General features: G+C 40.4%; 2 protein-coding genes across 3 annotated transcripts; both read right to left on the bottom strand.

Moving 5' to 3' along the window:
- Positions 1–20,822: 20,822 nt before the first annotated feature.
- Positions 20,823–52,226, bottom strand: LOC311066063 (E3 ubiquitin-protein ligase TRIM35-like). Of its 2 annotated transcripts, none has more exons than XM_084087035.1 (6): positions 51,600–52,226; positions 31,491–31,586; positions 31,046–31,276; positions 30,946–30,968; positions 30,746–30,864; positions 20,823–24,838 (listed from the first exon to the last, which is right to left on the bottom strand). In XM_084087035.1, the coding sequence occupies exons 1-6, from the start codon at positions 51,993–51,995 to the stop codon at positions 24,042–24,044; spliced, it is 1,662 nt and encodes a 553-aa protein (XP_083943161.1). In that variant the 5' UTR covers positions 51,996–52,226; the 3' UTR covers positions 20,823–24,041. The 2 variants fall into 2 exon arrangements, with proteins under 2 accessions (XP_083943161.1, XP_083943162.1); XM_084087036.1 differs by lacking the exon at positions 51,600–52,226 and adding an exon at positions 50,664–50,935.
- Positions 52,227–62,461: 10,235 nt separating this feature from the next.
- On the bottom strand, positions 62,462–66,599 carry LOC311066416 (E3 ubiquitin-protein ligase TRIM69-like; the record flags this gene model as incomplete). The annotated part of the gene is made up of 4 exons (XM_084087602.1): positions 62,462–63,516; positions 66,258–66,376; positions 66,458–66,480; positions 66,558–66,599. The coding sequence occupies 4 exons, from the start codon at positions 66,597–66,599 to the stop codon at positions 62,990–62,992; spliced, it is 711 nt and encodes a 236-aa protein (XP_083943728.1). The 3' UTR covers positions 62,462–62,989.
- Positions 66,600–72,089: the final 5,490 nt, after the last annotated feature.

Raw genomic sequence — 72,089 nt, 5'->3', positions numbered from 1 at the left:
GTCGGAGGGAGGTACATATTCTATGGCCCCTTTCTCTAACAGAGTGTTCACTTCCTGTTCCATGACCAGAACCTGCTCGGGGCCCACCACTGTGGGCAGGACCCCCATAAACCGAGGTGGGCGTTTTTTGAATTGTATCTGATACCCTTTTTCCACGGTCTGCAGGACCCAACGAGAAACATTTGACAGTAGCTTCCACGCTGTCAAAGATTCTACTAGAGGTACCAGCCTCTCGAGACTGGTTTCTGGATTTTGTTGTTGTTGAGCAGTCAATTCGTCGCCCTGTAACGGCGCACCGGCAGGGAACGATCGAACAGACTGCTCTAACACCCTCCTCGGAGGGGGCGGGCATCCCGAGGCCACTACGTTTCCGGGTGGTCCTTGAGATATGTGCTCGCCGGAGACCGCTGCGCCCTGTAACACCGGAGGCGGCAGGGTTAGCAGAACGGTCCCCTGAGGGTACCGAAGAGAGACGGGCACCGTAAAAAGAGGTGTTAACCGCTCTGCTTCGGGGGGGGACTACCCTCATTAGTCCTGAGCCCTCGGACGTCAGGATTTCTTCCCAGCAGCCTTCTTGGCGGTAATAACGGTCCGCAGATCCGCTTTACCCCTCGAGGACTGCTGGGTTTGAGCGCGCCCTCCGTGTCCCCGAGATTTTTGTGGGGGAGCACGGGAGGACACGCTCTGTTTCTGAGTGGCACGGTGCTCAGCGCTCTTTCTAGAGGAGTGAGGCTGCTCCCGCTCAGCAGCCTCATAGAAAGAACGGCGGGGGAGAAGTTTCTGGAGAGCAGCAGCTTGCTTAGCGGCTTCTTGTGATTTTGCTACCGCAACACTAACTGCATCACCAAACAGACCAACAGTGGAGACCGGAGCATCTAAGAGCGAACATGCTTTTCTTTATCCTTGATATCACTTAGATTGAGCCACAGATGCCTCTCAGTGGCCACCAGGGCTGCCATAGACCGCCCGATAGATTTAGCGGTCTCCTTGGTGGCCCTGAGAGACAAATCTGTGGCTCTGCGAAGTTCGGCCACAGTGTCAGGACCAATTCCCCCGCCCTCCTCCAAATCCCCCAATAATTCAGCCTGATAGGCTTGTAAAATGGACATCGTATGCAGACACGCTGCAGCTTGACCAGCGGCTGCATACGACTTATGAACCAGGGAAGATGTTACTTTAACTGGCTTAGAGGGAAGTGTAGGAGCTTTCAGAGAAGATGCCATTGCTGGAGAGAGATAGCCCGCAAGCGTCTCTTCCACCTTCGGCATCTCCCCATAACCATACTCTTTATATTTAGATATTGAGGAGTAGTGAGATGTTTGTGGTGTATAAACTCTGTGAGACACTGGTTTCGCCCACGATCTCGACACCTCGGTGTGGAGATCGGGGAAAAACGGCAGGCTCCTGCGCTGGGGCTGCGCACGAGATGGCAGGAAGCGTTCGTCGAGCTTACTTTTCGAACGAACGTCCTGCCTATCTTCTGGCCACTCAATAGACAGTCTGTCAACAGCTCTAGTAATGACATCGAGCAGTTCCTCAAACGCATGAGACTGAGGTGGCGAATCCTCAGACTCAGCTTCAATACTCACAACATCCAACTCCTCAGAGCTGGATAGTTGCAGTACTGGTACCTCTATCGGGGGGGAAGAAACCACAGCGCGTGCTTCCACACCCTGATGAGAGGCACTGGATCTGTCAGAAGGAGGCTGAGATAAGGCAGAGCCCGTCTCAACATCCACTGACAGATCCATTTGCGAACCCCAGGTCTGAGATCGCCGCCGAGCCTCAGCCGCGGCGGGACCCGAGCCCTGGGGAACGTGGTCGGGATTGAACCGAGCCAAGCGGGATCGGAGCGTACGCAATGGAAGCGCACAGCAATGCACACAGTCACCACCCTCGAGTGCTGACTGGGCATGCTCCTCTCCCAAACAAACAACACAAAGAGTGTGAGTATCACCTCCCGTTATATAACGCGGGCAAGGATGAACACACACTCTAAACTGCTGCTTGCTCGCCATACTGAATATATATATATATCGACAGACAACACCAAATAACAAGGACAGATTTCAACACAGAGCGCGACTGAAGACTCAGAAAGCTTTCGTTTTCTGTTTCAGGCCGGCTTTTATAGCTTCCTGGTACGTGACGTCACCCGCCTCTGACGTTCCGCCACACCATTGGACTGATTTTACATGTGCTTCAAGACGTCATCACGCAAAGCGTTCCCCATAGCGTCATTCTCGACGCAACGCGAGTTCCCTTGAAAGGGAACTATAAAAAAGGTAGGCTAATTGGGATTTTTTAATCTCACAATTCTGACTTTAAAGTCACAATTACCTTTTCTTTTTCTTTTCTTTTCTTTTCTTTTTCAGTGGCGGAAACGGGCTTCCATTACAAATGACATAGGCAAACTACTAAACGTCTTAAAGAATATTACTTTAAGACATTTTAAATAAACTGACCGATAAAAAAAAAAAAGAACGGAAAAATTTAAACCTAGCCCAGAGTCCTGCATGGGTCCGATTTTGTAAATCCGCACCCGCCCGTACCCGCAGTGCTTAAAACCGCACCCTGTTTTCCGACAGCAGCCAGTGTTGCCAGATTGGACGGGTTCCCGCCCAATTGGGCTGTTTTGAATTTGATTGTGCGGGTAAAAAAGGGTTTGGGCGGGTGGACAAAATTTGGGCTGGTTTGGGGTCAGTTCGGCGTTTTTCAAACATCTACATTTTAAGGTCTAATTGGTTAAAAAACTAAACTAAAGTGTGCATGTAGTCCATAAAATCAGTCATCATGACATTACTGTACACACACGCCCATGCAGAGTCAGCTGGCCTTAGTGTTGACATCACCGACGAGCACGCACTTTTAGCCAATCAGCGATCAGCAGGCAGATGCGATTGAGCGCGATAAGTTATAGCTGTATATTCAAGTGATCGCTAATGCCAAAGTGACGATAGCCTACTAAACAGTAAGTTGTATCTACAGTAAAGAGTGAGATAGTGAGCAACTCTAAAAACGTACATGTGGTGGGAGATATCGATGGTGAATATAACTCTGAGAGGAGAGAGCACAGTTGAATGACTTGAATTGAAATCAAATATGGGACGACTCCTGTCCATGGTCATGTGCACACTAGCCTAACCTTACCAGACATCTGCAACTTTTACCATCCAGACTGCACTATACTCGACCCTGACAGCTGCTGAAAAAGGTTTGAATCAACGATAAATCCGTTTTTACTGCTAAATTCTGCGTTATGTTCTGCAATGTGTTCTTCTGAGGGTTAAAGTCATCGGTTAATTTCTTGATTGCCGTTTTGACAGTGTCCACCTGGACATTTTAGTCATATTGGCTAATTCTCCTTAATTATTGCTCTGTTTTCCTGGAAAAATTATTTCTTTTTTATTTTATTTTATCATCTTTTATTTTGTTTTAAGGAGATACAAATTGTGCTTATATCAACTTTGAATGACATGGTAATGAAATTATATCACATTATTTGGACAGTAAAATTTTGGGCGTTTTTTTCTTGTAGTGGGTGGGTTTTGGTGAGCTTTTGGGCTGGAAATCACCGTCCCAATCTGGCAACACTGACAGCAGCACTAATTAAAATCCGCACCCGACCTGACCCGCTTAAGATAGAACCAACACCCGACCCGCACCCGAAATAAAATCAGTTTAGCCAATCACATTATAGACACACTTACAAAAATGTTTATTGCCAGGACATACAGAAGTTATTACACGACAATTAACACAAGGACAACTTCAGCCGAAGCTGTAAAAAGGTCGGTACATGAAGAACATGGCTAACGTTACCACAAAACTGAGTAGCCTTATCACATTTTACCAATCGAACAGACGCGGCTACAACACTGTATCTGCCACGCAATTTCGTCTAGCCTACATCTGACAATTGTGGGTTCAAACACGCCCTGCACACCACACAAACTTAACAGTGTTAAATTTGAAAAATATTGTTCGACAGAACTGCTTGGTTTGTTACCACAGTTCTGCGTGCTTCCTCGGCGATGAAGTTCCACATTTGCGGCTATCCAACACGAAAATGCAGCAAAGCCTTTCACAATATTGTTTTCTTCAGATAACTCCAAATTTCTCCAACACACTGGACTTGATTTTTGATCTACAAATTTACAATCTCCACTAGCTATTCTTTTCTTCAGCTCCTCAGCATCCATCTCGACGACTGCAGATCGCGCGCGCGGTTATGATGAATTTTTAAAAGTGAAAGTAGCCTAGGTAACGTTATAGATACCGGGAGGGCGTGGCGCCTGGGCACAAATAAAAAAATTTAATTATTTTATCAACTTGAAATACAGGCATTTAATTTTTGCATATTTTCCTCTTTTATAAAAAGAGGAAAAGGTAAAAAAAAAAAAAAGGGAAATCATTTACCCTGGCTTAATAATCAATGCAAAATACTTATTAAAGAAAGAGACATATTACTTAAAGTGTTCTTAAAATCTGGTCTTACTACTGATAGGCAAAGATTTACTTCAATGAGAAATAAAACAACTCATACCTTACGTAAAGCCAAGGCAAATTTCTTCATGGATGTTATTAAAAGTGCTAATGGCAATGGTAAACTAATATGGCAAAATATTAATAAACTAACTGGAAAGCAAAATAAAATAGATAATGATAGATTGGAAATAAAAGTTAACAGCAAGCTTATAAATAATCCAAAAGAATTAGCAACTGAATTCAATAATTTCTTTATTAATTCGGTCAAAGAAATAACACAAATGTTTAGTTCCTCAGAGATAGCTCGTAAGCCTATTGATCCTGGACAGCCGGTTTTTAGGTTAGAGCAGATAACTGATTTGGAAGTATCTAACATTATTAAGTCTATGAAACCCTCAAAGGCCAAAGATGCATATGGCCTTGACACACATTTTTTAAAATTACACAGGGATGCGCTAGTGTGCCCAATAACACATTTGATCAATCTATCAATTAAAATGGCAGTTGTTCCATCAGGATGGAAGGTGGCCATAGTCTCACCAATTTTTAAATCAGGCGACAAAACAAATATTTCAAATTATCGCCCCATCAGCATCCTCCCTGTCGTATCTAAGGTTGCAGAAAAGTGGATTGCCAAGCTGCTGAATAACCATCTCAGCCGTGGTCCTTCTCTTCTGCATCCCATGCAATTTGGGTTTCGCAAAAATCATTCCACTGAGACGGCAAACTGTGTCTTTATAGAAACAGTGAAATCGTTGCTTGATAAAACCACATGTGTTGGTGCAGTCTTTTTGGATTTAAAGAAGGCGTTCGATACTGTAGATCATCGAGCCCTCCTGTCTAAACTGACTCACTTCAACTTTGCAGAAGATGCTTTAGTTTGGTTTCAATCTTACTTGTCCAACAGAAGACAATCTGTGAGTGTTGGTAGCACTAAGTCACCTCACCTTGAATGTTCAGCAGGGGTCCCACAAGGTTCAATTTTGGGACCAGTATTGTTCTCTGTTTATATAAATGATCTGCCAAACATTTGTGAAAAAGTCCATTTTCAAATGTATGCTGATGATGCGGTCATTTTTACATCTGCTAAAAGCACTCAGGAAGCATCATACATCCTCACATCAGCATTGGAGAATATACAGCAATGGCTGCTTAAATCTTGCCTATTATTGAACAAAAAGAAAACTGTTGCTATGTTCTTTACAAAAAAACCCATAAAACTAGAGCGGCCCAATGTGTTCCTGGGGGAAGTGGAACTTGATATTGTAGAGGAGTTCAAGTACCTCGGGGTAACACTGGACTCAACACTTTCATTTAAAAAACACATCAAACTTACAGCGAATAGAATTAAATTCAATCTACATAATTTTAAACAAATTAGACCATCAATGACAATTAATTCCGCTAAAATGTTCTTACATTCAATGATATTTTCGCACATAGATTATTGCATCACTACCTGGGCCCGGTTTCCCGATAACGCTCACTCTTAGCCTGCTAAGAAGACTCAAAAGATATATCTTACCAAAGTTGTTTATGTTCCTAAGTGTGTTCCCCGAACTATACCTTAGAAAGCTGCTTAAGATATACCTTCTTACGTGCGACGTTACCCGGCGCTGTCCGTGGCCATGGTGCTGAATTGTTTGAAATCGATGGCTCGAGAATCAATTATTCTCTCGTGCAGGGGCTGTTTATGTGAAAAAGCGGTCATCTTTATAAAAGAAGCACTTCAGAAATAGTTGAAATTGCAATTTATTATGATTATTGGATATTATAAAAAACAATCCAAACTATAATAGCCTATAATAGCCTAGCCTAAATATTTTAAAATTGTAACATATAGCCTATTGCTGCCACAATAACCTTTTCAAAAATTTACGTGCCGGCTTTTCTTTCCCATTTTTGTTCGCTGAGGTGGAGCTGCGATGAAATATTGTTCTTGTGTAAATACTTTCCAGCATTTCAGTAATAAAAGTTTACATCTTGCGTACGGTGCTCGGCAGTGATCAAAAAGGATTTAAACCGTGAATTTTGAATCTCTTGTAAACTCAGAGATGTGGATTCAGACGGCAATTAAATTACCACACGACCTGTTTGTCAAAAAACAGTAGGTACTAATTTGGCCAGGGATTTTTACACGGATTGGGTGAGAAAAACACTGATATTATGGATTCGGACGGCACTAAAATCACCGACTTACCCCTGTAAATGTTTAAAATACCGGACGAGCCCATGAGAAACAATATTAGCGTCCGAATAGGACTTAACTGACAGTAGCCTATGCTTTCACTGGCCTTTAAAAGAGCGTTTTAATTCAATTAATAATATTGTATAATAATATAATTAAAAATCTAACAACAATCAGTGTAATGACAATTTTATTCTTTGCATGAAAACACTTGAATTAGCCTAATTTAATACTGTCTGGGTGTATTAAAACTTCAGAATTATATTCATTTAGACCTGCAACAGTGATAAGGTAAAGCTAAGAGTGGTCCAGACCAACCTTACGAAAGTGTGACTTACAGAAGATGAACTTAGCGTACGAACATTTCGGGAACCGTCCCATAAGGTTAAGAGAGAGGTTAAGGAATAGGTTAAGAACTACTTAGAGATAAGAACGCTTTGGGAAACCGGGCCCAGGTCACTTACTGGAAACACAATTTTAAAACCCATAGAAAAGTTATTTAAAAAATCTATAAAAATACTTGATCAAAAACCTCTGTCATACCATCAGTGTAATATTTTAGAAAAATACAATTTGCTCAATTTTGAAAATTTTATTAATTTTAAATATAGCTGTTTAATTTATAAAGTTTTTCATGGATTAGCCCCACCTTCACTCTCTCTATTTATCAAACCAAGGTCTGACAGAGGTCGTTGTACCAGAGCTTCATTTAGAGGAGACATAGAAATCCCACATAGAAAAACTAACTTTGGTCAAACTGTTTTATCTGTCAAAGGGGGTCATTTTTGGAATAGCATTCCAACAATTACTAGAGAATGTCCCACTTACTGCACATTCAAAAAGCATCTTAAACAATTTCTTAAAATTTCACAATTATGTACTAATTTTAAATAATTGTATTGATATAACGTAATCTGCCTGATTGTGTGCTAATGTGTTTTGTGCTTGATATTGTGCTGTCATTCTTTTATGTTGTATTATCTTGTATAATGTTATTTTCCTGCCTCGGGACTACAGGTGAAAATTAGCATTTATGCTATAACCTGGCTCATTTACAGTCTACAGAAATGTTTGATTGTCCATTAATGTGCACTGTCCCGAATAAAAAAAAAAAAAAAAAAAAAAAAGAAAAAAGATGTGTTCCTAAAAATATGCATATATTTTTTACGTTTGCATGTGATAGTTTTAAACCTGTGTTTAGACCCGTGTTTCCACCGTGTCCGACCCGCACCCGCATCCGACACAGTTGGATATTTTTCACCCGTTTCAGCAAAATTTGCGGGTGACCCGTGCAGGACTCTAACCTAGCCTCTTAACTTTGATTTTACAGCTAGGCTAGGCTACTGTATATCCGCGATTCACTCTTCTCTCTGGATATGCGCGCATGTTTGTGGGGGGAGAGAAAGAGAGAGCAGGTGCGCTCTGCCAAGAATTTCCCAGATGGTCTGACTGGATTCTGCGATTCCGTTCATAGTGCTCTAAAATTATTTTGCAGACCCCACTTTGAGAACCACTGGGCTAGACGAAATTGCGTGGCAGATACAGTGTTGTAGCCGCGTCTGTTCGATTGGTAAAATGTTATTAGGCTACTCAGTTTTGTGGAAACGTTAGCCATGTTCTTCATGTACCGGCCTTTTTACAGCTTCGGCTGAAGTTGTCCTTGTGTTAATTGTCGTGTAATAACTTCTGTATGACCTGGCAATAAACATTTTTGTAAGTGTGTCTATAATGTGATTGGCTAAACTGATTTTATTTCGGGTGCGGGTCGGGTGTCGGTTCTGTTTTAAGCGAGTCGGGTCGGGTGCGGATTTTAATTAGTGCTGCTGTTGGAAAACGGGTCGGGTGCGGTTTTAAGCACTGCAGGTACGGGCGGGTGCAGATTTACAAAATCGGACCCGTGCAGGACTCTGCCTAACAACACCTGAGTTCAGCTGGCAAACTAGCTCATGTGGCAAGCTAGGCAATAAAAACATAACGCAAAAACACGTAAGAGAAACGAGTGTTTGTTAGCAAGTCTGCTAACAGATCTGATAATCAAAGCTAGCTAGACATATGTGGAAATTATTGGACTGGTCTAATTATCAATTAGATAAACCAACGAGTGAAAGCCTGACCGAGTGGGACTCTTGTCCGGTTCCTCACGCGGTCAGATTCTCTTTTCCTTTTCCTACACTCTTCCGACCGCACTTTCTTTGTTTTTTCCATCGTCGAGTCTTCCAAGAATCACGTCTGAAATGCGCGCAAGTGTCTTCGTGCTTCATATGTTGTTGATGTGTGTGACGTCGTTGCCGTAAAAGAAAGTCGTGATTCTTGCAAGATTTGTCGGGGCGCTCCTCTCAAACTTGCATTGCTGGTGCATTGCCCACCCCCCCCCCCCCCCCCCCCAAGCTTTACTACCAGGACGATTCGCCCTACTATGAGTTTGTTTACCACCGAAATGACTTTGAAGCTGTTATATTAATGTCATGATACAAAACTGGAAGCAATTGCGGGTGAACAATATATTTATTGGAACTTCAACACAGAATAAGACAATTCAGGAAAGAAGGTTCCTCTCAAGGCGTGGTCGCGATCTCGCGAGTAAACAGCAGCTCCGGACGGTCCACACAGGGGAAGACGCTCAGACTCGGACACACAGGGACTTCGATGGTCAGTGCTCGGTGCTGAGTGCAGGTGCTCGGTGGTCTGTGCTCGGGTGCGGTGAAACAACAGGGATCCACTGTAGACACGACAACCCGGAAGACGACACGAACATACAAGCAGGAACAGGCAAACAACGGATGGACACTGGAATGGAAAGGTGAGTGAGTATAAATAGGGAACGGTAATGTGAATCAGCTGAGGTGGAGAATGAGAAGATTGCGAGCAGCTGGAGCACTGAACAAACACGTGAGCGGGACAACGCCCACTCACGCAAACTCACAGACATGTAAACAACAATGACACGAGACACAGAGGAAACAATGAATTCACAACCGTGACAGTACCCCCTCTCCTAGGAATGCCTCACGGCATTCCCAGAACTCCTTACCTGTCGATTGTAATCATCGATAAGGGAGTGATCCAGGATGTCACGAGCAGGAACCCAACTTCTCTCCTCCGGACCGTAACCTTCCCAATCCACCAAGTACTGAAATCCGCGTCCCCTCCGCCTGGAATCCAGAATACGACGAACCGAATAGGATGGTTCCCCATCTACGAGACGCGGCGGGGGGGGAACCGGGGCTGGCGGATTAATGCGTGCAAAAAAGACGGGCTTAATTTTGGACACATGGAAAACGGGATGAATCCTCCTGTACACTGGAGGAAGATTGAGGCGGACTGTCACCGGACTAACGATCTTAGTGACAGAAAACGGGCCAATGAATTTGGGTGCCAACTTATTGGAAACGGAGCGGAGCGGAATGTCCTTAGTAGAAAGCCACACTTTGGAACCGACGACGTATACGGGAGGCCTTGACCGGTGGCGATCGGCCTTGGCCTTGGTGCGTTCCCGCACTTGGAGGAGAGTCTCACGGGCCCTCGTCCAAGTACGGTGACACCTCTGGATGAAGGCGTGGGCGGAGGAGACCGCGACTTCGGACTCAGCACTAGGAAAAACAGGTGGTTGGTACCCTACACTACACTTAAACGGAGATAGGCCCGTGGATGACACTGGTAACGTATTGTGGGCGTACTCCACCATGGAAAGTTGTTGACTCCAGGAGGAGGGATTCTTGGAGACCAAACATCGTAATGATCTTTCCAAATCTTGGTTGGCTCTCTCAGTTTGGCCATTGCTCTGGGGATGAAACCCAGAGGACAGACTGACCGTCGCCCCCAGTAACTTACAAAACTCTCGCCAAAATCTGGACACAAACTGGGGTCCCCTGTCAGAAACCACGTCTGTCGGGAGGCCATGTAACCGAAAGACGTGATCAACGACTGCCACCGCTGTCTCCTTGGCTGAAGGTAATTTGGGCAAGGGAATAAAGTGGGCTGCCTTCGAGAATCGGTCCACCACGGTCAAAACTACCGTGTTACCCTGGGAGGGTGGGAGGGCGGTGATAAAATCTAGAGCGATGTGGGACCAAGGTCTCGAAGGCACCGACAGCGGTTGAAGTAACCCAGCTGGGGGTCGATTGGACGACTTACCAATGGCACAACTAGAGCAAGCCAAAACAAAATTGTGAACATCACGAGCCATCAGGGGCCACCAGAATCGCTGCTTAACTAGAAATATGGTACGACTCACCCCTGGATGACAAGCTAGACTGGAACTATGACCCCACTGGACGACTTCTGATCGTAATTCCTCCGGCACAAATAAGCGGTTAGGTGGGCACCGGATCGGAGGCGTTACCCCTTCTAAGGCCCTCTTGACCTTCGATTCGACCTCCCAAGTGAGCGAAGAGATAATCAGGTTCTCAGGAAAAATGCGCTCAGGAGTAGCTTCGTGTTCGGGACGATCAAAAATACGCGACAAAGAATCGGGTTTGACGTTTTTGGAACCCGGACGATAGGAAAGTGTAAAATCGAAACGACCGAAAAAAAGTGCCCACCGAGCCTGCCTGGAGTTCAATCTTTTAGCGGTTCTAATGTACTCCAAATTCTTGTGATCAGTCCAGACTGTAAAGGGTACCCCTGAACCCTCTAACCAGTGACGCCATTCCTCCAAAGCTAACTTGACTGCCAACAACTCCCGGTTACCAATGTCATAGTTTCGTTCGGCAGGAGATAATCGATGTGACAAAAACGCGCAGGGATGCATTCTGTCGTCTGAAGGTGAACGTTGTGAAAGCACTGCACCTACCCCCACCTCCGACGCATCGACCTCTACCACGAACTGACGTGAAGCATCAGGGGCTATGAGAATGGGAGCTGAAACAAAGCGGCTCTTGAGATTGGCAAACGCAGCCTCAGCTGCGTCTGACCACCTGAACGCAGTTCTGGGAGAGGTCAAGGCGGTCAGAGGTGCGGCTAGTTGGCTGAAATTGCGAATAAAACGCCGATAGAAGTTGGCGAATCCCAGAAACCGCTGCAGGGCCTTGCGGGAATCTGGGATTGGCCACTCTACCACAGCCTTAACCTTGTCAGGGTCCATAAGCATACCTTCAGACGACACGATGTGTCCCAGGAAAGGAACTGACTGTGCATGGAAAACGCATTTCTCCGCCTTGACAAAAAGCCCATTCTCTAGCAACCTCTGAAGTACTAGTCGTACGTGTTGCACATGTTCCTGGAGAGACGAAGAAAAAATCAATATGTCATCCAGGTAAACATATATGAACTGATCGATCATGTCTCGCAACACATCATTGACTAGTGCCTGGAAGACTGCGGGACTATTGGAAAGCCCAAAAGGCATAACCAAATATTCAAAATGCCCCCTGGGGGTGTTAAAAGCAGTCTTCCATTCGTCCCCCTCCCTGATGCGGACCAAATGATAAGCATTACGCAAGTCCAATTTAGTGAAGAGAGACGCTCCCTGCAACCTCTCGAAGGCTGAAGACATCAACGGCAAAGGATAAGTATTCTTTACCGTGATGTTATTCAGCCCTCGGTAATCAATGCAAGGTCGCAGAGAACCGTCCTTCTTCCCCACAAAAAAGAACCCCGCCCCCGCTGGAGAAGAGGAAGGGCGGATGAACCCGGTTGCTAGAGAATCAGAAATATATTTCTCCATAACCTCTCTCTCAGGAACTGAAAGTGAATAAATCTTGCCCTTAGGCGGAGACTTACCTGGCAATAAATCTATAGCACAGTCATAGGGACGATGCGGAGGGAGAGAAGCAGCTCTAGACTTACTGAACACTTCACTCAGGTCACGGTACTCCTCGGGCACGTTTGATAAATCCACCGCTTCCTCCTGTAACACAGGAACAGAAACAGCAGAACAAGCAGACACAAGACACGAACTGTGACACTCAGTGCTCCAAGCTGAGATGGTACGTCTCTTCCAATCGATGCGGGGGTTGTGTAAACTGAGCCAAGGGTGTCCTAAAACTATGGGTGTGAGTTGAGAGTCAGTGATGTAAAATGATATGGTTTCAGCATGATTTCCAGAAGTGATGAGTGTAAGTTTCTCGGTGACCAAGGAGATGGGGGGTAAAGTCTGTCCGTTCAATGCGTTGACTGTGATCTTCTGGGAAAGTGTATGAAGGGGAATCTGTAATTGAAGTGCAAACTGATGATCCAAAAAGTTACCTTCTGCCCCAGAGTCAATGAGTGCAGTGCAGTGGTGATCCAGAGTTGACCATCTCAGTCTTACCGGGAGGATGGTGGAAGTGGATGAGGTCTTACCTGCGGAGATCCCACCCGATAGTAGCCTCAAACTTACTATCGGGCTGGGCCTTTTACTGGACAGCTGTAGGCATAATGTCCGTTGCCACCACAATAGAGACAAAGGCCCTGGGATCTCCGCCTTTCTTTCTCCTCCCGGGAAAGCCGAGCTCGCCCCACCTGCATGGGCTCGGGATCGTGGGAGCCGAACGTGTCCAGGCCGCTGGACCGCTGGTTCTCACTCCTACTCGGAACTGGGTTGGTGGCTGTTCTCTGCCCTATCCTGGACAGACGGGCGTCCACTCTCAGGGCCAGGTCTATGAGTCCATTGAGCGTTGAAGGAAGGTCCAGGGCGTAGATTTCTCTCTGGACACGTTCGGCCAGCCCATGCAGGAAATGGTCCCACTGCGCCTCCTCGTTCCAGCGACACCCGGCCGCCAGGGTCTTAAACTTGATGGAATAATCTGACACCGATCGGTCTCCTTGACGTAGGTCAGTCAAGACCCTGGCAGCCTCCCTCCCCTCGACGGCTCGATCGAAGACCCGTCTCATCTCCGCCGAGAGGGCTTGGAACGAGGAGCAGCACTGGTCTCGATTCTCCCACACTGCAGTTCCCCAAAGCGCCGCTCTCCCAGTCAATAGCGTCAGCACGAAGGCTACTTTCGCCTCCTCCTTTTCGAAAGTTCTGGGCTGTAATGAGAAATGCATACTGCAACGTGTCAGAAATGGACGGCAGAAATTCGGCTCACCAGAGTATAATTCAGGCGTGGGCAGTCTGGGTTCCGACTGGGAGAGAGGCACGGGTGGTGTGGGGGGAACTGCAAGTGCTGCTGGAGGTGCTGGCGCAGTGGGGGGTTGTAGCTGATGGAATCGCTGGGTGAGCTCGGACACCTGTGTGACCAGAGTCTGGATGGCGCGTCCTGTCTCCCCCTGGCTGCGCTCCTGTGCATCCATCCGGCCGATGCACACTCGAATGAAATCCTCTAAGGAAGCCGATGAATCACCCGCTGCTCCCATCGTTTGGTCCATCCGTTCTGTCATGATACAAAACTGGAAGCAATTGCGGGTGAACAATATATTTATTGGAACTTCAACACAGAATAAGACAATTCAGGAAAGAAGGTTCCTCTCAAGGCGTGGTCGCGATCTCGCGAGTAAACAGCAGCTCCGGACGGTCCACACAGGGGAAGACGCTCAGACTCGGACACACAGGGACTTCGATGGTCAGTGCTCGGTGCTGAGTGCAGGTGCTCGGTGGTCTGTGCTCGGGTGCGGTGAAACAACAGGGATCCACTGTAGACACGACAACCCGGAAGACGACACGAACATACAAGCAGGAACAGGCAAACAACGGATGGACACTGGAATGGAAAGGTGAGTGAGTATAAATAGGGAACGGTAATGTGAATCAGCTGAGGTGGAGAATGAGAAGATTGCGAGCAGCTGGAGCACTGAACAAACACGTGAGCGGGACAACGCCCACTCACGCAAACTCACAGACATGTAAACAACAATGACACGAGACACAGAGGAAACAATGAATTCACAACCGTGACAATTAAGGTACAATTCTTGCATAGTGTGGCTTTAATCCGCATGGAAACACGCTTCATCTTCGGAGCTCTTTCACATTCTCTCATGGAAGCAGTGGCTGAAGTTCAGCTGAAATCATGAGGATCGGGATCTATCGACACGTCTTCACTGCACTGATCCTCTTTCCTGATGTTTGTGCATAAGCTGCGTGACTCTGCGCAGTGTAACAAAGAGGAAATGCTTTTGTTTTCAATCGCTCTGCGCACTTGGAGCGCAGCTTTGACTGGAGAAACTACATGAACGTCAAGATGCGGAAGTTGGATTTTTGTTATTTATTGCAAATTAAAGGTTGCAGACATTAACAGTGAGAAGAAAAACAGATGAGGAGACATCATAAGAGAATAAATTAGGCTACACAAATCAATACAATATTACATTTTGTCAATATGAAAAATTAAACGTTCCTTAAAACAGACTCAAGGATATTATATGTTTTAGAAACTGTTGAGTTCAAAGGTTTTGATATTTTCTTAAGGGAAGTAAAAAGCGACTTTATATCAGAGGAGAATATTCTAAAATCAGGATTACATTGAATGGTTCTGGCTTTGTGAAGATGAAACTTACCCAGAAGACAAAGTAATAATACAGTGTAATCAAAAAATCTGACAAAAATTGTTTAACAATCTGTAACATCAGCAGAAAACTAACAAGGGAACTTCTGGCCAGAAAGAGTCAGAGAATGGGCACTGATCATACAAATGTAGAACTGATTCTTCTTCAATATTGCAAAAGGAACATAAAGAAGAAACATTCTCAGAAAACCTGCTCAAAAATAAATTACAAGGGTAATATCTATGAACAATTTTGAAATGGAGTTCTTTAATTTTATTAGGGTTAAAAAGTTTGTGAGGAAAAGTCCACAAGTTATTCAAATCAGAGTTCGGATAACAGATTCTCCATGTAGATCGAGCTTTAGGGAGGGTTCTTGGAGTTGAAGAAAGAGCATTTCTAATAAAGAAGTTGTTGCATTTTTATCTAAAACATTAATGTAACGGGTCCCGGCCAGGGGTCCGCTTGCAGATATATGCTGAGAATCCTGGTCGAAGTGCTCTGGAAATATTGAAAATATTACACAGTTATATTGATGACGCAGGACAACAGTTGCTCTTTTTCCATTCAACCGGATAATTTTTATTATCAACTTCATTTCAACTTTACATCTGCAATCATGAATTATTACTGTTATCTTTGGTTGCTCTGTATTGAGACACAGGTTATATCCACAACTGGATAACATGAAGTCACATATTCTTCAAAAGTACATTTCCACATAAATGTATCTTCACATATTTCCTCAACATTAACTTATCACAGTTTTATCTTAAACCATAAACACACATTTTCTCTAAACCATATTCTCTGTTCTCTATCATTAAACGAGTATTTCTGTATTCATTATACATTTTGTAAGTGTTCACTTTTTACAACAGAATAAATCACATTTGCAGTTAAAGCCACAATATGTAACTTTTTTGCTTTAAAGGAACACTTTGACTTTTTGGGACTTTAGCTTATTCACCGTATCCCCCAGAGTTAGATAAGTCCACACATACCTTTTTCATCTCCGTGCGTGCCGTAACTCTGTCTGACGCACCCACCGCTAGCCTAGCTTAGCACAAAGACTGGATGTAAATGGCTACAGCTAGCATACTAATCCCAATAAGTGACAAAATAACGCCAACATTTTCCTATTTACATGTTGTGATTTGTATAGTCACAGTGTGTACAAATAACAAGGTCATATGAGACACAGCCATTTTTTAAACGTTTAAATACTGGGAACTATTTTCTCAGAAGGTGAAGCACTGCTACTTGGGCGGAGTGATTAGCGCAGCACCCGAGAAGCGCCTAAATGATTTCTAGACAGTTTTATTAAGTTAAAAAAATTACCAAGTTCTGCTTGTAACTCAAGGTTCTCAAACTGACAGGAACACTTTTAGTCACCTTATTAAAATCTCTTACTGAAATAACAGCACCTTTCAGAGACATAAACTCAGAAAAAGAAAGAAGGTCTCCTTGAGCACTGAATAAATCAGAAACAAAAATAATATTCTCATCCACGCATTCCTTGAAATAAAATGATTTGTTTCCACACAATACATTTTGATTATTCCACATAAGACACGTGTGTGGAGAGAAATGATCAATCTTCCAGGATTCTAGAGCTTGTTTGTACAAATCTGAGAGTTTAATGGGTAATTTGCTGCATTTAAAATGACAAGATAATAAAAACTGAAGGTCACCACAATGTTTGAAGATTATGATAGGGATCCAAAACCAGTGTAATCCATCATTAGAAATACAATACTTAATCCAGTTAATTTTGATAATAATAATTTTTGAATAATATCAGCCACAGGTCTATAGCCTACGTGATTTTGAGAAAAATCCGATTTAAACCAAGTGTGCAAGTGTATATATGGGGGTTTAGATATCTGTGTGCATCGATCAGGTTCAGACACTGACAGAGATTTGCTATTCGGTGTTTGACGCTATTAGACACATTTCTAGAAGGAAATCTATCAGCAATAAATCTGGAGCCTCATTGAAATCGCCACTAAATAATAAAGGCAGAGGGATATTTAAGTTTTTAATTACTTATATAAATGACTTTACTATCTGCTAGAATTTTGTTCTTTGCAGAACTCTTGAACCCAAGTTAATCATTATTGAAAAAAAATTGCTATCCAAGTGAACAACTGAGATAATCCACCTTCCAATCCCTGAAGAAAGCGTTTCTATAATCTTTCCTTGAACTCCACTATTAAGTAATATAGCGACCCGACCCGATGAACTGGAGTTATGACAGAAAGAAATACCGCTCTTCCACTGATTACACCAGAAGTTTTCATCTTTTACACTCGAGATCGCTTCACCGGGTCGCTTTGGAGAGAAGCATCAAGCAAGATGGGACCAAAGAAGACCCAGGCGATGGAGGATCTGGATGACATTAAAAAGTCACTGGACTTCCTATCAGAGGAGGTTTCTGCTGTCAGGCTTCAGCAGAAATCAATCATGGATTTAATCGAGGAGGTAAAAACACTGAAACTCCAGAATGCCGAAAAGGATAAGCAGATAACTTTCCTCGAGAAACGAGTGTCAGATTTGGAGCAGTATACCAGGGTGAATGACGTGATCATCACTGGTATGCAGGTCAAACCTCGCTCGTATGCACAGGCAGTTGCAGCGGAGGTGGACGGGACCACAGATGAGAAACTGTCGGATTCCGTCGAACAGCAGGTGGCTTCTTTTTTGACCAGAACACCATTGAAGCCTGCCATGCGCTGCCCAGGAGGAGCAACAATGATAAATCAGCCATAATTATTAAGTTTGTAAATAGAAAACATAAAACGGAGCTACTAAAGTAAGGGAAGAAGCTGAGAGGATCAAACGTCTACATCAATGACCATCTGACCAAACGGAACGCGGACATCGCTAGGAAGGCCCGGTTTCTGAAAAAGCAGGGGAAGATCCAGGCAACATGGACATCCAGCGGTAAGATCTTCATTAAATTGAATGGAACACCGGAGGAGGCGAGGGTAATGATCATCCGAGACATCGAGGAGCTGGAGAGATTTAACTGATTACTACGTGACTGAAGGTAGGGAACAGAGCCAACACTCTACATCATCATGATGACACTTGGTACCGGAAATTATTCATCATCAGCTGATGATAGAACTGCACCTACTATGACTGTGAACTATGATAAAATAGAACTGAAAACATTTAATTACACTGAGTACAAATGTCAGGATATGAAGAACGATGTTGACCCGGATAATAACTTCTACTCTGACGTCATTGATAATTGCTGCTACCACTCAGTACAACAGGATTATTAAAGCAGAAAATAAACTTTCTATTATACATTTCAATAGCAGAAGTTTATATGCAAACTTTAATACAATCAAGAATTATTTAAATCAGTTTGAACAACCATTCAGTATTTTTGCCATCTCTGAGACATGGATCAGCACTGAGAAGGGAGCTGACTTTGAACTGGATGGTTATGAATTCAACTATATAAACAGAGAGGGGAATACTGGTGGAGGTGTAGCTTTGTATGTAAATAAATACCTGCAGTATAAAGTGTTGGAAAGCATGACAAGGGTGATGAATGATATATTTGAATGTATAACAGTGGAAATTATAATGGAAAAGAAAATGAATGTAGTTGTTAGCTGCATCTATAGAACTCCAGGTTCTAACTTAAAAATCTTTATGGAGTGGTTTGAGGAAACATACACAGCTTCAACTCAGAAGGCCTTATTTATCTGTGGGGACTTTAATGTTGATTTACTCAACCCAAATAATCACAGACCAACAAAAGAGTTCATCGATACAATGTACAGTTTGACTCTGTACCCTACCATTACCAAACCCAGTAGAATTACTTCTCACAGTGCCACGTTAATAGATAATATTTTTACAAACTTATTGGATAACAAAACGATAAGCGGACAATTAGTTAATGATATCTCTGACCATCTACCTGTTTTCTTAGTATATGACAGCTGTTATACAAGAAATAAACAGGATGCTGGACAGCTATTTAAAAGAATAAGAACTGAGGAGACAATCAATTCACTTAAAGAAGAGTTATTTAATCAGAACTGGGAGTTGGTATTAAATGAAGATAACATTGATAAAGCATATGAAACTTTTTTGTATACCTTTAATTTAACATATGATAGAAATTGTCCAATTAAGAAAATCACCAAAAGAAATAAATACTTAGATACACCATGGATCACAAAAGGATTGAAAAATGCCTGTAAAAAAAAGAATACACTCTACAGAGAATTCCTAAATAAATATAAATAATATAAAAATAAATTGACAACCATATTACGGATCTCAAAACAGGAATACTATAGCAAATTATTAGATATGAATAAAAGTAACATTAAAAGTATTTGGAATATATTAAACAATGTAATTAGGAAACACTATAGAAAAAATAATTATCCACAGTATTTTATTGATAATGATGAAATCATAAATGATATGAACGATGTGGTTAATAACTTCAACAGGTACTTTGTAAGTGTTGGACCTAAACTGGCAGGAAAAATCCTTGATCCTGGATCAGCAGATGATTGGAATGAGAAACTAATATGTAGAAATTCAAATTCAATGTTTCTCACGGCAGTGGAGCAGAAAGAAATCATAGATATTGTACTTAAATGTAAAAACAAGATGTCAACAGACTGTGATGGTACTGATATGACAATAGTCAAAAAGGTTATTGAAGCAATTGTTCGACCATTGACACATATCTGTAATCTTTCTTTCCAAACTGGTAAATTTCCAAATAGCATGAAAACCGCAAAAGTCATCCCATTATACAAAACTGGGGACAGACACCATTTCACCAATTATAGGCCTGTTTCCCTACTACCAGAGTTTTCTAAAATCTTAGAAAAACTGTTTGTTAACAGATTAGACAAATTTATTGACAAACACAAATTACTTGCTTAAATTACTGCGTGGAAGCCTGGGGCAACACCTACAAATCCTCACTCCGACCGTTGTGCACACTCCAGAAAAGAGACATCCGGATAATACATAAGGCAGGTTTCCAGGATCATACAAATGATTTATTTAGAAATGCCTACTGCCTACTAAAATTTTCAGATCTGGTAGAATTTCAAACAGCTCAGTTAATGTTTAAAGCCAGGAACAAACAACTACCAGATAATATACAGAAACTTTTTACGGATAGGAAAGGGGGTTATGATTACAGGGGAAGGTGCAACTTCAGGATGAAGAGTGTTTGAACAACCATGAAGAGGATGTGCATTTCAGTCTGTGGTGTTAGGGTTTGGAATAAACTCAGTCAAAAACTGAAGCAATGTCCAAGCATGAGTTTGTTTAAAAAGAGGTTTAGACTGATGATTTTTGTGAAGTATCGAGATGAAAGCCAGAGGTGAATTGATGTCTCGTACGGTGTAGATAGAACTGTACATGTGAGTGGGACGAGATATTTTTGTGTAGGTGTGTATGCATATGAATGTGTATGTGGGTATGGTAGGGGGATGTGAATAAGGATTTGAAGTCAAGGCTCTAGAATTTACTATAAGAATAATATTAGATTACTTTCTATTTGATATATGTTCATATTAATTTTCTTTTATTTATTTATTTATTTTATTTATTTATTTATTTATTTCTCGTATAAGACTTTGGAAATAGGATGATTATTGCAAATATAAGTTTTGAATACTGGAGAGGGGGTAGGATTACTTTTTACTTCTTCCAACCCCTTTTCAGACATGTTAAAGAGTGTTAGTGTGTATTTGTTTGTGTGTATATGTATGCATTTGTGTATATATGTAAGCGTTTGTATATGTATGTAGGTATTGTTTTGTGGTGCTTAATTTAACCCCTTGTTTGGGTCTTAAATATAGACACCTTCTACCTTATTTTGTTTATTCTCAGGTTAGGTAAAGTCAGTCGAATTCGTTCTAAACAATAAGTATATAAATTTCCATACTTACAATTCAGTCGAAAGACTGCTCCGTGGTTTAGTTCAGCTCAATATTTTGTAAAACAGAGACTTAAGGCAGGCAAGCTTCTTAATTTCAATTATATGTATTTTTTTATTAAATACAGGTTAACTAGTTTACATAAAAGGTACTAATATATAAAATAAAAATAAAAGCAAATCCAAACCAAATAATTTACAAGCTTTCATCTTCATGAGGCGCAATGGCAAGGCATCTAACACCGGAGAGGCCGTCCTTGGTGAATCAGCGTCTGACTGGACATGTCATTCCAGCTCTTTTAAAGTCCATCAACTTTTGGACATCTTCAGGAATCTCCTCCTGGAAACTCCCTAAAACTTGTTCATTGGTCATCCTCTCCTGGAAATCCCCTAGGACTTGGTCATAAAGCCTTTGTCTCTCCGTCCTCCTCCTTCTGGACCTTTTCTTCATCGCTGTATCTTCTGTGTCTCGTCCGCAACACATAGACGGTAATGATTGCATTTTTCTTCTTTCTTTGGTAAAGCTCTTTCTAATACATTTTCAGTTTCTCTCTACTCTGCCATATGCTTAATAAATGCTTACAACATTCAGTGTGGTCTGTTTTTCTTTATAAACCATCTTCTCAATAAATGACTTTACATCACCAATTGCAGTGTCTCTTTTTTATAAACCATTTTCTTAATAAATGTTTTTACAAACAACAGTTGTGGTGTCTTTTCTATAAAACAATAAAACAATTTATCAAAACATATCTCAGTGTCTTTTCTATAAACCAATAATAATGGTTTCCTTTACATAAAGATTTCCCTTAAAAGAAATCTATTACAGTGTTTTCCTTTACATAAAGATTTCCCTTATAAGAAATCTATTACAGTGTTTTCCTTTACATAAAGACATTATTATAGCCAATATAAGCCTGTTTATATGAGTCATAACAGAATAAATTACGTTTCACACAACAGTATGTATATGTACCTGTATATGTGTATATGTATATGGGTATGTATGTATGCACGTAGGTGTGGGTATGTGTGGATATATATATATGTATGTACATATAGATATGGATGAGGGTTTCTATGCACATATGTGTCTATGTGCTCAATTTCATGTGGGAGTTAAAGACTGGCTGTATGTGATAGAAACAAAGTGTAGGAACTTATTAACATGTCTGAAATAAATTAAAAGAAAGAAAGAAAGAAAGTTTACACAAGAGTGTGTCTTGTGTCTAAATGTCCCTTTTCATGGATTTACAAAACAAAACTTTTTTTACAAATTTACAAAACTTTCCGCTTGTTTAAGTCACGTAGCCCCCGAACATTCAAAGAGAAACATGAGAGGAAGTTGATATATATATATATATATAAAGAAGGGTGAAATCTGCAGCCCGGAAGTTGTCCGTTGGTCAGGAACTCTTTAGTCCATTCTGTGGAAAGCCGTTTTAACATTTAATCCTTAAAATGTACAGTCGTTTTAGGCATTAATATCTATTTCATTAGGACGTTCTTGTTCTTTACTAGTACCTTTTTTAAAATAATATTCTTATTCATTAGACACTAGTTCATTATTAGACACTGGTACTCATACATTAGATATAGTTACATTAGTGGTTAAATTGGGGTTTGTTATGTATGTGTGTGTGTGTGGGAGGGGGGGGGGGGGGGGGTGCTCTGTGGTTTCAATGGCCCATGACCAAGTAAACACTGTAATTAATAAATCATGTAATATTTTTTATAAACTATCAGTGTGCTCTCATTTATTTTGATGTGATTACACAACAATATCAAAAAATGTTTACCGACATGAAAATGACAATTATCGATCATTTTTTGATTATCGATCATCAAATCTTTTTCCATTTAACTTCAAATGTTGTGAAAAACTAGTTTTGAAACACTTTTTATTAAAGCAAATAAATATTGTGTCACATGACAGAAGCGGTATTTGTTGATCCCGTTATAAAGCACTGTTAAAAAGGTTCATAATATTCATATAATTAAATTGTATATTAAATAATTTTATCACTATTGGTAAGAATAATACATGTTACCTCTCAAACATCATTCTTCCTTGTTTTTGTAATTTTGTCTGTTTTTTATTATCTAAAAAAAGTTAAACAGAAAAATACCCAAATAGCTGCTCCCGTTTCTGAATATTGCTGGATCAAGTATTGATCTAAATAGTCTTTATAACGAAGTACAAAAAAAATCATGACACTTGTTAATAAAAATAATTGTTTGTATACAATGTAATAATATATAATAACGTGTTGTTTGAAATGGACGAGGAAAACAGCGCCTTGAAAATCTCTGCCGCTCGTCAAAACTACAGATGTGCGTCTGTCAAACGAAGGAAGACTGAAGGAGTTTCCAATAAAGGCAGAAAGAAAGGTAAAATAAACATGTTACGTCTGTAAAGTATTGTTTCCATGACTTAAACCCTAATTATCATCCCAAACATTTAATCTTTCACTCTGAGCATTAAATCACATAATCACATATTATTTATTTATTTAAAACACAAGATTATCAGCAAGAACCTTTACATCCATTTATTCCAATGAACAAATGATCATTTCTCCTCTATAACTGAAATAATTATTCATTTAGTCTCATGTTGAACAAACACTGAGAATGTGCAGAATTTACTGCTTCAGTGATTTGATGTAATACAAGAAAAAATTATGATATATAATCATATATAATTATGATGCCAAAAAGTTTAGAAATTAATAAACACACATTGACTGAAATAATCGGGTAAATGTCAATTATCCTGAAAACATGAATGCTAAAACGGTCTCTAATCGGTCTAATTGTGTGAAGTGGAATATAAATGAAAACTTCTTGTTTATTGATCTGAGTGTTGCTGTAGTGCTGGATATCAGTCATGTGATCATCACGGCCCAATCACAGCCACCGTACTGATATTCAGATCAACAGCACTCTTACTCATGTGATATGGATTAAATATTGGAAACATGATGAAAGCAGGAAGATCCAGATCTACAGGAGTGACGTTTACTGACTATTGGCCGGTAAGATCCTCAGAGAGGAAGAACAATGAAAGAATGGAAAGAGTGTGTGAGTGAAGGTGGTTGTGAATGTGTGTAGATGTGTGTTAGTTACAGGATCAGAGAACGACACCGTTCCTCCGTCATAGTCCAGATTCACTCTCACACGATCAAGATCCTGATAAACATGAAAACCAGAACCTAAAGGCATAAACAGTACATCCTCCTCAAAATCCCGTTCGTCCTCCTCAAAATCCCGTTCGTCCTCCTCAAAATCCCGTTCGTCCGCCTCAAAATCCCGTTCGTCCTCCTCAAAATCCCGTTCGTCCGCCTCAAAATCCCGTTCGTCCTCCTCAAAATCCCGTTCGTCCGCCTCAAAATCCCGTTCGTCCTCCTCAAAATCCCGTTCGTCCTCCTCAAAATCCCGTTCGTCCTCCTCAAAATCCCGTTCGTCCGCCTCAAAATCCCGTTCGTCCTCCTCAAAATCCCGTTCGTCCTCCTCAAAATCCCGTTCGTCCTCCTCATACCACACACTCCAGACATCAGTGTGGAAGAAAACATCTCCCTTCCTCTGGTTTGATGCTGTAGTTACTCCAAGTCTCCACCATGAATTCTGTTTAACCTCCACATCCCAGCAGTGTGTTCCTGAGTTAAAACCCTCTGAACCCAGAACACAGAAATAACAGTCAAATCTCTCTGGATTATCAGGAACTGGTTGATAGTTCCAGCTGTCTCTCACACTGGTCAGATCATCAGACAGGATGAGAAGTGGATTCACCGTGTTTGGATCCAGAATCACAGGAGCTGATGAGACACAATCAACAGATGCTTTTATTCTGATCTTCATATAATGATCAAGAGTGAACCCAACACAGATTATTGAGATTTATGCTGTAGATGAAGAACTGTAAGTGTGTGTCTGATCTTCAGCATCTGATCATCTTCATTTTATTGGCTCTTATAGTCTGTGTTTTGTTTTAAATTAGTTTATTATGACTGTCTGTTGTGTTTGACTTACAAACATGAATCACCTTCAACACTTCCTAGCCACGCCCTAGCAACCATTGTCGAGCACCCTAGCAACCCAAATCCAAAGAGGGATATCTTGTAATCTGAATGTCATAGAGGAGTTGCGGTTGGTTTATATCATTCATACTGGCAAACAGCCTTTGAAGTAACATCATTGGCAGCTGCCAAGCCACTCCCTAGCAACTATTCAGCAAGACCTATATCTCTGCACCAGAACACCGTAGAGACATGGTGGTTGGCTCTCTCTCGCTCTCTCTCTCTCTCTCTCTCTCTCTCTCTCTCTCGTTTCCGTTTGCGCATGCGTGGATGAGTGACTGCGAGAGGTGTGTGAGCGTCTGAGTGAGTGCTGACGGTGCTTCTTTCTGTAAGTTTTTCCTTACATCTCCTTCTTTTTCTTGTGGATCTGTTATTGTTTTGAGGGTGTAATTTACACTTTTTGTGTCAAGTGCTGCTGAAATGGGGACGCATTCTGATGGTCTTTCGTTTTTAACCGCACGGCATGGATGTAAATGCATGCCGGACGAATCAATCACAGTCGAAGATGTTTTAAATGCTATTGGAGATGAGTTAGGTGCTCGTAATATCTTATCGGCATCTAGAATGAATAAAGCCATTGTTGTCTTTCTTAAAGAGGAGTCTATGGTAGATGTTTTGGTTGAGCGTGGTTTGTCTGTAAGAGATGTTTTTTTGTCAGTTTTACCGCTATCTAATCTGGCAAAAAAAGTGATGTTATCTAACGTACCCCCGTTCATTCCTAATGACTCATTAGAGCGCTTACTTGTTCGCTACGGTAAATTAGTGGGGCCTATAAAGATGATTCCTCTTGGCCTAAAAAACCCTGAGTTGAAGCATATAATGTCTTTTAGGCGCCAAACACACATGGTGTTGAATGCAGATTGTCAATCTTTAAATGTCTCTGCAAAGATGACTTTACAAGGCAAGGATTACACAATATTTATTAGCACAGAGTCGATGAAATGTTTTAATTGTGGCAGATATGGACATATAAAGCAGACATGCCCATTAAATGTTGAGGCTGTGAGTGTAGTGGAAAATGAGGATGAACCTGCTAATGTACAGCAAGTAATTCCAACTACAGAAAACCATAGTGCGGGTGAGAAAAATGAAGAACAAGTTGAGATGATGACTCTGTCTGGTGATAAAGCACATCAAATTGTACTTGAATCACCAAGCAATGTAAGTGCAAATGAACATTCTGTTGATTCAGATGCACTTTTGAATGATGGAAGTGGAAATGATTCTGTAGTAGTTACTGCGGAAAAAAATGAAGTGGATGATTCTGATGCACACATTAAGTTTGCAGGGGAGACTCAAATGCTGGTTGAAAATTTGTCACAGAATATAACAGACTCACCACTAGAGCTAGAACAAGGTGAATCTCAGTTGATTAACTATGATAGTCCTGACAGTGATACATCAGATGAAACGGGTGTGACTGAATTAAATTCTCAAGGAAATTCTGAAGGGAAAGCCTCCAGTTTTAAACTGAAGTCTCTTTATTCTGTTCAGCAGATTAATAATTTCCTTGATGCTACATTTAATCAGCGAAAACCTAAACTTGAGATTTATTTTCCTGATTTACAACTTTTTGTTGAATCTGTTTCTATGGCTATGAGAAAAGCTACACTTGATGAAATTGACCAGCCCAAATGTTACAGACTTAAGAAACACATCAGTGCTGTTAAGCAAAGATTGAAAGTCTATCATAAGAAATAATAATATAGCCATGATTCTCCATGCATTTTTTTTTCTGGGTTTTTTTTTGTGCCCCTTTTTTATTTACCACATGACATTCTTAAACATCGGGACCTTTAATGTCAATGGTTGTCGGGGCACAACTAAGAGAGCTGCTTTATTTGATTATTTAATCTTTAAAAAAGCAGATATAATCTTGCTTCAAGAAACCCATACAGACTTACAAAATCAGGCACACTGGGTTAGAGATTGGAAGGGAAACACTCTATTGAGTCATGGAACAAATTTAAGTGCAGGTGTTGCCATGCTCTTTTCGTCTCGTATTGATAATCAACCAGTAATGCTTGAAATTATGCCTGGTAGAATTTTGCGAGTAGATATTACTCTTGGTGAAATTGATTATACCTTCTTTAATGTTTATGCACCAAGTGTTGGTCAGGAGCGTGTACTTTTCTTTGGAAAACTTTCTGATGCTCTGTTACAGTGTCCTCAAGATAATGTGGTTGTAATGGGGGGGGATTTTAATTGTACAATAAATCCATCTTTAGATCGGAATCATGATGAACCCCATCCATTATCTGCTGGAATTTTGAAAAATCTGATTGATTTTCATGACTTTGTAGATTTATGGAGGGAGGCTTTTCCTGGGATGAGACAATATACTTGGTTAAAGAGAAATTCAAATAGATTGTCTGGAGCCAGATTGGATCGGTTCTATGTTAGAAAAAGACACAGAGATAGTTTTATTAATAGTTGTATTTCTCCCTCCTTTCTTTCTGATCATCATTATTTTTCAATGTCTGTCTCTGTTATATCTTCTAAAATCTATAAATCACAGTGGCGTTTCAATAATAGACTTTTACAAGATCACAATTTTCTTCAATCTTTCAATATTTTCTGGGAATTTTGGAGAGAAGAGAGAAATAGATTTCAGTCACTAAGTCAATGGTGGGATATTGGTAAAGTCCATATAAAGATATTTTGCCGACAATATACTGCACAAAGTATCGGAAGCCTAAAAAAAGAAATGAAGATTCTAGAACAAAGCATCCTTGAACAAAGCGTCAGGAATGTCCGTGATGACCTAACTTCTGTTGATCACATCACAGAGAATAAGCTTCTGTTGAAAAATCTGTTGGAGGAAAGAGGAAAATTTGCTTTTTTAAGAACTAGATTTTCCCAACTTAATGAAATGGACAGTCCCACCACTTTTTTTTTTGGACTTGAAAAAAAGCCAAGGGAGCAAAAACAATTTCATCAATTGAAACTTCCAAATGGACGAGTGACAACTAATCAACAAGAGATTCAGTCTCATGCAATTTCTTTTTATGAGGACTTGTATTGTTCTGACCAGTGTGATGACACAACAACAGACCAATTTTTACAGGATTTGCCAAACATTTCAGAGGATGAAAGGTTAAAGCTTGACAATCCTTTGACCTTTTCTGAGGTTTCACAGGCTGTTCAGGAGTTGAGCCTCGGGAAGTCACCTGGGTTAGATGGCCTTACAGTGGAATTTTACAAATCCTTTTGGAAACTAATGGGCCAAGATTTGTATGATGTCCTTTTAGGATGCATTAATGGAGGGACTCTGCCTTTAAGTTGCCGGAGAGCAATGTTGACATTGATCCCCAAAAAAGGAGACCTTGGATGCCTAAAAAACTGGAGACCAGTTTCACTGTTATGTGTTGATTTTAAAATCTTGTCAAAAACATTTACTAACAGACTTAAACAACATATGACAACCATAATCCACGTGGATCAAACTTTTTGCATCCCTAAGCGGACAATTTTTGACAATTTATTCTTGGTGAGAGACATCATTTCTGTTGCAAAAAGATACAAGTTGGACATTGGCTTACTTTCGTTGGACAGCCTTGCCTTGTATCTTTGTATCTTGTATTAAGCTGATGTACAGTGATATTTATAGTATGCTTAAGATTAATGAATCTTTGACTAGATCTTTTTCAGTGACCAGAGGCATAAGGCAAGGCTGTCCTCTATCAGGCCTTCTGTATGCAATGTCTATAGAACCGCTTTTAGTTATGCTGAGGAAACAGTTATGTGGTGTTTCTCTTCCTGATTCCCCTGAAATTGCTCCCATTAAACTTACTGCTTATGCAGATGATGTAACGATAGTTATAAAACATTCTGAGGATATTACCAGGTTAACTTCTTGTTTAAATAATTTTCAAAAAGCATCATCTGCTTGCATTAACTGGGAAAAATGTACATCTTTTTTGCTGGGTGATTGGCAAATTTTTGTACCTCCAAAATTGCCAAAACAGTGTAAATGGGGCAGGGATGGATTCAAAATGCTTGGAGTTTATTTTGGGAATGAACAATATGAAAAGAAGAATTGGGAGGGATTAATTGATCGTGTTAATGGTAGGCTTCAGAGATGGAGATGGCTACTTTCGCAACTTTCTTTTAGAGGAAGATGCTTGGTCATTAATAACATTATAGCCTCAATGTTGTGGCATAAGTTTACTGTTCTAGACCCTCCAAAAGACTTGCTTAAATGTGTTCAAAAAGCATTGGTTATTTTTTTCTGGGATGGATGTCATTGGCTTCCTCCAGGAGTCCTTTACCTTCCAGTGGCAGAGGGAGGTCAAGGGCTTATACATCTGGAGTCAAAGATCTTGGCAATGAGGATGCAAACATTGCAGAAACTATTGTATAGTTCAAATGATGTGCCTTGGGTGTGTTTCGGGAGATCTATACTTAAAGAGATAGGTGGAATAGGTGTTGACAAACAATTATTCCTAATGAAGAAAACTTTTGTCAAACAGTTTTCTGATCTGTCTTTTAGGTTTTATGTCTCAGTGCTCAAATCATGGGACTTGTTTGAAATATCAAGAACTGCTGAGGAGCATTATGGTGTGGAGGAACCTATTTTTTTTAATCCTCTTATTGAGCTTCCATCAAATATATCTCAATCTTTAATCGATAGATTTTTGAATACTGGTGTCACTAAAGTTATTGATTTGATTGATTTAAGAAGAGGACAATGGAGAACTTCACAGTCACTTGCTGATCAGGTTGGCTTAAATTCTCTAAGAATTATAGAAGGATTTGTTAGGGGTTTTAAATCCTCCTTTCCTCTATCATTTGATCATTTTGTTAATCATGTTTTGGAAGATGGTGTAGTATGGCTGAACTTTCCTCAGTTAAAGGTATTTCCTAAAGAATGTGGCATTGATGACTCTGTTTTGTTGCCAGGATGAATGAAAATGTTACATCGAATTGCCCATTTTGTGATGCTCTTGATACCATTTTTCATATGTTTTGTGACTGCCCTAGACTTGATCCTATTTTTGAACTGTTGAGAAAAATAATAACAAAATTAGGGTTTCTGTATACCAATAGCTTATTTATATTGGGCTGTTATTATAAGAAATCTTTACGAGAACAATGTGTACTTGCTAATTTTGTCATTGGTCAAGCTAAATTAGCAATTCTGAAATCTCATCAGGAAAAGAATGCAGGAAGAGACATTTGTATGGTGGCATTGTTCAGATCCTTAGTGGAAGCACGAGTGGTTATAGAATATACATATTACAAGCATGTTAATAATGTTATTTTTTTTAAATGGAGATGGTGTGTTAAGGAAGCACTGGTTTCAGTGAATGAGTATGGGGGGTTGGGTTTTAATTGGTAATGTTTTTTAATGGGTGATTTATAATTGAACGTGTTAAGAACATTGTTTATATATGTTTATTTATTTATTAAAAAATGTGTTTAATGTGAATGTGAAGGAATATAATGTATATCTACATTATGTAGAATAAAGAGGTTGTAAAAGTCAAAAGTCTCTCTCTCTCTCTGTCTGTCTGTCCATCTATCTATCTATCTATCTATCTGTCTATCTATCGATCTATCGATCTATCGATCTCTGTCATGAAGAGCCTCTAACTCTCCACCCATCCATCATGTCCAGCTCAGATCTCCTGCTGTCAGACTCACTGTTTTGGACGATGTCCTGCATCTTCTTCCAGACTCTGAACGGCAGGTTGCCCAAGTATCGTGGCACATGAATCAAAGCTCCAGAAGCCATCTGTGGATCCGGCTGTGAGCTCTGGACTCTGGAAGAACATTCAGGAGTCAGAACTGCAGTGGCTTTGGATCAGAACCAGAGAGACCAGAGACAGGAGCAGATCACTCACCTTTCCATTGAGACTGGAAACTCCTGCAGAACAAACACACCATTTATCATCAAGAACTCAATAAATCATCAATCAATCAACCAATGATCTGAAATCAGACCTTCAGAAAGCAGACGTCATTGGCTTTCATCATCTCCTCCATGTCTTTGATTGTGTGTGAAAGAGCTGAGATGTGTGTGTTCATCTCCTCCAGCTTCTCCTTCATCCTCTGCTTCTTCTGCTCCTCTTCCTCCCTCAGTGCAGTGACTGTAGCTTCTTCTTCATCTCTGAGAAACTGATGAAGCTTCTCAAACTGCTGTTTAATCTGACGCTCTGTGTGCTCAGCTTGAGACTGAAATCAAAGCACATTCACTTCAATCATCTCAATCGACACACATCATTAATATCCAAGATAAACTCGGATACCCAACATAAAACGGATCCAGAAGCAGATTGCTGCTAGTCATTTACAGAAATAATAAACTGTTATCCATTATATCAAATCATAACTGTATATAGTGATCCAACAGCTGTAATGAAAATGACTCTCGTTTCTGTTTCCTCACCTTGATGTGTTGAACTGTTTTCTCAAACTCTGCTTTCATTTTTACATTGTGTTGAAGTTTCTCCTGTAAGGACTTCAGTGCTGCATTGAGCTCCTCCTAGAATTGAACAAAAATACATTAAAACACCAGATTACAGTGAAGAGAAGACAATACAGTGATATGATCATATAATGCAGTGAAAAAGTATTTGCCCCCATCTCATACTAAATTGATTCAGAAAATAAAACCTACCATAAAACAAAGGCAACCTGAGTAAACACAAAGTACAGTTTGTAAATGACAGTGTTATATATTGAAACAAAAATGTTATCCAATACCAACTGGGCCGGCGTGAAAATGTATTTGCCCCCGTAGTTACTAATTCCTCAAATCTATGAAACTGCATTTATAATGTAGTTCAGCTGGACTAAACACAACCAGTCCTGATCACTGCAGCCCTGTTCAATCAGATCAACACTGAATACTGAAGCCTGATTGGTTCACGTCTGTGCACCTCTACAGACAAATGGCTTTTCAGCTCGCTAAAACGGACGGGGCCGACTGCATATTTAAGATGCGCTGAAAACTGTTTTCATCAGAATTGTTCTCCTTCAAACGTGAAGATCATCTCCTCGCTGTCTCCAAAGAGAAGAAGATAGGAGCCTTTCTGCTCACCGTTGAAACAAGCCTCAACTAGCGGATTATCGGCTCTTCGACAGCTAAAGCTGACTCGCTGCTTCTCCTCTGGGCTATCCAGCAACTCTTCAAGAGACTATGTCACTATTAAAAGAGCAAATTTGAGTGACATTTGTTGCAAAATGCCATGCCACGAGTGTTGCTCCTGCAGGGCTCCCTGCTTCCCTCATCTGGAGCGAGTGCCATGGTTTCATTTGGCGGCTCCGAGGAGGACTTTGATGACACTATGTCTCTGAAGTGGAGGACTGAGCGAGCCTCTTTAACCCCTCGCCGCCCAGAGACGGGCTTGGGAAGCTTTTACCGGCATGTCAGATTGGGTTTTAGTAATAATCAAACGGAGTTACTCGCTCCAGTTCTCCCACAGGCTCCCCTGCTTCAGGAGTGTGACTAACACTTTAGTCTCGGACAGCGACGCTCACGTCCTCCGAGCTGAAGCACAAGCTCTGCTAGTGAAGAGTGACTCAGGCTTTTACAGCCGCTTCTTCCTCGTTCCAGAGAAGGATGGCGGCCTCAGGCTCATCCTCGATTTGAGATGTCTGAACCGCGCTCTGGTAAGATGGCCGTTCATAATGCTAATGCTAACTTTGAAATGAATCCTCTCACAGATCTGATTGTTTTTTTTATCAGTGGATCTGGAGGACGCTGTCACGGAACACACACAGGAAACAGGCAGATCCAATTGCAGTATAATTATTTATTAAGGGTAATCCAAATCGGAGTCATCCAGGCAGGGGTCAAAATCCAAATAAGCAATCCAACACGAGAAACAAAACAAGAACAGGCGAGAAACAGACTTCAGAAGTGTAGTGACGAATAACAAGGACTCCGTGACAAACACTAACCAGACAGGGTATATATACACAGAAACTAACAATGTGATAGGGAACAGCTGAGTGCAATGATCAGTGATGAGTCCAGACAGGGATTGTGGGAAATGCAGTTCAAGAAGTAATGGTGACAGTATGGGGAAGAGACCTCTAGTGGACACCCGGGGAAACACAAACCAGACACTGTGACAGACACATACTTTCATATACAGATAGCCTCTCATCACAGTTCTTGAGATTCACGTTCGAAGGGGTACTTTTATGATATTTGTGGATGCAGATCATTTATGCGGACCATTATCAGCTATCAACCATGAGTAACCAGATCGTTTAGTAACCGGATCTGTGTTTGTACTGGCTTCGTACCCAGCAAGCTAAACACATCCACTCAATAAACAATCTTGACACCGGAGTCGTCGTTCAGATTTACTGAATAAATGTGTAAAACTGTAACACAATATAAAAACAAAAAGAATACATAAATAAACTGTAACATGGTAAATGTCAAGTCCATCAATGTACAACAGGAGAAAATAATACAAAGTGTTCACACAATATAATGCAGAACTATGAAAACAATCACTTTATATGCACTCCCTCAAAAACATACAAAATGCCATAATCAAGAATAATCAAATTCCACTTACAGGCAGTGCCTCGTTTAAGAGTTGTTGTTGCTATGGACTGACGGCAAATTCAACATGCTCTACAATGTGCTGTGTTGTTCTTTTGAACCCAACCCCGGAAACTGAATAAAACCAATTCAAAGTGCAGAATATAGAAAGACCAGCAGGGGGAGCAAAAAACGCTAAGATAGGCAAAGCCAGAACACTCCCAGTCTGGTATCTCAAAGATACCATTTACACTAACAGTTACTGGACTAAACAGCCTGATCTGAAGACAGGAGGTATACTAATTCAGATATAGGTCTGCGATAGGTTTTGTTTGTCCCATGTTGAACAGTTTTCACATCCAGTTTCCTCACCATACCGTCTGTACTGGGAACGGCCTTCACAATTATCCCCATTGGCCACTCATTCCTTTTGACTTGTTTGTCCTTGAGCAGTACAATGTCACCTTCTTTTATGTTCGGATGTTTGTGAAACCACTTGCAACGGCTCTGAAGTGTTCCGAGATACTCCTTCCTCCACCTTTTCCAGAACATTTCTGCTAAGGCTTGAACCCGTTTCCATTGAGATTGGAGCATGTCTTTCTTGCTCAAATCTTCTTGTGGAGTTGTGAGATTACCAGGTTTTTGTGTCAGAAGCATAGATGGTGTTAGAATGAAGGGGAATTCAGGATCTGTGGAGACTGGGACTAGAGGCCGTGCATTAATGATGGCTGTGACCTCAGACATGAATGTTACTAAGACTTCGTGAGTAAGCTGTGCGTACCTGTTTTCTAGGAGCATTGAATCTAGGATTCGCCTTGTAACACCAATCATGCGTTCCCAGGCGCCTCCCATATGAGAAGAGTGTGGCGGATTAAAGACCCAGGAACATCTTTGCTCAAGCAGGTATTCTCTCACCTCTGATTGTTCGTTCTCACTCATTTTAAGCTGTCTAGAGGCACCAACAAAATTCGTCCCACAGTCGGAGCGCAGCTGCTTGGCAGGACCTCTAATAGAAAAGAATCTTCTGAGAGCATTAATGAGACTTGAGGAAGTCATTGACTCAATCACCTCTATATGAACTCCTCTGGTACACATGCAAGTGAACAACACTGCCCACCTCTTGCTATTTGCTAGACCACCCCTTGTGCGCCGTGAGTTCACCTCCCATGGCCCAAACACATCTAAGCCGACAAAGGAAAAGGGTGGATCCATTTGCAGCCTTTCCGCTGGCAGGTCAGCCATCTGTTGTTCCTCCATTTTGCCTCTTAGTTTACGTCAAGTAACACACTTTTGGATAATACTGCTAATGCATCTTTTAGCCCCAATTATCCAAAAGCCATTAGATCTTATGGTGCCCTCCGTAAGATGTCTGCCCTGATGCTGCACACGTTCATGAAAATGTCTGACCAGTAGGACTGTGATATGATGGCGAGCCGGGATGATTAGGGGATTTGTTTCTTTATCTCCTAGCTTTGCTTGTCTGATGCGTCCACCAACTCTTAGCAACCCATTGCTGTCAATGACTGGATTCAACTTTAAAAGTGGACTATGTGAGGGGATTTCACCCGTGGAAGTGATGCATTCCAGCTCCTCTGAATACACTTAATTACACATAATTTTGCTCAGAGGAAACGTACCTCCATTGTTCAGGCTAAGTAGACTGTCTGATGCGCTGCACTCTGTTGCTCACATAAACATGGAACCGTCTTGACTCATTATAGATGTAGCCTAACACTACTCTACTATCCGTGTAGAACCTTATTCTATCCAGCTTCAGATTAATCTCTTCTGTAATGAGTTCAGACAATTCAACAGCTAGGACTGCAGCACATAGTTCCAACCTAGGTACAGAGAGATCAGGTTTTGGAGCCAACCTTGCCTTGCCAAGAATAAAGCCAACCTCTGTGTTGCCATTCTGATTCGAGGCTCTCAAGTACGCAACAGCTGAGACAGCCTTCATGGAGGCATCCGAGAAGACACATATTTCAGTGTGTTTGGCTTCAGAAAAAGGAATGGATACATACATGCGTGGAATGTTTAGACTTCTCAAGTCTTGCAGCGAATGACACCATTGTGTCCATTCTTCATGTCTGTTTTCAGGTAGTGGTGTGTCCCACTCATGTGTCTGTGATGAGAGTTCTCTTAAGAGTAGCCGGCCCTGAATTGTGATTGGTGCCAGGAATCCGAGAGGATCAAATAAGCTGTTCACTGTTGAAAGCACTTCTCTACGTGTGTATGGCTTTTCAATGTCTGGCACTTGGAAGGAGAAGGTCTCCGACATTAGATTCCACTGTACCCCCAAGCTTCGTTGATCTGGTAAGTCATCCGTTGAGAGGTCAAGGCATTTGATATCCTTAGCTAAATTGTTATTTGGAAAGGCATCCATTACTTTAACTCTGTTTGCAGCAATTTTGTGAAGCCTGAGGTTTGAGGCAGCTAGTGCCTCTTGTGCCCATCTAAGCAAATCGATGGCCTCTTCCTCAGTAGGAAATGACTTTAAGGCATCATCCACATAGAAATCTTGTTCAATGAATTTACTCACATCACTACCATACTCTTTTTCTTCTTCTCTGGCAGCTCGGCGAATTCCATAAATAGCCACTGCCGGTGAAGGGCAATTCCTGAATACGTGAACTCGCATCCTATAGTCTACGACCTCCTTAGTCAGATCATTGTCACGATGCCATAGAAAGCGTAAAACAAGCAGTCACAAGCAGTAATGGCAACAGGATCCTTTCGAAATCTTATGAGGACCCCTAACAGGCTATTGTTAAGGTCAAGGCCAGACAGCAGTACATCATTGAGAGATACTCCATTGTAACGACAATGAGAAGAAATCAACCACAGACTAATTTTCTTCCAGAAAATTAATTCAAACTCTCTACTTCCTGCCGAACAAAACAGAAGATTGGTTCAGAACGTCAAATGATCCTCATCACTCTGGCTATTTAAAAGAGCCTCCCCCAACACTAACTAAATAACTGGTCAATGGCTAGCTTTGTGGCCAACTACGGACTGGTTAAGATAAAGACAGTGTCCTCACAGTCCAGAGCCATAAGTCACCCATCCTGGCGCCACAGAGTCTGCAAAAGACCCTTCTAATGACCAAACCAACGAAAACCCCCAACTAAGAACTTTTATGAGCCCAGCTAAAGGAAGAACTTGTCAATATGAGGGGGTTTTTAAAAGACAAATTGGTTCAGAAATGACACCACAGCATTCCTGACCCCTCCTCCTTAAGACCTCTGAACAGAACAAACAGTGTTCTGTCTCTTCAAACCAGAGAACTGATTCTTACCAATAAACTACATAAAATCATTTAAGAACAATTCTCAATGGACTTACAATCAAACAATCACGCAACTACATAATCCTGTGTGTTTCCACCACTTATATGCATATTCTAATAAGATATGCTTTAATCCCATATAATTCATGTAATTGTTATAATTATTAGGTGTGTGAATGACAGTGTGTACTGTTTCATATCAATGCTATCTTACGAACACAACTAGCAAGATGGCTTGAATGATATCGGTGTAATATGTTTTGATCTTCTTTTAATTAGAAATCATGTCTAAACTGTGGCCTCTGTCCTCTCTGCTTAAAAGTTAGAGAACACACCAACACTCCAGATTTACGATGAGACAAAGCCAGTGTCTAATTGGTCCGCTCTCTTCAGGAGGGGGGACAAACTTTTAGTTAAAACCTTAGACCCAAAACTAATCTCTCTCTCGCTGCTCTAAAAGCTCTAAGCTCTCTAAGTTCCGGCAGACTAGTACCATGTAACAAACGAGCAGAAATAACCCAAATCAAGATCTGTAGAACATGGGTTAAACAGTTTCATTCAAGCCGTCTTACTACTCTCGTCTAAGTCTTCTTTTCTTTTCTAAGTCTTCCTTTATTTTCCGATTGAAAGTCTCGGTTTTAAGTTAAGTTTTGCTGCAAAGTTTCGTTCCACGATTCGCGGCTGCAACGCACGCTTTCAACTTCAAAGACTCATTCAACCATCAGCAACCGCCAGCCACACGTGACTGGTTCTCGCCCCATCTATCCATGCACAAGGAGACCACAGCCGACGAACGAACCCGGGGGAACCCTCTGTTACGCAACGAAGGGAATTCCCAAAAAGGAACGAGAAGACAAGCAAGTAACCTCCAGACTGAAAGCTAAACTGGTGTATTTATATAACTTTAATAACCTGCCTAAAACGATAGAAGGGTTAAATTAATGTTTGATGGTTCGTTCAGGTCATGTCTAAGTGCATTATGGAATCGTGAGATTTCATCCTTTCACTCTTAAACCCACTCTTTCCTCACTCTCTTCCTTTCTGCAACTCGTATGAATGTGTGTGTGTGTGTGTGCGTGTGTGTGTGTTTGTGTTAGACATTAGCTGTACGTGTTAGTATATAATCAATAAAGTATTGTTTGTATTTGAAAAGAGATTGCTTGTGTATGTGCTTATCAAATTTTATTGTCTTGAACTTCGATCAAAAGTTACCTATGCTGTTACCCTATTTCTTAATTTACTGTTAGGGGGTTATTCTTTCTTAGCCAGGAAGATATTATATTTCCTAGAGTTAATAATTGTTTATGCTTTCTGTTCATTGGATGAACTGATAAATTATCATATTATTGATTCTGTTACAGTAAATAATTGAAAATAATTAAATTATTAATTATTGATCATAATTCGTTATGAATAATAATTAATAATATTTATACGTGGGCGTATAAACGCTACATTTATGGTGGAGACGAATGCGGGAAGTTTAACCTAAAATTGTAAGCATATACGAAGTAATTATCTTTTCGAGAGAGATCCGGACCTCTGAGTCTGTGTGTGACGTATGCAGCGCGCGCCGCGCGCTCTGTTTGAATGACTGTCTGCTGAGTGAATACACAGAGAGCTGTTACTCTAGTCTAGGCTGCCTGCCTATTTTTATTTTATTTTAAACTGCAGTAAAATAACCCAAGATATAAGATCTCACACAACGACAAGGTAACAATTGAGCGTGTCCCTCGATTCTGAAATACTTTAATTATAGCTTAAGACATCTGCGTGTTCCAGAGTCTTTCAAATAGCTATAACGTTATGTGTGTTTGTATCAGTCAGAGAGCTGAATGAAATTAAAACTGCAGTAATTAAAATAACCATGTAAAGGACGGACGAGCGTGTCCCTCGTCTAACTTGAACGTTAGTCCTTATTTATCGATCGTCACTCAGTGCGTGTTCCACTGGGACGAATATTCTCACAGATTAGTCTTTATTTCTCAGGTTGTCTGTGCGTGTTCCACGGCAATCCCCGTGATAAACTATAAGCTTATCTGTGTCTGTTCAATTAATTCTCGTGTAAACACTGCGTATGTCCGAGTGTAGTTGAATAGGAATTATTTAAAGTTGTGTTCAAGTAAAGCTTGACGTTGAAACTCAACCAACAGTTAAAAACCCTGTTGTTTTTGCGTGCTCAGATAACATTGCACAGAGACGATCCGCCGAGATCGTTTGTTCCATCTATTACAGCACAAAGCTGTCCTTTAAAGTTAATCACTCTTAAACAACCGAGTGAAGCCCCACGTCGTAAAAACAGCTACGAGTGGTGTCCTTTATTTGTATTTTTGAAATGCGCCGACATTTCATATAATATGATCGACGTGCATATTCTTTGAACATTGTTTGAAATGTGCCGAAATTTCATGTAACTTAACATGCATTACTGTTTACGAGCGGCAATTCACAAGTTCGCCCACTAGAGTTTGTTTTGTCGCCATAGTTACAATCGTGACACGGAAGTCTTAACCAACGCTTCCGGGGGAACTCGGACCCCACAGCAAAGCCCGTCTGGCCACAGTGTAAACAAACTGAAACAAACCCATTTGTGGCTAAGCTAAGCTAAGCTAAAGCTAAGCTAGGTAGTTGTTTACATTGAGGCCTAACCTATACTAAAGCCTTAAGCATTATTTACGGTTGTCATTGACAGTGGTTAAATACAGTGTCTGTTTGAACAACGTTAAAGGGATTTAACCATTTAAACACCTTGATGTTTACACCTGTTGGTCTTTTCTTCTTTCCTATTTGACCTGTCTCATATTATACTTTACCCATATTTTTCTGCGAAAAGGAAATTTTGGTTCACAATTATTAATTTCATTTACCTGCATTTTACTTGAAAAGAAAATACTGGTTTATGATTATTAATTGTCAAATTTTAATTTGATTTAAAAAGGGTTTAAATTCTATTTTCCTAAACAGGTAATTTCTAATGATTTCTCGATTTATTTTTAATAAATCTAATTTCATAATTTTTCCTAATTTCTAAAATTCTCTTTTAGATTTAATCACTTCAGGTGAATACATTTTTGAACTTTGAAAGCTTGGGAGTAACACACCTGAGCCTCAATAGGAGACATTGGTATCTCACTACAAGTGTCAAATAAATCAGAGATAACCCTCTCTTACAAAGTTTTATTTTTGAATGTTTAGTTGTTGGCAACTATCAATTCTACACTCGTAGTTCGACACAAAGGCTTCAGAGCCATTTGTGGACCCAATCTCCTTTCACTCCTTCCTCTTCCTTCTTTACACGTCTTTCCTGTTCTGTCCTGCTTTATTCCATCCCCTTTCTTCACATTTGTAGGAAACAAACCTGGAAGAACCATCAATCGAGTCTAAAGAAAGAGAAAGATAATTTTTCCAAAGAAAACAATTAATAGGTATTTGATTTGTAATCAAACCCTCTCTTGTTCTCCATACTCTCTCTGTTTTGTAAACACAATTTACAATTTAACATCTTATCCAAGATAAATTAACAGAGACAAGTGTTGAGCAACTGTCGCCTTCATAGCATCCCAGCTGTAAGCAGTCCAACTGACGGTGTGTGGTGTCAATCCTGTAAAACTCGGAAAAAGGTATCAGCATTATTATTGTATTATTTTTCCTTGTAAACATAAACAATAATATTGTTTACCTTTCTGGAAACAGATTCTCACCGATAGGCAGCATTTATGAGAAAAATAATATTTCTCCTACTTAAGAATTTTCTTTCTTGTTTTAGTGAAATTGGTTTTAACCTCTCTCTCTTTTCCCCTTTCTCAGTTGAGTGAAACATCACGAGTTTAAACCAGTTTTTCATTGATAGGAAATATTTATAAAAATATTTCTCCCACTGAAAAAAAAAAATCCTTGCAATTGAGATTTGTTTTAACCTTTTCTCTCTCTTTCTCTCACTTAGTTGAGTGACAAAGTTTCCACATCACTAGCCTACCTGTCTACACTGAGACCAACACTTAGACATTACAACACTTCACTATTGTTGTACAGTCACTGAAACGACACTTAGCTGTTCAACCACATAGGCTTACACCCCACACAGATCTGTGTCAGTCTCTTCACCCCAGCGTGCCAACATGCCGTGGACGACAAACCCCACTGACGTGGACGCCTGCCTCAGAGGCATTACGGACTGCCTCACACCAAAGACAATTGAACTGTTATTATTTTTAATAATAATCATAATTCTGAGAAGATTCCTGACACATGATTCAAGCCAGAATCAAAACCACAACCACGTGGAACTAACCAAGATTATCTGTTCCCTAAGCAATGCCTTCACAGCCCAGCTGACACTAAGCGACAAGCACATCACCCACCTTCGGGAGGAGCTGACACGTGCCCAGAGCCGCATGGACAAGCTGGAAGTGAAAGTCCAGGACGACTTCAAGCGTCAGACCACTGAGTTCCTGAGGGAGCTGATGCACACCCAACGCTGCACAGACCAGCTCAAAGCGAAAGCTCAAGTGCCTGACGAAGTGGAGCAAGAAACAAAGAAACAAGTTGACAAGCTCCAAGAAGCCCTTGCAGCCACTGAAAGTGACAAACAAGAATTAAAGACTGTCCAGAAACACCTGGTAAACCAACTCCAGTCTGCTGAACATCAGCTAGAGAAAGCTAAAGCTGACATTGAAGATAAGAACTCTGAAATGAATGCTCTGAAAGACCACCTGGAAAGGTGCAATGCTGAAATCAACCATCTGACCCAACAGCGAGATGACGTCAACGACGAGCTCTACGCGGTCAGAGATGAACTCCAGCACATTTTCCAACAGAAACCAGAGCCAAGAAGGGAGAGACCTCCCTCAGCATCACCACTGCCGAGCAGGACAGAGTCCTCCATCCAAGAACTGCCATACAGTGAAAGAAGTGAATGGCCACAACCCAAAACGTCACAGGCCTTCACCACAGAACCGTTCACTGCCAACAAGCAACGAGAGCTCATCCAGGCAGACTCCAGAGCTGCACCGGCGATGACCTTTAAAGATCTCAACAAGCTGGTTAAGAATATCACTCCGTTCAACCCGAACTCCACGGAATGCCCGGACATCCAGTCCTACATCCGAGATATCAACTTCCACCTAGAGGTGAGACCTCATGTGACTGACAGAGACAGGTTCTACCTCCTCAGATCGACATCCAGTTCAGAGGTACGAAGCTTCCTAGACCGACAACCTGCTCATGTCAAGTCAAACTACCAACTGCTATGTAAGACACTGATAAAAGAATTCATAGGCCCAGAGTCAGAACACGGTGTGTTAATCGCCTTGGAAACCAAACAAGGTCGACACGAGACTCCCCAAGCATACTTCCACCGTTTTCGACAAGCCTTCTTTGGTGCACATAACTCACCTGAACAAGAAGAGGATGTGAACTTCAAAAACCTCTTTCTGAGAAACCTGCACCCCGGATTAAGTCATCATCTTGGTCTCGAGGCCTGCGCAGACACAATGACAATTCAACAGTTACGTGACCTGACGCACAAGGCCCACATCAAACAGAAGATGTCCTCAAAGAAAGGTTTGAAAACATCCACAGTTTCAAACTCCTTCAGCCAAGACACAAGCCTTGCACTGGAAGACAACCAGTGGCATGACAACACCACAGTTCTTCGTAAGAAGCACAGAGAACGTGATTCCCATGCTGATGACAGATACCACACCAACCACATGGAAAAGCCATGGGACCAGCCACGCTTCTCAGGAAACCCACCTCGGCACAACTCAGTTAAGCACAGCACTGAGTATGCCCAAGAACAAGACAGTTTACCCTCAGAAGATATGGAGCAACTAATGAGGCAACTGGAAGTGTTCTTAGAAAACAGGCTGAACACGGAAGACCACTGATTCATCTGATGCACCTTCATAATGAAGATGACAACCACTTGTTCTACAACAACACAGAACAGAGTGGTCTCTCACAGTCAACCACTGACAAACACCCAGAGGTACCAGAAAACACCATCCTGGCTACCCATCACTCATAAAGAAACCACCAAACGAGCTCCAAACTCAAGAACCATATGTGTGCTACAGAAACAACAGTAAGCCCAGAACGTCAGAAAGTCTGTCACAACCAAAAGGTATCATCGGAGGAATGCAACAACGGAGACCAAGTTTTGCACCACAGCTTCATCCAGCCATGCCAAACTGCCTCCCAATGTCTGCCAGAGAACTTCCTGCCTTACTGGTTTGACTCCCAGCAGATCACAGAAGATCCCTTTTCCAAGGCAAAGAGGCAACAAGCTCATCAAAGCTAAGCCATCAAGCAAAGGGGGGAGCAAAACAGACTGAAACAGATCTGACCATACATACATACATGCATACATCCCTAATACATACATACATACACTACACAACATCCCTAACATACTCACTAACATACAGAAGTTAACCGCCTCTACTGTGCAAAACATTCAACAAACATGTTTTCCCCCACAGGTAGAAACTAACTTCAGAAACTAGCTTAACAACTTAGCTACACTTACCATAGGAAACATGGCAACTAACTACTCATCCAACAAGTACACCTGAGAACACCTATCATTACATCATGATCCCTGACACCTTAGCTGTGCAACAGTAGTTACAATTCATATCAGGAGGAACACTCAACTGCTTTGTTTTGTTTTACCTCTTCCTTCCTTCCTTTTCTTCTTTTATTAGGTAAAATGCCTGTCCGCCCCATAAGGGTCAAGGTCACAATAATAGGATTGACACACCACGCCTAATATTTGTAAGTCACCTCAAAACGAATGTGAGCCAGAGAACTCCCTGCATCATTCGAATCACAAATTGAAAGGTAAATTGGTCTAAACCTAGAACAATTTAGAAGAGAATAAAACAAACAAATCAAATTTAGTCACAAAATTAATTAATCACCGTCCCAAAACAAATTAGGATAACGTCCTAAAATTGAACTAAACTTTAGTCAACGTGATTAACTATATTGAGAGAGTGAACCTGTTTATGCCTAGGTAATCTAATGCCCTGCACCAGTAAAGTGACCAGTCATGGAGGTGTTGTCTTGTTGTTTGCTGTTTGTGTTTGCTTCCTCTACCCATTTCTCCAGAGTTCACCGATGTCTTCTACTCAACCCATCATTGAACTAAGGGGGGATATGTAACGACAATGAGAAGAAATCAACCACAGACTAATTTTCTTCCAGAAAATTAATTCAAACTCTCTACTTCCTGCCGAACAAAACAGAAGATTGGTTCAGAACGTCAAATGATCCTCATCACTCTGGCTATTTAAAAGAGCCTCCCCCAACACTAACTAAATAACTGGTCAATGGCTAGCTTTGTGGCCAACTACGGACTGGTTAAGATAAAGACAGTGTCCTCACAGTCCAGAGCCATAAGTCACCCATCCTGGCGCCACAGAGTCTGCAAAAGACCCTTCTAATGACCAAACCAACGAAAACCCCCAACTAAGAACTTTTATGAGCCCAGCTAAAGGAAGAACTTGTCAATATGAGGGGGTTTTTAAAAGACAAATTGGTTCAGAAATGACACCACAGCATTCCTGACCCCTCCTCCTTAAGACCTCTGAACAGAACAAACAGTGTTCTGTCTCTTCAAACCAGAGAACTGATTCTTACCAATAAACTACATAAAATCATTTAAGAACAATTCTCAATGGACTTACAATCAAACAATCACGCAACTACATAATCCTGTGTGTTTCCACCACTTATATGCATATTCTAATAAGATATGCTTTAATCCCATATAATTCATGTAATTGTTATAATTATTAGGTGTGTGAATGACAGTGTGTACTGTTTCATATCAATGCTATCTTACGAACACAACTAGCAAGATGGCTTGAATGATATCGGTGTAATATGTTTTGATCTTCTTTTAATTAGAAATCATGTCTAAACTGTGGCCTCTGTCCTCTCTGCTTAAAAGTTAGAGAACACACCAACACTCCAGATTTACGATGAGACAAAGCCAGTGTCTAATTGGTCCGCTCTCTTCAGGAGGGGGGACAAACTTTTAGTTAAAACCTTAGACCCAAAACTAATCTCTCTCTCGCTGCTCTAAAAGCTCTAAGCTCTCTAAGTTCCGGCAGACTAGTACCATGTAACAAACGAGCAGAAATAACCCAAATCAAGATCTGTAGAACATGGGTTAAACAGTTTCATTCAAGCCGTCTTACTACTCTCGTCTAAGTCTTCTTTTCTTTTCTAAGTCTTCCTTTATTTTCCGATTGAAAGTCTCGGTTTTAAGTTAAGTTTTGCTGCAAAGTTTCGTTCCACGATTCGCGGCTGCAACGCACGCTTTCAACTTCAAAGACTCATTCAACCATCAGCAACCGCCAGCCACACGTGACTGGTTCTCGCCCCATCTATCCATGCACAAGGAGACCACAGCCGACGAACGAACCCGGGGGAACCCTCTGTTACGCAACGAAGGGAATTCCCAAAAAGGAACGAGAAGACAAGCAAGTAACCTCCAGACTGAAAGCTAAACTGGTGTATTTATATAACTTTAATAACCTGCCTAAAACGATAGAAGGGTTAAATTAATGTTTGATGGTTCGTTCAGGTCATGTCTAAGTGCATTATGGAATCGTGAGATTTCATCCTTTCACTCTTAAACCCACTCTTTCCTCACTCTCTTCCTTTCTGCAACTCGTATGAATGTGTGTGTGTGTGTGTGCGTGTGTGTGTGTTTGTGTTAGACATTAGCTGTACGTGTTAGTATATAATCAATAAAGTATTGTTTGTATTTGAAAAGAGATTGCTTGTGTATGTGCTTATCAAATTTTATTGTCTTGAACTTCGATCAAAAGTTACCTATGCTGTTACCCTATTTCTTAATTTACTGTTAGGGGGTTATTCTTTCTTAGCCAGGAAGATATTATATTTCCTAGAGTTAATAATTGTTTATGCTTTCTGTTCATTGGATGAACTGATAAATTATCATATTATTGATTCTGTTACAGTAAATAATTGAAAATAATTAAATTATTAATTATTGATCATAATTCGTTATGAATAATAATTAATAATATTTATACGTGGGCGTATAAACGCTACACCATCAAACTGTGCACTAGAGTCAAATACAACTCGTATTTGACCTGGTTTTTTTGGATGGTACAGGCCAAATGATGGAAGATACCAGCTCTCCTGGCCATCTTGTAAAGGAGGCGCTAGCTCTGCATGGTCGTTGTCGAGTATTCTTTGCATGAACTCCGTGAAGTCATTTCTCATCTTTGGTCGTTTGTCAAGATTTCGACGGAGAGACATGAAACGTCTTTTAGCATACTCTCTGTTGTTAGGCAAGCGTCTCCTAGGCTTACGAAATGGCAATGGTGCTACCCAGCTGTTACTCGAGTCCTTGAAGAATTCCTTTTCCATGATATCCAAAAATAACTGATCCTCTACTGAAGGGGCAAATTTATTGTCGTCTTTGGGCTGCTGAAAGACTGACTGGCCAAGTCTGCAGCTTAATGGGCTTACTTGACAGTATGACAAGTGAGGTGGTTTTTGGATCTGTTTTTTCTCATTGAACATCTCCTTCAGTACAATGTGATTATTGCATGGACTGAAGTAGCTTGGTCTACCATTCTCTAAGATGTGTGTTCTCATGCAGTTCACCGGAGAGGGCTTGTGGCACTTTCCTAGACACACATCTCCCACAATGACCCAACCAAGGTCCAATTTTTGGGCATATGGAGCATCATGAGGACCGTTGAGTTGCTTGCGGACTTTGTGCGCTCTTATTATGTCTCTTCCCAACAGGAGCAGTATTTTAGCATTTGGGTCAATAGGTGGTATCTTGTCTGCTATCACTTTTAGGTGTCTATGATGCAGGGCAGCAACAGCGGTTGGTATTTCATCTCTGTTATCTGGCATACTATTGCATTCGATAAGAGTAGGAAGTGGAAAATGTATCTCACCATCTGCAGATTCAATGATGAACCCGTGAGCTCTTCTTCCATTTGCTTGCACTTTTCCTGCACATGTCTTTAATGTGTATGGTCCAGAGGTTCCTCGTACACTGAACATGTCAAAAAATTTAGATCTGGCCAGAGATCTATTGCTCTGCTCATCTATTATGGCATAGATCCGCTTGCCTTGGTTGGGGTCACCAGCAGGATAAACATTAACAAGGCAAATTTTGGAACACGACTTTTCGCTAAACCCTTTGCCACAAACCTTGGTGCATTTTGATGACACATCACCACCATAAGACTCCTCTTCCTCCCCGCCATGCAGTGAAAAAGGTGTAGAACCAGAATGCCACGGCGCTGGGCCCGGGTGAAGAGCAGCCAGGTGTTTGTCACTCTCACACTCCGAGCATTTGACTGACACATCACAATTCTTAGCCACGTTTAATTGATGAGCAGCATCTAAAACAGATAGATAACTCCTTCAAAATCCTTTTTCTTTCTTCTAATGGCTTTTCTCTGAAGGCTCTGCATTTCTTGAGAGGATAAGGTTTATGATGTATTGGACATTGCTTATCTATCTCATTGGTCGCTCTCTGAAGACTCTTTTCATAAGAAAGATTAAAGGGGGGCATCACATCTGTTTTATGGACTGCAACAGGTTTATGAACATGGGTGTGGCTTTCACTATACCGGTTCAATCCACCAGGGTTTATGGAGAGGGAAGAAAAATTAAAACTTGGATCATTGCGTGCTCTTGCTTCTGTACACACAAACTCAACAGAAGGAGAATGGTGGGAAAGAAACTCCATATGTGTACTTGTAGTGTGAACCCTGCATCATCCACTTTTCTTGTAGTCCAAAGGGCAACTTTTGCACAATTGGATTAACACCTCTGGCTGTATCGAGATAAGTGAGCCCAGATAGATCACCTCCACTCTTAGCAGCTTCTATCTCCAAAAGCAAGTCTCCTAATTCGCGAAGCTTATGATGGTCTTTAGCTGTTATCTTTGGAAAAGTCTCTATTTTTTTGAAGAGAGCCTTTTCAATAGCTTCTGGAGACCCATAGGTCATATCTAGCCTCTCCCAAATCAGTTCAAGACCAGCAGGTAAATTCCTTACATTTACAGACTTAATGCGACGGGCATGATCTGCCGAATCTCTCCCCAGCCACCTAATCAGTAGATCAAATTCCTCACCTGCTGTAAGATCAAGGTCTTTGATGGCATTGAGAAATGATGATCTCCAGGCCAGATCATTTTCAGGTCGGTCATCAAATTTGTTGAGCCATGATGTCACAAGCTGATTTCGTGCTAAAAACTTAGCTAAGTCATACGTGGCTGCATCATGACCAGAGTGTTGAGTAGGATGATTTGTGTTTCTTCTGGGATGGTGCATGGGAGCAGCTGGATTCTTCGTATGGAGTGAGAAGCTATGTGAAGACTGGGGAAAAGGAGGATTACACTGCTCTTCATTCTCACTGCCACCGTATTGACTGGCATTCCACGAGGACAGTACTCGATACACAGGTGAAGAAGGCTTTTTCTCATCCTCTAGATCTTGAGGTAATTCAGTCTTTGAACTGCCTCTGGTTGGTACAGTGTCACTAAGTTCACTGTGTTGTTTTACATACTCTTGTCACGATCGCACACACGAAGATAAAAGTAGATCCAATAATGCAGCTTTTATTTAAGCGTAATCTGTATTCGTACATCCAGTCCAAGCAATAGGTCAATATCCATATAAGTAATCCAAAAACCAGAAACAAACAGGAACACGCAAAGACTGACCTCAGGAAGTGGTGTGAACTAAACAAGGACTCCGTAACAAACACTAACACAGACAGGGTTTTTATACACACAGAAACTAACAATGATAATGGGGCTACCAGACGCTCCAAGACAACACTACAAAACAAAACAAGAGTCCAGGAGGGAGGTGGAACGGTGGAGGATCAGGGGGAAGGATGGGGGGCCAGGTCCATGAAGGGGAACAGGAACAGGGGGTGACGGCTTAGCCGGCGGCCAGGGCGAAGCAGACGACCCATCGGGCGGCCAGGGCGAAGCAGACGACCCATCGGGCGGCCAGGGTCGAAGCAGACGACCCATCGGGCGGCCAGGGCGGAGACGATCCCTCGGGCGGCCAGGGCGGAGACGATCCCTCGGGCGGCCAGGGCGGGGACGATCCCTCGGGCGGCCATGGCGAAGACGACCCTTCGGGCGGCCACGGAACAGGAACAGGCACCCGCTCAGGAACAGGCACCGGCTCAGGAACAGACACAGACACCGGCTCAGGAACAGGAACAGACACCAGCTCAGGAACAGACACAGGCTCGTCGGTGGCCATCTTGTCCGGAGACACTGGCTCAGCGGCGGCCATCTTGTCTGGAGACACTGGCTTATGAACAGGAACAGACACCAGCTCAGGAACAGACACAGGCTCGTCGGTGGCCATCTTGTCCGGAGACACAGGCTCGGCGGCGGCCATCTTGTCCGGAGACACAGGCTCGGCAGACGTGAAGTGAACAGTCTCTGGCTCGGCAGACGTGATGTGAACAGTCTCTGGCTCGGCAGACGTGACGTGAACAGTCTCTGGATCGGCAGACGTGACGTGAACAGTCTCTGGATCGGCAGACGTAACGTGAACAGTCTCTGGATCGGCAGTGCAGGCGACTGGCTGTGGATCAGCTGTGCAGGCGACTGGCTCTGGATCAGCTGTGCAGGCGACTGGCTCTGGATCAGCTGTGCAGGAGACTGGCTCTGGATCAGTGGTCTCGGCGGACCGAGATTCTGGCATGACGGCCTGGGGAATTGAAAGTGCTGATACTCGTGAAACCTTCAGGAGATTGATTGCTCTGACAGATCTCAGTGGCAGATCGGCCAGCTTAGACACCAGTCCACTCCATCCCCGGACGAGTTCCACGGACGCAACCGTGCTGGCAGACGGCGCGGTCTGCGGCAGGTCACGCCCCGCAACCGATGGAAACACCGGTTCGGCGGCAGCTATCTTGTCCGGAGACACCGGTGCAAGGTCAGCCCTCCCCCTGGAGAAACGAGTGGGTCTGACGTAGCCCACCGGTTACGCCTCTCCAGGTAGTCAATGAACTCCCAAAAATCCAGGTTCTCCAGCCCCATCATCTCACATCGGAGTAAAGGGTCGTCGAGGCAGTTGTTAAAAAAATCCTTAAGTGCTGCATCATTGTACCCCATACCTCTCGATAAGGTCCAAAATGCCTGCGACAAACTATTCACCGACCGACCCTGCTGCCGTAGGGCCATTAAATGACTGAATCTTCCCCTCCTCTCCTTCTCAGTAGTGGGGGGAAGGATACGAAACCCCATACTGCTGGATCTTAAATGTGACGGAGTCCTTCTGTCACGATCGCACACACGAAGACAAAAGTAGATCCAATAATGCAGCTTTTATTTAAGGGTAATCTGTATTCGTATATCCAGTCCAGGCAATAGGTCAATATCCATATAAGTAATCTAAAAACCAGAAACAAACAGGAACACGCAAAGACTGACCTCAGGAAGTGGTGTGAACTAAACAAGGACTCCGTAACAAACACTAACACAGACAGGGTTTTTATACACACAGAAACTAACAATGATAATGGGGAACAGCTGGGTGCAATGAACAGTGATGAGTACAGATAGGATTGTGGGAATTGCAGTTCATGAGTGAGTGACACCGTGAGGGAAGGGGACCTCTAGTGTTTACCCAGGGAACACAAACCAGACACTGTGACAACTCTTCAATACGTTGCCTAGGACTTTGCTGTGGAAGGTGAATAGTTAAACTATGATGTGAACTTTTCACCTCTAGATCTGCGACAGCAGCTTCCATGACTGCGGCTTCTGCCATTGCGGCTTCCGCCTCTCTCTCTTTCTCCATTGCGTCTAATGTTGCTTCAAGGCGAGCTTTCTTTATTTTAATTTCCATTTCCCTTTTTGCAAATGAGGCCCATGCTTGCGCAGCTTCTGTTTTTGCTCTTGCTTTAGTCGCTGCCATGCTGGCCTTGGACTTGCTGGAAGTCATGGAATGTCGAGATGAAGCTGACTGACTTTTGTTATCTTCCATGACTGGTTGAAAATTTAAGTTTGATGGATTTTACCGTGGATATTCTGCAGTTGTCGTGTGAGCCTCTATGCCAGGGATGACAATAGCAGGTGAAATCCAGTTTCCATGATAAACAGCTCTTGTATGAAGCTTGCCTTTTTACTGTACTGGCTTCGTACCCAGCAAGCTAAACACATCCACTCAATAAACAATCTTGACACCGGAGTCGTCGTTCAGATTTACTGAATAAATGTGTAAAACTGTAACACAATATAAAAACAAAAAGAATACATAAATAAACTGTAACATGGTAAATGTCAAGTCCATCAATGTACAACAGGAGAAAATAATACAAAGTGTTCACACAATATAATGCAGAACTATGAAAACAATCACTTTATATGCACTCCCTCAAAAACATACAAAATGCCATAATCAAGAATAATCAAATTCCACTTACAGGCAGTGCCTCGTTTAAGAGTTGTTGTTGCTATGGACTGACTGCAAATTCAACATGCTCTACCATGTGCTGTGTTGTTCTTTTGAACCTAACCCCGGAAACTGAATAAAACCAATTCAAAGTGTAGAATATAGAAAGCAAAAAACGAGCAAAAAACGCTAAGATAGGCAAAGCCAGAACAGTGTTTGTGACTCGTTATAATTCTTTACATGTGAATCAAGAAACATTTGTCTTACCTTATATGATGAAACCACTTCACCGATGGGTCTGAATGTATGATTGTCATGTTGTTTTGAATCTCTGCACACTAAACACACAGGCTGTTTGTCCTCCAGACAGAAGAGTTTGAGTTCCTCTCTGTGTAAACTGCAGATCTCCTCAGACCCTGATGAACGCCTCTCATTTCTCTCCTTCAGGAATGACTCACACAAGTTTCTTAACGCAAGATTAAATGGAGGAGGATCTCTTGAGGATCTTCTCCTGCAGACAGGACACTCCTGAGATTCCTTGATTCTCCAGTACCGTTGAAGACACTCTTTACAGAAACTGTGACTACAGGATAAAAGAACTGGAGCGTTGTAGATTTCACGACACACAGGACAAATATAATCATCTTCAGCTGCTGAAGCCATTTTCACTGTTTGAGCTCCAGCAATCTAAACTTTACTTTCACTTTCTGAACGACGGTTTAAAAAACAAATCACCATGAGAATCACAAAGATCAGAAACAAACTTCTCAAATTCTTCTGTAAAGTTTTCCCCTTCGTACTCCACTGATCGCTGATTCTTTATTGCTTTTGTCGAGACAAAGTCAGTATGGCAGAAAAGAGAAATAACAAGTCAGCCTCTCCCTGGTTAGTGTTGTAAGAGGGTGGAGCTTCTGATCAAGTTGGTGTGTTGAAACAGGACAAAGAACAACATCAGGATTTCTTTAGGTAAAATTGACAAAACCTAAGCCTGTTCAAAACTTGCATTGAAACATTAAGATACAACACTAAATCTTTGGATTAAACACAAAAAACGTAAAAATACTCAAATATTTAAAATAAAAGATCTCAAAACCCTTATACGTGTTTTATTTATTGCTCTTCTTTATTCGTCACAGAGTTTCTCCAGAGTCTGTCATGCTCCCTCTCTCTTATAATGATTTCTTCTCATGCTGAAGTTTCAGTGATAAACACTCCTCTGTTTATCTGCTGATTGTCAGTGTTTGGAGAAACAAACAGATCAACAGATTAAAAGTCCTGAATAAACAGGAGAAACGGAGATGAGACAAAAGTTTGTCTCTCATGGATCACTCGTCATGCAGCACCTTTATTAACACTGATTTAGTATTTTTTGTTAATTATGAAAAATATACTCAATTTATTAGCATAAAGACATTTCTAAAAATAATACCAGAAAACACTTCATACACGCTATACATAGATGAAGACGGACAGAGACTAAGACAGAACTCAGGGTATATAAGCATGGATGAAACAAATGAAATTAATGAGATAATTGAAACAGAATAACTAATCAATCAACCAGGGAAAGTAGGTCATGGAGTAGAATAATACAAAGAACCATGGGAAACGTAGTCAAAACAAGACATACATCTTACAAACTAACTCTGGATACTGGATACAGTGTGAAATAATGCCAAATACATTTATACATAGTTAAATTAATTAATTAATTACATATATACATTTATACATAGCCTATATAAAGCCTATATAGTTTTTCTTAGTTACAAACTCAAACCCTGTTTGTTTGCCATGGCAACCATACATTTCCTAAAGACATAAACACTTAAAATATTAAGAGGAATAAACATGTAAACCAATTAAAACTCTATTATACATAAAATCATTGTACTGAATAGAGCACAAAGTCACTTTTATTTGCTGCACTGCACTTGCTGGGCAGCAGTTAACACAGGCTTTACATAACATCTCAAGATGGCTTCAGCTGTCCCATTTAACTCTAAACATACAGAAAACTTTCTCAATGTGTTTTTCTATCAACCGGAGGTCCCCTGACAGCATCTTTGAGGTTCATTTAGACCATGAACCCATTCATGAGGTTCATGAAACGAAATATTTGGGCATAATCTTGGATAAACACCTGAAGTTTCAAAGTCAAGAAAACCATGTTTGTAGGAAAGTCAAATCAAATCTGAAATGTTTTCGTTTTATTAGAGGAGAGTTGTCACATCATGCGGCTTTATTGTTTATGCATGCATTGGTTTTTTCACATTTGTCATACTGTATTACAGCATGGTCACAAACATCAGTGTCCACTCTGAAACCAGTTACTTCTCTATATAAACAGGCAATTAAGATATTTGACAAGAAACCAATGAGATGGCATCATTGTGATATCATACAAAAGCACAAGCTTTTTACTTTTGAAAATTTTGTAAATTTTAGTATTTTGAAATTGACTTTTAAATGTTTGAACAACTGTGTGTCACCACTGTTCTCTGGTCTCATGCAGAGGCGTCAGGGCTCTCTTAGACCTTCCACCAGAGCCTCAGTTAGTGGGGATTTTGTGCTCCCAAAGTTTAGAAAATCTTTTGGACAGTCTAGCTTCTCCTTCAGAGGGGCTACACTATGGAACTCTCTCCCCACTGGATTCAAACTGCAGAACAATATTAAAATCTTTACCAGAGAGCTCAAACAGTGGCTTAAATTGGGCCAAAGTTGTTCCCATGTGTAATATGTGTCTTGTTTTGTTTAACAATGTGTTTTATCTGTTGTAAAAGCCCCTATGGACAGGTGTTGAAAATTAGCACATGTGCTATAACACTTTAAACAATGCATCTGGTTCGTCCAATGTTATTGCTATGTCCATATTAAATAAATAAATAAATAAAATAAATAAATAATAAATAAATAATTTATATAGCGTTTTTTAGACCCGCAGAAAAGACAGCAGAAAAGAGAGCAAAATTTAAGTGTTTGAAATGCACAAAGAAAAATAAAGGTTTTCAAAGATTTACATGCACTGCAAATAATTTTGTTATCAATTTTTAAACCTTAAGAAGTCTTTTTTGCAATCTTTAAATTTTTTCAATAACTTAGCAAACACCATCGCACGCCTGCAGGCAGGGCGCTGGCACAAGATCACGGGCCCTACGCATAGGCAGTCCTGATGGGCCCCCATGTCCCTAAAACTGAGGGCCATGTGTTTCACAATGTTAAGATCTGCTTTACATTTCATCTGACATTCATTATGAAATTTAATTAGGAAATTAAAATATCCAGGTAAAATAAAATATATTTCAGACTTTTCAAGGGCCCTCCCTCCCCTTGGGGCCCTGGTAATCAGTGCTGGTTTTACCCCCAGTCCGACGCCCCTGCCTGCAGGTGATAGGTGTGTGGGGGAAAAAGACCAAATAAGTAGATAAAAAATCTACAAAAATCTACTAAAAACAATGAACTCCCGCACACTATCAGTACTTGCAAATGAGTTTCAACATTTTATTAGCAACGTTCGTTTCATTCTCACGACCTTCATCAGGCATGATGTTCCGGCCAGCAGGAGTATCGCGCAGCCTTTCCAAAGAGGGAATTTAACAAAAACTGTTTCAGTTTTTTCCAGTTGCTAACACACTGAGCCCGGATTTCCACCAACTGCGGATCGGCTGCGGATCGGCTACGTGCTCCGCCGTCCTTCAATACCCACCAGGTCCTGATTTGTTGCAAGCGGCTGTGGCCATGACTGACAGCTGAAGTCACGAGGACCCGCAAGATATAAGTGCTGAGTTGCTGCGGAGCTCTCCGGCATTCGACAAAAACAGAAGCTCTGCGGATCTGCGTACGTGAATTCACGTTTGATAGGGGTTATGCGCAACATTCTTCCGGGTTCTACAAAACGGGCTTAACTACTTCCGGCCATCAGCTACTGAGGTAAACACACCATAGTAATGGCGACCTTCTATAGCCGGTGTTTACGGTGTTTAATTTCAATTCCCGATGTACACCGTATTGTCAAACGGACGTCCAGAGCCTGAGTACACTGCTAGACAAGGGATTTAAGTTTAACGCCTCCTCATTTATTCATAATTTTGAAGGTAGGCTATGTAGTATATGTAGCTTTTGCCAATGGCACCTGATAACTATCAGTAAACAGTTAGTTAGTTTAGACTTTTATTTTGCTATCAGTAGTTTAGCCTTTTATTTTTGCTCACAGACGATTAAAACAATCAAATGAAGACTGCATTTTAGCGATGGGGTTATAGTACCAACAGTATAATTACTACGATGTCCTGTGTGTTTATGCTGGTTATGCTGTGCTCGGTCCCTCTCCCCCGCCGTTCAGCGGGCTCCCTCAGGGGGCCGGGTCCCTGGTCTCGCCCGGCGCCGAGGGGACCAGGGGAATCCGACTGTTTAATTAAAACAAAGCATCGCGAAGGCCCGCGGCAGGTGTTGACGCGATGTGATTTCTGACCAGTGCTCTGAATGTCAAAGTGAAGAAATTCAATGAAACGCGGGTAAACGGCAGGAGTAACGTTAACTATGACTCTCTTAATTTTCCCCGACACAGAAACAAAAACTGCTGTTCGGATGTTCCCTTTTCTGATATTTCAACATTCATGACATTTTAATTAAAACAAATACACTGAAGTTTGATCAGAAATAAGAATTTTATTATAATAAGCGAATATTAACAGTTACCTCAGCGATCACCAACCGCTGCAGATGTGTACGGAAGTGAAAAGCGGAAATGCTTAGATCTGTTTTCCGGTTCGAACGCTGGGCGCTCCACATAACCCTTATTGCGCGATATAAGTGCTGAATTGCTGGGACGGAGTCGGATCCGCAGCCGTTCCGCAGTCAGTGAAAATACACACATTGACTTTAATGGAAACCTATTGACTCCGCCGCCGTTCCGCAGTTGGTGGAAATTGCCCGTAAAATGACATGAACAGCACAATTATTTAAACTGACACACAGAGAGCAAAACCTCTTCTCACATCTCCAAAAGTCTAAAAACATTTTCTGCTTTACACACATTTTGCAATTCAAAATGGCACTTTTTAAACGCACTGAACACAGTTCTCTGCATAAGACACAACAATCTGACATAAAGTCACATGTCTGCCATTTCAAAACACTGCCATTCAAAATGACACTCTATGAGCTGATTGGCCGATACATGTGTCACCTGACCAAACACCTCAATGGTTAATTGTTAACACTTCAATCTTTTTCAGTTTACTGTTTTTTGTGAGCATATTTGTGTTCAGTCCAGTGTAAATATATCTGCTGTGCATATGTTGCACTGACTTGTTTGGTGAAAAAAAAAAAAAAAAAAAAAATTTGAACAGCATGTGTGTGTCTCTGCAAATATTTCTGTGCATGTGAACAATCTGAAGAATTTTCTACAATTTGAACTATTTTAGTATTATGGCAAAGCATAGTAAAGATGAGAGTGCTCTTCATTACGCCCAACAGTGTGTAGTTGGTTAGACAAAAATCTGTTTATATGAATGAAGTGTGTGCCATTTCGTGCAAAAGTTTGATTTTGATAATGCTATTTGTAGTTTGCAGTGCTTCATTCTGCAGGATATATGAGGTATTTTGCAGTTTGGGTGTGTGGTTTTGTGAATTGTGAAAAGTATTTTGATAAAACCAGCCTAGTTTGCAAAATTGTGTGTTAGCAATTGAAAAAAAACAAACATAATAAGTTTAATTCATTCTGTTCATCACGGGACAACTGAAAGATGATCTGCTCTTCAGCGCCTCCTGGTGTGTGTGAGGAGTGATGACAGTAATAACACACTGATTACTCTCTCGCGCCCCCTGTGGACACAGCGGGAACTACAGGTGACTGACAGGAACTACTCTGAAGCTGCAATTAATAAAATGCAAAATTGTTTAATCAATTAAATATTATATAGCCTAATCAGCATGGTTACTGTCAGAATAATAAATAAATACATATTTTTACAGATACATTTTATAATCAGCGATATGCTACGTAACAACTTAAATATATCTTATTACAATCAAAAAATAAATGGAGCAGTGTCTTCCTCAGTCTTACAGAATACGTATAAGTTGAAAACAAAATAAAAGAGTATGAAGAGGAGAAGGTTATATCAAAGATCATAACACTTGAAGGCTTATCAGAAACTGGCCTAACAGAACTTGCAGAGCTCCAATCTAAATTAAAGAGTATTTATAAATACAAAGCTGAAGGCTCCTGTGTTCGTTCGAGAAGGAAACGGCTAGAACAAGGAGAACAGAGCTCTGCTTATTTCTTAAAAATGGGAAAACACATCTCTAGGAATCTTACTATTAGTTTGCAGCAAATTAATGGCATTTTGACAGATAATTCTAAGGAAATTATCTCTTTTTGTAGTAATTTTTGAGAACTTTTCTTTTCTTCAGCCTTCCTTTTCTTTCAGTCATTAAACACAGACTCAATCTGGATTCATGCCAAAAAGACACATAGCAAACAATATCAGACTTTTTATAGATTTATTAGACTAAAGTGAATTAGTTGATAATGTCTTTTTATTCTTTTTGTAGATTTTTACAAAGCTTTTTACTCTCTTGAACACAAGTTTATTTTTCTATCTCTCCAAAAGCTTGGGTTTGGTGACCCATTCTGCAAATTTATAAGAACTCTTTATAATAATGCAACTGTTCCTTTAACCTTGAATCAGGAACCTCGCCTAGATTTCAAGTGTCAAGAGGAGTTGGTCAGGGTTGCCCTGTAACCCCTTATTTATTTATTATGGCTGCACAACTTCTTTCCTCCTTTACCTCATCTAGGCTGCCGCTATCATGTCCCTGACATGTGTTTGTGTCTAATTCTCAAGCTTTACCGGATTTCTGAGGTCTCCGGTCTAACTGGGTATTACCGACCCATTCTAAAAATGTGTTTATATGGGGTGCGTCTGTTTTTCCTTCAACACTTCTAAAAAGGAAAAAAGAATTGACTTACCACAAATACTGAAGGAAGAGAAGAAGATCAAACCTTTTGTTGGTTGAAATATCCCAATATTTTCCCCTGAAGAGACGCCTGAGTTGCGAGATCACGTCGGGGTCACCACTTTATAAGGCCCTGCCCAATCAGTCCAACGACAGTGTCTGATAAGCGGGTGAAGGTTTACTGCGTGTTACTGTCTTTACAGCGTTCAGCTAATTAATTTAATTAACTATTTGTTTCATCTGACTCCAAAAATAAAAGGGTTTACTTGATGTTTGTTAATCATTAAATTTATGTGAGTGTTTGATTATTCTATTCACCGCTTTATTGAAATTACACCCGTTCATCCGGATTCCTGTAACACTTCGAGTCTCGCACCGGCCGGGTATACGATCTCATAATCACAAGCTCGTCAGTCTCGGCCATTAGACAGAGGCGATAGACTAATATCCTAGACGGCCTTACTCCACTTTGCTCATTCTAGAATATATTACTTAGCCCCCATAAATCTGAAAACACTTAATTAAGGTAAGATTATATCTAACCAGAGGTCACGACCCTTACCATAGAACCAAGCTGACCAACTTACTGTAACTACTACTAATGGTAACTCTGTATAATCATGCTGTGATTTCCGTTTTACACTTAGTTAGAATAATACTATACAATAATCAGTGGTTGAGGCTCACACTATTTAGATTGGTCTAACAACACTCTGTCTTTCTAAACAGAAAACCCATTATTAGCCTCTGCAGTCTAAGTATACATTGACTAATGCCGATGTGTTAGTCGGATCTCTAAAGCTTCAGTCGGTGTGCTCCTCTGCTCCACCCAAGCTGGATTCCAGTCCGCTTACTAACCTGAGCGCAGAATTGTGGTGTCATGGACTTAACGTAATCTACTAGAGTTAATAATTTCAGAATAAGTCCAAATAAATCCAATTGTAACAATTTATTATTAGTCAGGTAAATGTATCATGCCAATTACATAATCAATTCTAAGATAATCAATACAATGCAAAGCATCTCTAAACCCTTATTACCATTTGGTTTACTTCTGTGGAGATGCTCTGAGACATTTTTAAATGATACCAAACATGACTGTTAATTCACTTGTATTGACATAGAACATTATAATTTTTATATAATCTTTCCAAATGTGAAGGAAGGACAGGAGGGACAGAAGCGTTCCCGCACCTTCACTCTGTGGGGTGTGGAGATAAATGGCAGTGTGTGTTTGTGTTGTCCATATCTCAGGAGATCAGAGGATCTGTTTGTCTGACACCCTGAATCCCCTTATTTATTCCTGAGGCTGCACAACTTCTTTCCTCCGTTCTTTGTGTATTTATGAATGTTACATGTGCTCCGTGCTAGTTTATACTCATACTTTAGATATAGTTATGTCTTGTATGTTTGTCTAATCTATTTGTTTAATTTGGGTTATGATTATTTAAAGGAACTAAAAGCCTATATGTTTATGCTATTATTTCTTCAAAACAATACATTACAAATAAAGAACAAAGATCATTTAAGACTCCATTCCGCTTCATGTAAGATATCTGCACGAACAAACAACAGGATGAAGTGATGCTGTTAAATAGAAACATGATACTCCACCCAATGTGTTCATCCGAGACATTTAAAGGCACACTATGTAGAAATTGTATTTTTGTCAAACAGCGACCCCTAGAGTCACTATGGAATACTTGCACTGTTGTAAATACACCTCACAACATAGTCCTGCACGGGTTCGGGTACCCGCGGGACCTCCCAGGATCTATACCTACTTTCACTTTTAAAAATTCACCATAACCGCGCGCACGATCTGCTTGCAGTCGTCGAGATGGATGCTGAGGAGTTGAAGAAAATAATAGCTAGTGGAGATTGTAAAGTTGTCGACAATACGTCATCAAAAATCAAGTCCAGTGTGTTGGAGAAATCTGGAGTTATCTGAAGAAAAATTGTGAAAGGCTTTGCTGCATTTTCGTGTTGGATAGCCGCAAATGTGGAACTTCATCGCTGAGGAAGCACAGATAACTGTGGTAACAAACCAAGCAGTTCTGTCGAACAATATTCTTCAAATTTAACACTAAGTATGTGTGGTGTTCAGGGTGTGTTTGAACCCACAATTGTCAGATGTAGGCTAGACGAAATTGCGTGGCAGATAGTGTTGTAGCCGCGTCTGTTCGATTGGTAAAATGTTATAAGGCTACTCAGTTTTGTGGTAACGTGAGCCATGTTCTTCATGTACCGGCCTTTTGACAGCTTCGGCTGAAGTTGTCCTTGTGTCAATTGTCGTGTAATAACTTCTGTATGACCTGGCAATAAACATTTTTGTAAGTGTGTCTATAATGTGATTGGCTAAACTGATTTTATTTCGGGTGCGGGTTGTGTGCTCGGTTCTGTTTTAAGCGAGTCGGGTCGGGTGCAGATTTTAATTAGTCCTGCTGTCGGGAAACGGGTCGGATGCGGTTTTAAGCACTGCGGGTACGGGCGGGTGCGGGTTTACAAAATCGGACCCGTGCAGGACTCTGCCTCACAACACCTGAGTTCAGCTGGCAAACTAGCTCATGTGGCAAGCTAGGCAATAAAACATAACGCAAAAACACATAAGAGAAACGAGTGTTTGTTAGCAAGTCTGCTAACAGATCTGATAATCAAAGCTAGCTAGACATATGTGGAAATTATTGGACTGGAAATTAAAACCTTTTTTTACATATTTACAAAACTTTCCGCTTGTTTAAGTCACGTAGCCCCCGAACATTCAAAGAGAAACATGAGAGGAAGTTGATATATATATATATATATAAAGAAGGGTGAAATCTGCAGCCCGGAAGTTGTCCGTTGGTCACAAACTCTTTAGTCCATTCTGTGGAAAGCCGTTTTAACATTTAATCCTTAAAATGTACAATCGTTTTAGGCACTAATATCTATAATACTGGAATACAGAAATACTTTACAGACAATATGTTAGAAAAAATACATAGATGGAATAATTCTTCTGCTTATTATCTGGTGAGTCGACTAAAGTGTCAAAGTGGATTTACATCGAATATTAGATTTAGGTTTCCAGTAAAGATTGTTTGCAAAAAAAGGTTTAGTGCATCAAAATGTTTATCGACATGGAAATGACAATTATCGATAATTTATTGATTATCGATCATCAAATCTTTTTCCATTTAATTTCAGATGTTGCGAAAAACTAGTTTGGAAACACTTTTTATTAAAGCAAATAAATATGGCGTCACATGACAGAAGCTGTATTTGTTGATCCCGTTATAAAGCACTGTTAAAAAGGTTCATAATATTCATATAATTCAATTGTATATTAAATTATTTTATCACTATTGGTAAGAATAATACATGTTACCTCTCACACATCATTCTTCCTTATTTTTGTAATTTTGTCTGTTTTTTATAATCTAAAAAAAGTTAAAGTCCGCGTGAACCGGAAGTTGCAAACGACTTTTCTCCAGTGTTGTGACGTATTTCCCAGTGAAAAGGAATATTGAACAGAGGGCAGGGTTTTACTCTAGCGCTCCTCCTCTCCATCTCTCGCTCATAACAGACTAACGGTTTGAGGGGAGTGGTTAAGCGTTTTCCAACCCAAGTCCTCAAACCTACGTCATCAGGGAAGGTCCTCCAATGCAGAGGGGAGGGGCATTTTCAGATTTTGATTAAAGATTATGAAGCCAAAAATTTTGTTTGTGTGGATTGACTTGCATGGATGAATTGTTCACCACAAAACGATCAATTTAGGCCAACAAAGTAAATATGGTCAATTTTGATTTCATGTGGACTTTAAGCAGAAAAATATCCTAATAGCTGCACCCGTTTCTGAATATTGCTGGATCAAGTATTGATCTAAATAGTCTTTATAATGAAGTACAAAAAAATCATAAAAAATAATTGTTTGTATACAATTTAATAATATATAATAACGTGTTGTTTGAAATGGATGAGGAAAACAGCGCCTTAAAAATCTCTGCCGCTCGTCAAAACTACAGATGTGCGTCTGTCAAACGAAGGAAGACTGAAGGAGTTTCCAATAAAGGCAGAAAGAAAGGTAAAATAAACATGTTACGTCTGTAAAGTATTGTTTCCATGACTTAAACCCTAATTATCATCCCAAACATTTAATCTTTCACTCTGAGCATTAAATCACATAATCACATATTATTTATTTATTTAAAACACAAGATTATCAGCAAGAACCTTTTACATCCATTAATTCCAATGAACAAATGATCATTTCTCCTCTATAACTGAAATAATTATTCATTTAGTCTCATGTTGAACAAACACTGAGAATGTGCAGAATTTACTGCTTCAGTGATTTGATGTAATACAATAAAAAAATATGGTATATAATCATTATATAATTATGATGCAAAAAAGTTAAGAAATTAATAAACACACATTGACTGAAATAATCGGGTAAATGTCAATTATCCTGAAAACATGAATGCTAAAACGGTCTCTAATCGTCTAATTGTGTGAAGTGGAATATAAATGAAAACTTCTTGTTTATTGATCTGAGTGTTGCTGTAGTGCTGGATATCAGTCATGTGATCATCATGGCCCAATCACAGCCACCGTACTGATATTCAGATCAACAGCACTCTTACTCATGTGATATGGATTAAATATTGAAAACATGATGAAAGCTGGAAGATCCAGATCTACAGGAGTGACGTTTACTGACTATTGACCGGTAAGATCCTCAGAGAGTCATAACACCAGAAGAATGGAAAGAGTGTGTGAGTGAAGGTGGTTGTGAATGTGTGTAGATGTGTGTTAGTTACAGGATCAGAGAACGACACCGTTCCTCCGTCATAGTCCAGATTCACTCTCACACGATCAAGCTTCTGTTCAACACGAAAACCAGAATCTATAGCGCACTGATTATGATGATACCACACACTCCAGACATCAGTGTCGAAGAAATCAGTGTTCCCTTTATAATCAATGCCGAAGAAAAAATATCCCTTCCTCTGGTCCTCTGAAGTTACTCCAAGACTCCAGTCTGAACTCTCTTTAACCTCCACATCCCAGCAGTGTGTCCCTGAGTTAAAACCCTCTGAACCCAGAACCCAGAGAGTCCGGTCAAATCTCTCTGGATTATCAGGAAGAGGTTGATAGTTCCTGCTGTTTCTCACACTGGTCAGATCATCAGACAGGACGAGACGTGGATGAGCCGTGTTTGGATCCAGAATCACAGGAGCTGATGAGACACAATCAACAGATGCTTTTATTCTGATCTTCATATAATGATCAAGAGTGAACCCAACACAGATTATTATGAATTATGACACTCGTCCTGTTGATCAAACACATTTTCCTCTGATCACTGTCAGTGCTGTTATTAGTTTCACACTCGTTTTTATCATCAGCATTTAACGGCATCAACTACAAACATTAAATATGAGATTCAGACATTTGTGTCCATCAAGAGAAACTGATACTTTGGGAAAGTTAAATAACAATAAATCACGGAGATCTGTTGAGATTTATGCTGTAGATGAAGAACTGTAAGTGTGTGTCTGATCTTCAGCATCTGATCATCTTCATTTTATTGGCTCTTATAGTCTGTGTTTTGTTTTAAATTAGTTTATTATGACTGTCTGTTGTGTTTGACTTACAATCATGAATCACCTTCAACACTTCCTAGCCACGCCCTAGCAACCATTGTCGAGCACCCTAGCAACCCAAATCCAAAGAGGGATATCTTGTAATCTGAATGTCATAGAGGAGTTGCGGTTGGTTTATATCATTCATACTGGCAAACAGCCTTTGAAGTAACATCATTGGCAGCTGCCAAGCCACTCCCTAGCAACTAAACAGAGTACCCTAGCAACTGTTCAGCAAGACCTATAACTCTGCACCAGAACATCGTAGAGACATGGTGGTTGGCTCCTTTGACTAATGCTAGCAAACAGAACATGCTACACATGCTAGCAGTGAATAGCTACATGTTAATAGCAATTAGTTAAGTGTTAAAACTTCAAAAATGCTAACTAAAACACAGAAGCATGCCAATCATGTTAGCACAATGCTAACAACATGTTGATTATGCTAACATCATGTTAGCATCTTGCTAAAACACGCAAGCAGCATGGTAACATCTATCTATCTATATGTCAATCTATCTATCTATCTATCTATCTATCTATATGTCAATCTATCTATCTATCTATATGTCAATCTATCTATCTATCTATCTATATGTCAATCTATCTATGTCAATCTATCTATCTATCTATCTATCTATCTATCTATCTATCTATATGTCAATCTATCTATCTATCTATCTATCTATCTATCTATCTATCTATCTATCTATATGTCAATCTATCTATCTATCTATCTATCTATCTATCTATATGTCAATCTATCTATCTATGTCAATCTATCTATCTATCTATCTATCTATCTATCTATCTATCTATCTATCTATCTATATGTCAATCTATCTACCTATCTATCTACCTATCTATCTATCTATATCTATCTATCTATTAGGACTGAAAAATTAATCGCAATTTACATGTAATCGCACTTAAATCGAGATGGCTTATCGTGATTTTAAAATTGCAAAGGCTGCGATTTTTTTTGTTTGCGCAGTTTGTCATTGATGTACGGCTCTGTAAACGCTGCTCCATCTGAAAGCACTGTGAGTTTCAGTCTCTTATAACGTGCATTTGAAAAAACAACACGTGTCAAACATCTTTCCAAAACATGAGAAGCATTTATGAACATCTTGTCCAACATCAGACAACATTTAATAACATGCATTTACTCCAAACTCACTTCATAATGACAGTTGAGCTCCTCCTTCTGTGAGATGATGTGCTTCTTACACAGAATAAGGCAGTCATGTATTTATAAGTCATGTTTAATCAAAGCGTTTCAATCTTCTGTTTATTACATAGACAGTAAAAGAAATGGACACAGCGACCCCATTGGATTCAATGGAGAAAAGTGAAGTCAATTAGAAGCTCTTCTTCCTGATGGCTGAGCGACTGCGCAGACTCAAACTGAGCTCAACGACGTAGATGTGACGTGAGCAACCCGTCTGTCTTCTAGTAGCTGTGCCGAGAGAAATCTGAATCATTCCCTTCCGAATCTTGCAGAGACGGAGAGTGTGAGTAGGAGCTGTCCATGAGCTGGAGCAGGAGACACTTTTGCTAAGTATTCTGATTAATTATTTTGTCATTTTGCCTCCACGTCCCCCCGATTGCCCACGAGCTTCTCCTCCTGTCCATACGGTAATCTCTCTACTGTGCGAGAGAGTCGCGTGGTTATGACGCAATCATTAGCCTATTTTTACAAAAACTGCATCTACGGGGCCATAACGTAAGATACAAGGTAATGGAGCCTTTTATACATTTTCATGTTTCTTTAGAAATAAATAATGGACAAATGGAGTCTTTAAACGCCTCAGATGTAAAGTTATTCACTGTCAAAGTGACGCCAAAATGAATGGGAGTCAATGGAATGCTAACAGCAGGAGATGGTCTGCTAATCAATGGCGGCGCCCGGGGAAGCTTCAGTTTCCGGCTGATAGATTACCCCCTTGGTTTATTCAGTTACAGCGATAGGGATTTCCTGGAATGATGCGCATTATTGTACTTCTGCGGCGGGGCATATTTATCGTGTTTGCATGAGAGCGCCCTCTGGCAGTATTTACTACCAATCAGCCGCACTCCACTGACAAGCTGCGCATAAAATAATCGCAGCCTTTGCCAAATCACGTGCGGTTTTATTGCGATTAATCGTGCAGCCCTAGTATTTATCTATATGTCCATCTATCTATCTATCTATCTATCTGTCTGTCTGTCTGTCTGTCTGTCTATCTATCTATCTATCTATCTATCTATCTATCTATCTATCTCTGTCATGAAGAGCCTCTAACTCTCCACCCATCCATCATGTCCAGCTCAGATCTCCTGCTGTCAGACTCACTGTTTTGGACGATGTCCTGCATCTTCTTCCAGACTCTGAACGGCAGGTTGCCCAAGTATCGTGGCACATGAATCAAAGCTCCAGAAGCCATCTGTGGATCCGGCTGTGAGCTCTGGACTCTGGAAGAACATTCAGGAGTCAGAACTGCAGTGGCTTTGGATCAGAACCAGAGAGACCAGAGACAGGAGCAGATCACTCACCTTTCCATTGAGACTGGAAACTCCTGCAGAACAAACACACCATTTATCATCAAGAACTCAATCAATCATCAATCAATCAACCAATGATCTGAAATCAGACCTTCAGAAAGCAGACGTCATTGGCTTTCATCATCTCCTCCATGTCTTTGATTGTGTGTGAAAGAGCTGAGATGTGTGTGTTCATCTCCTCCAGCTTCTCCTTCATCCTCTGCTTCTTCTGCTCCTCTTCCTCCCTCAGTGCAGTGACTGTAGCTTCTTCTTCATCTCTGAGAAACTGATGAAGCTTCTCAAACTGCTGTTTAATCTGACGCTCTGTGTGCTCAGCTTGAGACTGAAATCAAAGCACATTCACTTCAATCATCTCAATCGACACACATCATTAATATCCAAGATTAACTCGGATACCCGACATAAAACGGACCCAGAAGCAGATTGCTGCTAGTCATTTACAGAAATAATAAACTGGAATCTATTATATCAAATCATAACTGTATATAGTGATCCAACAGCTGTAATGAAAATGACTCTCGTTTCTGTTTCCTCACCTTGATGTGTTGAACTGTTTTCTCAAACTCTGCTTTCAGTTTTTCATTGTGTTGAAGTTTCTCCTGTAAGGACTTCAGTGCTGTATTGAGCTCCTCCTAGAATTGAACAAAAATACATTAAAACACCAGATTACAGTGAAGAGAAGACAATACAGTGATATGATCATATAATGCAGTGAAAAAGTATTTGCCCCCATCTCATACTAAAATGATTTAGAAATTAAAACCTAACATAAAACAAAGGCAACCTGAGTAAACACAAAGTACAGTTTATAAATGACAATCTTATTTATTGAAACAAAAAAAGTTCTCCAATACCAACTGGGCCGGCGTGAAAATGTATTTGCCCCCGTAGTTATTACAGTTTTTCTCAGTCGCTTTGGTGCATTTCTCACATCACTATTTACATTTGCACAACAGTTAATGCAGTTCTCAAAACAATTAGTACAAACTGCAAAACCTAGTTGATAACCTGCAAAAGCATGTCACTTGCTCAAAATGGAGAGCTCATTCCTCAAACGCAAGTATTCATGTCAATGACAGTGTCAGTGTCATCAAGATGAAAAGTCCTGACACCATCGTTTATGAACAAGATAGTCAAATGGCTTTGACATGTTTTCATTATGACAGTTTTACTCTGTAAAATGTTTTCCAATGCAAAAAAAAGTCAGATCTTGGTGACACAGAAAATGCTCAAGACAGCACTATATACTATTTGCACAGCCATTTGAAAAATACAGTAAAGTTACACATTACTGTATTTAGTGAGGTAACTGAGTACAAGACACTGAATATGTATGTTTCACATTTTTACTGCATATGCTCTTTGCAATTCTAATTTGTTCACAACATTGTGCAAAAGAAAAAAATACACCCTTATTTACAACAAACATAAACGCCCTTTGGGTAGAGCTGAGCACAACTGTACACAATATTGCAGAACATATTGGAACTGAACATACAACATACATAGTACTGTAATCATTCATGCACATCCAGACGTTCCTCATCAGTGAAAGCTGAGATTCAGCTGAGAGAAATTGTTCAATTCAGGAAAAAAAAAAAGATTTAAAAAAATGTGTAAAACTTGCTTGACAGATTTTGACAACTAGTTCAACATTTTTGTATGTAATGACTCAAGCAATGAAATGAGGACTATTAGTTTTATATGGAATGACTATTCAGCATTCACAAGTATAGTTAATTTTGACTGACATGACATAAGCAAATGATAATGTTATATAACAGCAGAGAGTTGTATGAAAGCAATTGATGCATGTCCAAAAGCATTTGCAATTTGTTGGAAGGAATGAGAAACTGCTACTATGATGTGCACAAATGATTAAATGTTGTGGAGGTTGAAGAGAAAAGATGAGAAATGCACCAAAGCGACTGAGAAAAACTGTAATTCCTCAAATCTATGAAACTGCATTTATAATGTATACATTATATAAAGTCAACAGGGTGCAAATTTTAAAAAGAGGATAACATGGTGTAGGCAACACCGATTTTTGTCGTTGTTCTCTGTATTGACAGCACTCCAAATGTACAAAAAAATGAGCTCAATGTTAAAATTGACCGGAGTTCTCGTTTAAGGTCCCATGACTTAGGCTCTCTTTTGAGAGCTACATGAACCACGTGACCACAAGATCAAAGTTGTGCGCAACTCTCTTTCAACGGCTCTGCATCACTGCAACGCCAGAGGCGCAGGTTACCATAGAAACTCGCGCCTACAACTGCTGCACCAAGCCAAAAATACAAATTTTAACGCAATTTGAGCAAGAGAGGCAAACAGTGTTGTTCTCAATATGTTATTTAACAGAGTTTGTTAAGCAGTTTTTGAGATTTCAGTATTCCCCAATTCAAATAGATAACGTTAGTACTTCCCCAAAAATAGCTGCCTGGAGGAATTGAAAATATGGCCTTCCATACACTGTATATTATAAATTAGGACAATTTACGATACTGATGGTTGTTAAAACGCATAATTACAGTCTGTGAAAAGGGTCCATTACTGTTGTCAAGTGCTCGATCCAAATATCAAATTTAAGAGGAGCCTGGGGATATCCTTCCTTTTTTAAATGTCACATAGGAGCTTGTTATAACCTGTAAAACTGCAAACACTGTGGACAACTTACACGATAAAATTACAAATAAGTTACAGATTTCAATATGACGAACTTGACACATGAAACAGATAACTGGAGGGGGAAATACCCGGACCATAGCTAAGCTAATTGAGCTAACGTTAGCCGATTAACTTTTGAATCTCAAGAACGCGTTCAAATTAAAATCAGTTTAGCTATATTGAAAAGGCGAACAAGGACACTGGAAAGGGTGAATCTAAATAAAGACATCAATGTAATTTCGCGTTTATTCTTCAGTTTTAACTACATATTTGTGTGTTGTTAACTGCTCTGTGGATTGCGGGAGCAGTTTAACTTACGTTACTCAAGACAGTTCATGCAAACTGTTGATCTAGTTAACTTTATTAAAACAGTAGCAACTGCTGCAAAACTAAGTTAATTAGCACTGATTTCATACAACACGCAAAATTCAACTTACCTAAAAGCTGTCGTCTCCGTGTCCGACATCTTGTCCCGCTGACGCAGCGCTGTGTTTGATTGACGGGTCGTGCCGTGCGCTGCAAAACCACACCCATCTTAGGTAATAGGTCGTTCGGATTTGGGGAATGATCAGATAAAACTACAGTCTATGGATATAACACATTCCCTGTTTTCTCTTTGACTGTAATTGCAAAAGTTATTAAAAACGCTAGTTGTAATTATTTATTTATTTTTAAAACCAAATTTATAATTGACTGTACTTTTTGAATTATTTCCTGTTGAATAAATAATTATTTTATATCTGGGATTTTTTTCTAAACTAATAATAATATTTTAATAAATATTTTAACCCAAAAAAAAAAAATTCAGTGTATTGTGTCACTGTATATACAAATTATGTTTCTGAAGTTGTTTTGCAGAAGATAAAAGCTGTATGACTAATTTGTAATTACTAATATTTGTTTTAATTTAGTAACGTTTTTAAAACGTTCCACTAACAAGTAAGAATAACGATGCTAACGTTTTTAGAACGTTTATCAATGACATGTTGGCACAACGTTACTTTGGTAACTCTGAGAGAACTTTTATCTAAGTTAATCAGCATTGTGATAAAAGTGTCTAATTCATACAACAAGCAAAATGCACTCAACTTAAATGAATACTGCTATTTTCCTGTACATAATTCTTTTATATTCTGGGATTTTTTATTCTGACCATAAAAAAATATTTTAATGAAATAGTTAAATAATGTCAGTGCATTGTGTCATTAGTTGTGTCACTGGATTTACAAATTATGTTTCTGAAGTTGATTTGCAGAATAAAAAACTAATTTGTAATGACTAATATATATATTTTTAACATAATAACGTTTTTAAAACGTTTATCAATGACATGTTGGCACAACGTTACTTTGGTAACTTTGAGAGAACGTTTATCTTAATATATATTTTTAAACATAATAACGTTTTTAAACTGTTCCACTAACAACGTAAGAATAATGTTTTAATGCTAACGTTTTTAGAACGTTTATCAATGACATATAACGTTGGCACAACGTTATAATAACATTACAGCAAGAACGTTTTTGATAACTTTTAGAGAACTTTCAGAGAACGTTAGCCAATGTTCTAAGAACGTTCCCTGTTAGCTGGGATGCTTGTAGTTTATTTTGTGCTTTATATATAGTGAAGTGATATAGGCCTACAGCGCGCTCCGCCGCATTTGCGTGTGCATTTGAAGAGTGCACGCTACTGCAGTACAGCGGCTGAGAGGACAGGAAAGCCCGTTTTTCGCGCTTTTTCTGAGGCAGGGTTGCCAGATTGGGCGGTTTTGCAATCTATTTTGCGGGCAAAAATGGGTTTGGACGGGTGGATAAAAATTGAGCTGGTTTCTATGAGAGGCCGTTTGAGACGAAACCCACTGAAACACTTGCAATACACATTGAAAACTTACGATACACACTGAAACACTTGTGCTACACACTGAAACACTTGCGATACACACTGAAACACTTGCCCATATATGTGAAACACTTGCGATACACACTGAAACACTTGCCCATATATGTGCAACACTTGCGCGTACATGTGAAACACTATATATATGTGCATATATATAAAAGACATGCGGTTACATAGAAACTCTTTGCATATACCCTGTAATCGCCCACGTACTGTTGTACCTGCACAAAGACTGCACTTTTCAAACATTCGCGCGTGTGAGAGAGCACAAACATTTTCAGTGTGTCCGGAAGTCATTTCATTGCAACCGGAAGTTTGGTTCATTTGGAAACAGAAGCGCGGTTTATTTATCACTGTAAAGATGTACAATTCTTAGTTTCATTCATGGTAGTGAAGGATTAAAATTTAATTTACTCTTTAATGCAAGTCAGCTTTAAGTCAGCTGTCTAAACCTTGTAATAGTCAGGGGTTTTGTTAGTCTTTGATCTTCCAACTAAGTGTTGAACTGTGTGTGTGAAGGTTACATAGTCTTAGCTCTCGTGACCATTTGTTGTTTATACAATTTGGGGGGTACCATTATCTCAGTTGGGGGTAATTGCCTCTATTGTCTTTAGATGATTAGATTCAGTAGTCATCTCTAAGGCTGTGTGTAAGTTCAGCACCTTTAAGGATAGCCCACTGAATGGCCTATAAGATACCATGTAAAGTTCCCTCAGTCAGATCATGTTGGAAGTTTCTACAGCCGCGTACAGCGGAGTTCTCAATAAAGAATAACTTCTGTTGAACGCGATCCCGACTGTCTCACTGGTCTCTGCTTCGAACAAAGAAAACTTTACAACAGATGGTGCCGTGAGCCGGATGGAGAAGAAGGAAACTCAAAGAATTTTAAGCTCAAAGAACTGCATCTTGAAACTTCAAGCTCAAAGATCTCAACAAAGCTGACTGAGTTCCAGACTGAATTTTCTGAATCCAGATTGAAAACTTCAAGCTCCAAAAAGATCTCAGACTGAATTTTCCAGACGGAATCTTTCTCTACAAATGAAAGACTCGGTGAGTTTCA

This window comes from Abramis brama (genome assembly GCF_963993115.1).
Source record: "Abramis brama genome assembly, chromosome: 16".
NCBI classification, from domain to species: Eukaryota; Metazoa; Chordata; class Actinopteri; order Cypriniformes; family Leuciscidae; genus Abramis; species Abramis brama.
This window is presented reverse-complemented; position numbering and strand designations above follow the sequence as displayed.

Excerpts from the sequence above, each read along its gene's own strand:
- LOC311066063 (XM_084087035.1), bottom strand. The coding sequence starts at position 51,995 with ATGGCTTCAGCAGCTGAAGATGATTATATTTGTCCTGTGTGTCGTGAA. Across the intron at positions 30,969-31,045 it reads ATGACGTCTGCTTTCTGAAG|GAGTTTCCAGTCTCAATGGA; the intron begins GTCTGATTTCAG and ends TTTGTTCTGCAG. Across the intron at positions 24,839-30,745 it reads GCAGGACATCGTCCAAAACA|CTCCTGTGATTCTGGATCCA; the intron begins GTGAGTCTGACA and ends GTGTCTCATCAG.